Source organism: Rattus norvegicus, chromosome 1 (assembly GCF_021556685.1).
Source record: "Rattus norvegicus strain SHRSP/BbbUtx chromosome 1, alternate assembly SHRSP_T2T, whole genome shotgun sequence".
NCBI classification, from domain to species: domain Eukaryota; kingdom Metazoa; phylum Chordata; class Mammalia; order Rodentia; family Muridae; genus Rattus; species Rattus norvegicus.
In genome coordinates, this window is record NC_141534.1 from 71,552,329 (window position 1) to 71,624,417 (window position 72,089).

At 38.9% G+C, this 72,089-nt stretch overlaps 2 pseudogenes; both read left to right on the forward strand.

Moving 5' to 3' along the window:
• Window positions 15,975-16,879, forward strand: Vom1r-ps23 (vomeronasal 1 receptor pseudogene 23; annotated as a pseudogene).
• Window positions 60,895-61,800, forward strand: Vom1r-ps24 (vomeronasal 1 receptor pseudogene 24; annotated as a pseudogene).

Here is a 72,089-nt window from a genome sequence, read left to right on the forward strand (position 1 = left end):
TTTAACCAAGCAAGTAAAAGATCTGTACAATAAGAACTTCAAGACACTGAGGAAAGAAATTGAAGAAGACCTCAGAAGATGGAAAGATCTCCCATGCTCATGGATTGGCAGGATTAATATAGTAAAAATGGCCATTTTACCAAAAGCAATCTACAGATTCAATGCAATCCCCATCAAAATACCAATCCAATTCTTCAAAGACTTAGACAGAACAATTTGCAAATTCATCTGGAATAACAAAAAACCCAGGATAGCTAAAGCTATCCTCAACAATAAAAGGACTTCAGGGGGAATCACTATCCCTGAACTCAAGCAGTATTACAGAGCAATAGTGATAAAAACTGCATGGTATTGGTACAGAGACAGACAGATAGACCAATGGAATAGAATTGAAGACCCAGAAATGAACCCACACACCTATGGTCACTTGATTTTTGACAAAGGAGCCAAAACCATCCAATGGAAAAAAGATAGCATTTTCAGCAAATGGTGCTGGTTCAACTGGAGGGCAACATGTAGAAGAATGCAGATCGATCCATGCTAATACCCTGTACAAAGCTTAAGTCCAAGTGGATCAAGGACCTCCACATCAAACCAGACAAACTCAAACTAATAGAAGAAAAACTAGGGAAACATCTGGAACACATGGGCACTGGAAAAAATTTCCTGAACAAAACACCAATGGCTTACGCTCTAAGATCAAGAATCGACAAATGGGATCTCATAAAACTGGAAAGCTTCTGTAAGGCAAAGGACACTGTGGTTAGGACAAAACGGCAACCAACAGATTGGGAAAAGATCTTTACCAATCCTACAACAGATAGAGGCCTTACATCCAAAATATACAAAGAACTCAAGAAGTTAGACCGCAGGGAAACAAATAACCCTATTAAAAAATGAGGTTCAGAGATAAACAAAGAATTCACAGCTGAGGAATGCCGAATGGCTGAGAAACACCTAAAGAAATGTTCAACATCTTTAGTCATAAGGGAAATGCAAATCAAAACAACCCTGAGATTTCACCTCACACCAGTGCGATTGGCTAAGATCAAAAACTCAGGTGACAGCAGATGCTGGCGAGGATGTGGAGAAAGAGGAACACTCCTCCATTGTTGGTGGGATTGCAGACTGGTAAAACCATTCTGGAAATCAGTCTGGAGGTTCCTCAGAAAATTGGACATTGAACTGCCTGAGGATCCAGCTATACCTCTCTTGGGCATATACCCAAAAGATGCCTCAACATATAAAAGAGACACGTGCTCCACTATGTTCATCGCAGCCTTATTTATAATAGCCAGAAAATGGAAAGAACCCAGATGCCCTTCAACAGAGGAATGGATACAGAAAATATGGTACATCTACACAATGGAATATTACTCAGCTATCAAAAACAACGAGTTTATGAAATTCGTAGGCAACTGGTTGGAACTGGAAAATATCATCCTGAGTGAGCTAACCCAATCACAGAAAGACATGCATGGTATGCACTCATTGATAAGTGGCTATTAGCCCAAATGCTTGAATTACCCTAGATCCCTAGAACAAACGAAACTCAAGACGGATGATCAAAATGTGAATGCTTCACTCCTTCTTTAAATGAGGAAAAAGAATACCCTTGGCAGGGAAGGGAGAGGCAAAGATTAAAACAGAGACTGAAGGAACACCCATTCAGAGCCTGCCCCACATGTGGCCCATACATATACAGCCACCCAATTAAACAAGATGGATGAAGCAAAGAAGTGCAGACCGACAGGAGCCGGATGTAGATCGCTCCTGAGAGACACAGCCAGAATACAGCAAATACAGAGGCGAATGCCAGCAGCAAACCACTGAACTGAAAATAGGTCCTCTATTGAAGGAATCAGAGAAAGAACTGGAAGAGCTTGAAGGGGCTCGAGACCCCAAAAGTACAACAATGCCAAGCAACCAGAGCTTCCAGGGACTAAGCCACTACCTAAAGACTATACATGGACTGACCCTGGACTCTGACCCCATAGGTAGCAATGAATATCCTAGTAAGAGCACCAGTGGAAGGGGAAGCCCTGGGTCCTGCTAAGACTGAACCCCCAGCGAACTAGTCTATGGGGGGAGGGCGGCAATGGGGGGAGGGTTGGGAGGGGAACACCCATAAGGAAGGGGAGGGGGGAGGGGGATGTTTACCCGGAAACCGGGAAAGGGAATAACACTCGAAATGTATATAAGAAATACTCAAGTTAATAATAATAATAAAAAAAAAACCCTTAAAGAAATGTTCAACATTACTAGTCATCTCTGCAATGCAAATCAAAAGAACTTTGACATGTCATCTTATACAGTTAAGTATGTCCATGCTCAGTAAAACAAATCATAGATGATTGTAAGATGATTTAAGGAAAAGAAACCTCAATTGCTCGTGGGAAAACAAAGCTATTAGAGAAATCATTGTCTGAATGACAACATTCACACAATCCTCCCTGTCGTCTGACTTTTACAATTTTTCCACTGTCTAGTGAGAATATTCTGTGAGCCTTGCAGAGAAAAAAATGATTCTGATGTCCCATATACAGTTGCCCAGTTTCTTTTTTATCTTTATTTATTTGAGTATATCTTATTCACATTTTGGTTGTTATTCCCCTTGCCGATTTCCGGGCCAACATCCCCCTAGCTCCTTCCCCTCCCGTTCTATATTGGCTTCCCCTTCCCATCCTACCCCCATTACCACCCTCCCCAAACAGTCATGTTCACTGGGGATTCAGTCTTAGCAGGACCAAGGGCTTCCCCTTCCACTGGTGCTCTTATTAGGCTATTCATTGTTACCTATGATGTTGGAGCCCAGGGACAGTCCATGTATAGTCTTTGGGTAGTGGCTTAGTCCCTGGAAGCTCTGGTCGGTTGGCAATGTTGTTCATATGGGGTCTCGAGCCCCTTCAAGCTCTTCCAGTCCTTTCTCTGATTCCTTCAATGGGGGTCCCGTTCTCAGTTCAGTGGATTGCTGCTGGCATTCGCCTAGGTATTTGCTATATTCTGGGTGTGTCTCTCAGGAGCGATCTACATCTGGTTCCTGTCGGCCTGCACTTCTTTGCTTCATCCATCTTGTCTAATTGGGTGGCTGTATATGTATGGGCCATATGTGGGGCAGGCTCTGAATGGGTGTTCCTTCTGCCTCTGAAGTAAACTTGACCTCCCTATTCCCTGCCAAGGGTATTCTTGTTACCCTTTTAAAGAAGGAGTGAAGCGTTCAAATTTTGGTCATCCTTCTTGAGTTTCATGTGTTCTAGGCATCTAGGGTAATTCAAGCATTTGGGCTAATAGCCAATTATCAATGAGTGCATACCATGTGTGTTTTTCTGTGATTGGGTTACCTCACTCAGGATGATATTTTCCAGTTCCATCCATTTGCCTGTGAATTTCATAATGTCATTGTTTTTGATAGTTGAGTAATATTCCATTGTGTAGATGTACCACATTTTCTGTATCCATTCCTCTGTTGAAGGGCATCTGGGTTCTTTCCAGCTTCTGGCTATTATAAATAAGGACTCTATAAACATAGTGGAGCATGTCTCTTTGTTATATGTTGGGGCATCTTTTGGGTATATGCCCAAGGGAAGTATAGCTGCGACCTCAGGTTGTTCAATATCCAGTTTTCGGAGGAACCTCCAGACTGATTTCCAGAATGATTGTACCAGTCTGCAATCCCACCAACAATGGAGGAATGTTCCTCTCTCTCCACATCCTCGTCAGCCTCTGCTGTCACCTGAGTTTTTTATCTTAGCCATTCTGACTGGTGTGAGGTGGAATCCAGGGTTGTTTTGATTTGCATTTCCCTTATGACTAAAGATGTTGAACATTTCTTTAGTTGTTTCTCAGCCATTCTGCATTTCTCAGCTGTGAATTCTTTGCTTAGCTCTGAACCCCATTTTTAATAGGGTTATTTGTCTCCCTGCGGTCCAGCAGTTCAATTTTTGTTAAAATGCTCAACATCCAAAATTCCTTTCAAAATTCATATTTCTCTAAAATACCAAAATTATCTATAATATCTAAGAACCTTTATGTACCAAACATAGTCACTCTAAAACTCCAATTTTCATTAAAACTGAAAAGTTTATTTAAATGTTCAAACTTCTTAATTTATGGGTTCTATGTTTTCAAACTTAACTGGAATACTCTCTTACTTCTAATTGGAAATATCAGAGTCACAACATAGTTTAACATAGCAAAATGAAAGGGCAAACTGTGTAAGTAACTCATTTTAATGTTCCTCCAAATGGCTTGCAATAACTTCTTTAGCTCTGGCCTCTAACAGTAAATAAACACAGCTAGTCTCTTGGGCTCAGGCAGCTCTGCTTTATAGTTGGAGATGCTCTTGGTGATTGACTGGATCATAATGAGGACTCTAAAATTTTGCAATGCCCTGCTTCAACTTCACAGAGTGTTCATCATTACCTTCTGCTGGGCTTTCTTCAGGGACTCTGACACTGTGACTATGTGCCAATCCACAAATATTCCACACTGCTCCTTAAACCTTTGTTATTCTAGTGCAACTGGACTGAACTTTTACCAATACCTACCCCAGTCCTTTCTTTATGTATTCCAATCCTGCCATAGTGCTAAGCTTCAGATGCTCTTCATGAACCCCAGCATCCTTTCATAACCAGTAATATCGAGGTGACTCTTAAACAATACCAAGTCTGTCTGAGAGCATGAGTTGCAGCCTTGTCCTATTCTGAATTTCAGTTTCTGTGTGCTGACTCTGAAGTAAACAATCTTAGGTGATTTTCCCTCATACATGCTCATCTCTCTTAATGACAGCCCATTCTTAAACCCCAGCTGACCAGCGTCTTTTCTTGTAATAAAGAAAAACTTTTACTCTAGGGGTTCTTGTCTCATGGTATCAAAGCAACTTCTTCAGCACAAGATAACGAGACCCTACAGTTTTTAAAAATAAAACATGGCATAAATTGTTTTGAGAGAGACTTTGCTTCTCTCTGAAACTCCAGAAGGCAATCTCCATCATTTGTTCTGCTTGTTTCTATATTTCCATTATAACCTAGTAACCGTTCTAACTCAAAGAAACAAAGTCATTCTGCAGTTCTCCATAGAAATTGTTAACATTTGTCACAGAAAAGATAACAGAGAGATACCAATACCTGATATATCTTTTAACCCCTTTGATCAAACACTATGAACACAATAAACTTGATGAGAAAGGAGTTTACCTCATTTTACAAATCTCAGCCTATACTCCATTACTGAGGAGCAGAAATCAAGCATGGAAAAAAGTTGGAGGCAGGAAAAGATCCCTGCAAGATAAAGGAGTGTTGTTTAACTGCCTTCTTCGTCATGGCTTTTTCAGCCTTCTTATCTATACAACTCAGACATGATGTCTTGGAGAAGAGGAAGTGACTTTGGATTGAAACTTTCGAAACTAATCACCACTAAAGAAAATACATTATAGATTCTTCTTTAAGGAAACTGATGGATGTGTTTTCTCAGTTCAAATTCTCTCCTCTGAGTTTGTCAGATCCTGTTTCAAATTACAACAATAAGTTTTAATCACTGAAAGGTAAGAAATTTAAGCATGTAAAAGGTGTGGGGAATTAATCCATAGAGAGTAGATGTGGAGAAAGACATTTACAAGATCTGTGATGTTTTGTGAAGACTTCTCTGCTTTCTCTCGGAAATTTTGATCTTTCCTTCTTTCATGTAACTTGGTCATCACTGACTCTTTCAGTTATCTAATGTATTGTAGCCTCTTCAAGCTGTTAAGGAGTTTGAGAACAGCAGGGAAAATATTTTTACAATATCATATGACAATCCAAATGATAAAAATACCACACTGAGGTAAATACCAAAAGTGGTGTGAAGCAATCCAACCTGAAAGTGCGGTGTCTGTATGTGCCACAAGTGTTACAGTTTTTAAAGATTCACATGTGCCTTTTAAGGTCATGAAGCAAAAGAAAAGTTTTAATGTTATCTCTGAAGTAAATTGCTGATCCCTATATCTGGGAAACATTTAATGCACGCATGTAATTTTTGTACTCTTGAAGCAAATACAGAAATGGTTTCAGGACATCTTTGATGCATTGGGAATGTCTTTTAGCCTCAAATATATAGAAAATTTCACAACTCTGGAGTGATTAGCCTAAATTTGAACTTCTTTTCATAAAAGAAAACCAGAATTTTTGGATGTTCCTTTAGTTCAGCTCTGTACGATGTTCTATTCATGGCAACTATTGTTGACTAACAGAGAGTCTTTGGTAGGACATAAGTTTTCCATAAGTTCAGATGCATAATTTTCCTCATGAAAGGAGGGGAGTGTAATTCATGACTTCAAAGTTTCAAGAGCTATTAACTGAGAAGAAAAAATCTCATAGAAACTGTGGTGCTTTGTCATAGTAACTAGCTGCATTTCAATTTTAGTTTCAAATGTGTAGTCTGGAAAAAAAGAAAAACTGAGGAGTCATCACCTTACCTAAAAATTATTTTATTATTTTATTTATTTACATTTCAAATACTGTCCCTCTTCTTGATTCTCCCTCCACAAGACTCCCACACAATCCTCCCTCCCCTTTACCTCTAAGAGAGTGCTCCCACATCCACCTAACCATACATTCCTACCTCACTCATCTAGCCTCTCCCTTTTCTGAGGCATCAAGGCTCCACAGGACAAAGTGCATATCATCCCACCTAGATCAGACCAGGCATCTCTTTGGATTGTGACATAGTCTCCTAGGTCTGATTAGTTGCTACTGTTATTCTTCCTATGGGGTTGCATTCCCCTTCAGTTCCTTCAGTCCTTCCTGTAACTCTTCAATAGATGCTCTCAGAGACCAGCTGTGCCAGGCACAGCTTGGCATCTGCAATAGTGTCAGAATTTTGTGTCTGCATGTGGGATTTATCCCAAGTTGGGGTGGTCCCTGGATGGCCTGTACTTTACTCTCTGCTCCATGTTTTTGTCCCTGAATTTCTTTTAGACAGGAACTATTCTGGGTCAAAATATGTGAGATAGATGGGTAACCATGTCCCTCAATTGGGGATCATGTCTATCTACTGGAGATGGTCTCTTGGGCATTTCAGCTGAGGTCATCCCAATTGGGTCCTAGGAGCCTCTGACATCCTTGGTGTCTGGAATTTTCTACTGCTTTGCACCCTTCCTCCACTCAAACTGCTACATATTTCTATTCATTCTCCTGGCCCTCTAGTCCTCTATCCTGGCTCCCACCATACCTGATCATACTTCTCCTTTTCCCTCCCCAACCCATCTCCTAGGAAGGTCCCTCCCTTCCTCTGCCTCCTGTGATTATTTTGTTTCCAATCTAAGTGGAATTGAACCATCTACACATGGGTCTTCTTATTAATATTCATGTGTTCTATGAATCATAAATTTTCTTAACTTTTAAGCTAAAATCCACCTATCAGTGAGTACATACCATGTACTTTGGGGTCTGGATTACCTCAGTCCATTTGCCTGAAAAATTTGTGAAGTCCTCGTTTTTAATAGCTAAGTGGCATTCTATATTGTGTGAACGTACCACATTTTCTATATTACTCTTCCAATGAGGAACATCTGAGTTGGTAACAGCTTCTATTTGTTAAATAAGGCTGCTATGAACATAGTGGAACATGTGTTCTTGTTATACAGTAGAGCGTCTTTTGGGTATATTCCCAGGAGGTTTATACCTGAGTCTTCATGTAGAAGTATTTCTTATTTTCTCAGGAACCTCTAGATTGATTTCCAGAGTGGTTATACAAGTTTACAATCCCACACACAATAGCCTTTTTAAATTATGTTATTCCTACCATCCAGGAGCATGGGAGATCTTTCTATCTTCTGATGTCTTCTTCAAATTCTTTCTTCAGTTACTTGAAGTTCTGTCATACAGATCTTTCATTTGCTTGGTTATAGTTACATCAAGATACTTTGTATTATTTATCACTTTTGTGAAGGGTATTCCTTTTCCTGATTTTTGTCTCACTTCATTTATTCATTGTAGTGAGAAAGGCTACTGAATAATTTGAGTTAATTTTATATCTTGCCAACATCTTGAAGTTGTTTATCAGCTACAGGAGATGTCTAGTCAAATTTTGGGGGTCGCTTGTGTATACTATAATATCATCTGCAAATACTGATTTCCTTCTTTCCAATTTGTATCGCTTTGACCTCCTTTTGTTCTGTAATTTCTCTAGCTAGAACTATAAGTACTATATTGAATAAATAGGGATAGACTGGTCAACCTTGTCTCGGATTTTAGTGGGATTGCTTCAAATTTCTCTCCATTTAACTTGATGATGGCTAAGTTATCATTAAATAGAGAGTTGTTCTGCTTCCTTGAGTATATGGGTATTCTGTTGTTTTCTGTTGTTATTAAAGACCCTCCTTAGTCAGTAGTGATCTGATAGGATGTGTGGGATTGTTTCAATCTTTTTGTATCTGTTGAAGCTTGTTTTGAGGCCAATTATCTTGTCAATTTTGGAGAAGGTACCACGAAGTTCTAAGAAGAAGGTATAGTCTTTTTTAGAGTAAACAGTTTTTTAGATATCTGTTAAATACATTTGGTTCATAACTTCTGTTAGTTTCACTCTGTCTCTGTTTAGTCTCTATTTCAATGGTCTGTCCATTGATGACACTGAAGTGTTAAAGTCTCTGACTAATAGTGTGTGAGGTTCTATGTATGTTTTGAGCTTTAGTAAAGTTTCTTTTACGAATGTGAGTTTCTTTGCATTCTGACCATAGTTGTTGAGAATTGAAGTACTTCATCTGGGTAGATTTTTTTCTTTGATGAGTCAAAACTGTCCTTTCTCAACTCTTTTGATAAATTTTGGTTAAATGTCTAATTTGTTGAATATTAAAATGGTTAATCTCACTTGTATCTTTTTTTGACATTTTATTTATTTTTTTTATTAACGAGTATTTCTTATATACATTTCGAGTATTATTCCCTTTACCGGTATCCGGGCAAACATCCCCCTCCCCCCTCCCCTTCCTTATGGGTGTTCCCCTCCCAACCCTCCCCCCATTGGCGCCCTCCCCCCACCAGTATAGTTCACTGGGGGTTCAGTCTTAGCAGGACCCAGGGCCTCCATTCCACTGGTGCTCTTACTAGGATATTCATTGCTACCTATGAGGTCAGAGTTCAGGGTCAGTCCATGTATAGTCTTTAGGTAGTGGCTTAGTCCCTGGAAGCTCTGGTTACTTGGCATTGTTGTACATATGGGGTCTCGAGCCCCTTCAAGCTCTTCCAGTTCTTTCTCTGATTCCTTCAACGGGGGTCCTATTCTCAGTTCAGTGGTTTGCTGCTGGAATTCGCCTCTGTATTTGCTGTATTCTGGCTGTGTCTCTCAGGAGCAATCTACATCCGGCTCCTGTCAGTCTGCACTTCTTTGCTTCATCCATCTTGTCTAATTGGGTGGCTGTATATGTATGGGCCACATGTGGGGGAGGCTCTGAATGGGTGTTCCTTCAGTCTCTGTTTTAATCTTTGCCTCTCTCTTCCCTGCCAAGGGTATTTTGTTCCCCTTTTAAAGAAGGAGTGAAGCATTCACATTTTGATCATCCGTCTTGAGGTTCATTTGTTCTAGGCATCTAGGGTAATTCAAGCATTTGGGCTAATAGCCACTTATCAATGAGTGCATACCATGTATGTCTTTCTGTGATTGGGTTAGCTCACTCAGGATGATATTTTCCAGTTCCAACCATTTGCCTACGAATTTCATAAAGCCGTTGTTTTTGATAGCTGAGTAATATTCCATTGTGTAGATGTACCATATTTTCTCTATCCATTCCTCTGTTGAAGGGCATCTGGGTTCTTTCCAGAATCTGGCTATTATAAATAAGGCTGCAATGAACTTAGTGGAGCACGTGTCTTTTTTATATGTTGGGGCATCTTTTGGGTATATGCCCAAGAGAGGTATAGCTGGATCCTCAGGCAGTCCAATGTCCAATTTTCTGAGGATCCTCCAGACTGATTTCCAGAATGATTGTACCAGTATGCAATCCCACCAACAATGGAGGAGGGTTCCTCTTTCTCCACATCCTCGCCAGCATCTGTTGTCCCCTGAGTTTTTGATCTTAGCCATTCTCACTGGTGTGAGGTGAAATCTCAGGGTTGTTTTGATTTGCATTTCCCTTATGACTAAAGATGTTGAACATTTCTTTAGGTGTTTCTCAGCCATTTGGCATTCCTCAGCTGTGAATTGTTTGTTTATCTCTGAACCCCATTTTTTAATAGGGTTATTTGTTTCCCTGCGGTCTAACTTCTTGAGTTCTTTGTATATTTTGGATATAAGGCCTCTATCTGTTGTAGGATTGGTAAAGATCTTTTCCCAATCTGTTGGTTGCCGTTTTGTCCTAACCACAGTGTCCTTTGCCTTACAGAAGCTTTGCAGTTTTATGAGATCCCATTTGTCGATTCTTGATCTTAGAGCGTAAGCCATTGGTGTTTTGTTTAGGAAATTTTTTCCAGTTCCCATGTGTTCCAGATGCTTCCCTAGTTTTTCTTCTATTAGTTTGAGTGTGTCTGGTTTGATGTGGAGGTCCTTGATCCACTTGGACTTAAGCTTTGTACAGGGTGATAAGCATGGATCGATCTGCATTCTTCTACATGTTGACATCCAGTTGAGCCAGCACCATTTGCTGAAAATGCTATCTTTTTTCCATTGGATGGTTTTGGCTCCTTTGTCAAAAATCAAGTGACCATAGGTGTGTGGGTTCATTTCTGGGTCTTCAATTCTATTCCATTGGTCTATCTGTCTGTCTCTGTACCAATACCATGCAGTTTTTATCACTATTGCTCTGTAATACTGCTTGAGTTCAGGGATAGTGATTCCCCCTGAAGTCCTTTTATTGTTGAGGATAGCTTTAGCTATCCTGGGTTTTTTGTTATTCCAGATGAATTTGCAAATTGTTCGGTCTAAGTCTTTGAAGAATTGGATTGGTATTTTGATGGGGATTGCATTGAATCTGTAGATTGCTTTAGAGTTGATCCATCTAGTAATTTCTGTAGGACTGTATTAGTAGAAATATATATTTTAAATATGGTTTTCTCATAGAATATCTTGTCTTTTTCATCTATGGTGATTGAGAGTTTACAATTACAATTCTTTCTTTGTTCTGAGCATTTAGTGTTTTGATTATTATGTGATGGGAGGATTTTCTTTACTTCTTTTGGAATTTCTAATTTCTTTAGTTTTTCCTTTTCTTTTAATGGATATTTTCTTTATTTACATTTGAAATGTTATCCCCTTTCCTGGTTTACCCTCCAGAAACCTCCTATCCCATCCTCCTAACCCTGCTTCTATGAGTGTGCTCCCCCACCCTCCTGCCCTGGTATTTTCCTACATTGGGAATTTACAAATTTACATTGTGTCCTGTGTTTTCTGGATGTTTGGGGTTAATAGTTTTTTGCATTTTATGTTTTCTTTGACTGATGTGTCAATATCTTCTTTGATACCTTCTACACTTGAGATTCTTCTCTGTCATGTATTCTGTAGCTCCTGATCTCTTTTCTAAGTTGTCCACCTCCCAGGTTGCCTTCTTTTGTAATTTCTTTATTGTATCTATTTCCATTTTTAGGACTTGGACTATTATTTTCAATTTGCTCATGTGTTTGATTGTGTTTTTCCTATATTTCTTTATGGATTAGTTTCCTCTTTCAGTACTTATACCTGTTTGCCAGTGTTGTGTATTTCTTTAAGGGAGTTATTTATGTCCTCCTAAAGGATTCTATAATCTTTATGAGATGGGAGTTTTGGTCAGAATCCTGTGATTCAGGTGTGTATAAGGTATCCAGGGCTTGCTGTAGTATGGTAACTGGGTCCTGATGGTGCCAAGTTTCTTTGGCTTCTGTTGCTTATGTCCTTGTGCTTGCCTCTTGCAATCTTGTTATTTCTGGTGATAACTGGTCTGGTTGTCTTGGACTGGAGCCTGTCCATTCTTGTAGGCAAGATAAGCTATGTGAGCTGGATTAGAGCAGGTCCTCTGGGAGGTAGACAGTGCTGTCTCTGTTTAGGGTCACCTCCTATGTCCTTGGTTAGGGAAGACTTACTGGGAGACAGGAAAGATGTATCCCTACTTACAGTAGACCTTCTGAGGGACATATAGGCTTTGGGGTGTGGGAGAGAGTCAAGAACACTCATTCTACCCTGGATGGAGTTGCAGAGTGGAAGGAAGATGTGTCTCTGGCAGGTTGGATAGGTCCTGTGACCTCTGGGCTCCCCGTAGTCCCAGCTGCTCACAGACTGTCAAATAAAGCTGTTGTTACCATGTGTCTATAAATAAACTTTTAAAATATTTTAAATATTTTTAAATATTTTGAATATTTATACTGAAGTGTTTGAGCCATTTCTCTTCCCTATTTAACTCCTCACCAATATTTCATAAACCATTACAGTAACAGTTATTTGCTCACCAAGTTGATTTCATGTTACCCAAATGAGTTCATTCATCAGTTCCCTGTCAGTAATATGTAGGTTATCATTCATGTCGCCCCAAGTATTCTATGTTATAGCAATTTCTTTTACTGAAAGAAAATGAAGGAAGAAAGATATACGGATTGGTCTACAGAGGTACAATATTTGCTACCATTTTCATTATCCAGGAGAGGACTATTTTTTGCAAGATAATGGAGAAGGAAATTATGCAATTAAGATCTTATTATGAAACTAAAGGCTTTGAACAGTTCTATCAAGAAACACAACAATATTTATGAGGTTAGATATGTTGTTACAGACCTGAGTGAATAAGATCCACATTTAAATAATGATCACAGTGCAGAAAAGGGAAAGAGAAACAACAAAGTAGGACATGTCTAGATAAATCAAAAGCAATACTATTATGGTGGTTTGAAAATGCTTGGTGAGGGAGTGGCACTATTTAAAGATATGAACTTGTTTGTGTAGGCATGATCTTCCTTCTCTAGTGGCCAACACCTGCTAACAGCTCCTCAGCCACCAGTCTGACCTAAGTAGGCCATAACTTCTATCCTGGATAATTTAGTTTACCTAATAATTGCAGGTATGTTTATGATACTGCACCTGCTGTGAGTTCATGGGTGTAGGAACCTTGTCATAGACCAAAGACAACATTTATATCAAACCTGCTTATCTTCTGAACTTCTGTAATTCTTCCACCCATTCTTACGCCTCAGATTGATGGGTAAACGCTTGTTATAGATGTCACATCAATAGTTGAATACTCACAACTGCTTATTTTAACAGTACTATGCAGTGTGCATTTATTATAACAACTGCTTTGACCAGAATTCTTCTTTGTTTTTGCCACAACCCACTGTAATAAGAAACTTCTGTTGCCCAAGTTTGGAAGCAGCCTATATCCAGGCATACATATAAATATTCAGGAGGAATTTTGACAACATGAAAAATGAACAAAGGAATTTCCAGTGTATTCTCATTGGGTCCTAAATGTTTCCCGATATTGGGGTTTGATTATGTTCACAGTCTCAGGAGTTTTTCTGCTCCTCTGCAATATATTTCAAACACAATGAAAAGAACATTTGGTTATCCCATAAAGAATCTAGTCAGTATTGCCCAAGTCACACATTTTGTCTATGAGATCAGTACTGTAGAGTGCAGGGTTCAATTACAAATGGACTATTGATGTCTCTTCTTCCCAGACAACCTAGTACTATTTAAATTAGCACTATGTAAGGTAGACAGTATGGAGAGTTTCTGGCCTATTTATAATTAATTTCTCTATCAACTGCACAAAAAGTATAAGACATCTGGTGCAGGAGGAAATTGTAATGTAATTATGGATCAGAAAATTAAGAAGTAGACCAAGAGCAATGTCAAATGCTGAATTTTGTTCTCGGTGTCTAGGCCTCTCTGACCAGTAACTAGTATACAGGTATGTGTAGCAGGTAATTTTAAAAAAAATCATGCTGCCACCTACCTGGAAGCACCTAAACTCTGGGCTGGGCTCTGTGATCTGTTCTGGGCTTACTCAACTCCAAAAACAGCCAGCTGGCCATTCTTTATGGGAGCTGCAATCACTCCCCCAGCTCCTCCCTGTTAGCTTCTCCAAGCCACCAGAAACCACCAAGGCTGCCTTCTTTCTCCTCCTGCCCACCTTTGGTGTGCCAATAGAAAACACTAGACAATTTTATTATTTTAAAACCTGCCAGATAACTCAACAGCTGGGTAAAGAATTGCCTGCCCTAATCCTATCAGCTGGCTGCCTCTAACCTCCTCAGCCCCCACAGGTAGCAGAAGCTACAAACTCTAAGTGCCCAAAGACATACATGACTGAAGACTCCTACTCATCAAAAGGCCTGGTTCTAATTCCTTTTCTCACCCTGCGTCCCTTCTTTTCCTCCTGGGACCTGAATATCCCACCTTTTGCCTTTTGCCCTGCAATTGAATTCTACCTTTCTTATTGACACAATCAAGAACCAACATCTCCCTCTACAGTAATGTAACCTTATTAGTTTGGCTTCTTGAGGAAGAAATTATCAAATAGATGATAAGTATACTGCTGAGTATTTAAAGAGCTTTGCAATCAGAGAATTAATATCATAAAAAGATGAAAGACATGCAGTAGTGGGAAATTCCCACATATCTAGTCATTTTTATCACATTTCTTAATATTCTAATAACTAAAATTGTAAAACAATGGAAAGAAATAATATATAGAAATACAATTCTAAAGTGTGGAAAATTACTTCTGAGAAAAACCAAGAACTCAATGAGACACAAAAATTACTTTATACTTCTCATGTCAGACTTCAATGCTTCCAGTTTCTTTCCTGTGAGATACTCTTTCCTCCATCAATAAAGGATAAGCAAGGAAGACCCTCCCCAGACTCTCCATCAATCACTTAAGTCATATTCAGAAAAGACTTTTGTCTTAGCTAATAATCAACTAGGAGGTGTTTCTCTGAAGAGTCCATAGATTGTTATTTCCAATTGCTACTGAAAATGAAATGCTGGTCTTAGAGAAGGGGAGATAACAAATTTACAGACCCATATCTCAAACAGTGGTTTACTGAATCCAGCTGACCTACTAATCTGTGTGGCCAGGTAGATGATATTATATCTAGGTAAGAAGAATAGTACGGGGAATGAAAAGGATTGCCATCTAAAAGCACAGTGTATAGATAGAAACCTCTGTGACTCACTGTGAGTTATCAGAGCAGAAAAAGGGTTACATAACAAGTAAACTATGTCCTGACATTAATGTATTGTTGATATACAATACCGTTTTACAAGTACTAGTCTTTTTCCCCCATGAGATTGACTAAATGATATATAACTAAGACAATTATTTGAAAAGGATCATTAGAACTATTCCTAACATCGATGTAAGGCATACTGGGTCTGTCCTGTTATTGTGAGGATTTTGCATTTTTACAAATAGTTTATCATGATGTAGCATCTGGTTGCTTTATAATGACCAAAAATCTCCAACATTAACTGAGAGAGCTCAATATTTACTTATGTTATAATTAATAAACAAAATAAATATTTATGACTACTTGGAATTATGTTGCAGCAAAAAGATGAAGCTATCAATATATTACTTAATTTTTAATCATATATTTGGTGAATAAATTATTAAATATTTATTTCATTTTTGTTGGGTTTATATTGTTAGGATTGCATAAAACTGGATAATATATTTAAATACATTGCCATTAAAAACTCTATCAACTAGCAGGCACAAAGAGTATTGGGTCACTTAATTCTCTCTCTCACTGATTCAGCCAGTATTAAGACGCCATTTTAGTCTTAAATAGAGTGTAAATTTGCAAAGTATCTTTAACTATCATTCAATTCTTTTTTAATTTTACTTTATACCTGAAGCCCAGTAATGGCTGTGCCACATTCTGCAAAACGTTCACGGTGAACTTTGTACATAATGTATGAATACAAATTAACTGAACTAGCATAATCTCACGGAGAAAGTAAAATCAACTGATGGCTTATAGTGAGACATATTCTGAATGGCACAATAAATGCAGTCTTGGCTTTATCTTCCCATGCAGGATCCTTGGGCTGACAGCAGGACCTGCTACCTAATTACAGCCAGTAACCTTGTAGTAGGAGTGATCTTCATGTCACAGACTGTCACTGGATTTGGGGCATTTCCTGTGTCCTCCAATAGTATCTTGTTAAGCCCAAGAGTACTGGTTAAGGCACACAAACTGAATGCTGATGTTCTTCACTCTAGCTAAAATCTTAAGTCTACTTTGTAAAGGAGTGCCCCCACACAATGGTATTTTTTTTTGTTGGAAAGATTTTTTCAATGATTCCAGATGCAAATTACTTTGCTATATTCACAGAGTGGGCAGAGGTGAGTGCACAGGCACCACTAGTTTCTCAAGTGTCTTTCAGGCTGTCACCATCAGCTTTTTAGACTCTAGATGTGTAGAACTTCAAGGAAGAATATACAAATGTATTTGGTCTTGTATGTATCTCAGCTGGATCTTGTGCATGTTTGTCGGTAGTCTAAATCTTATGTATGTGAAAGCATAATACAGCAAGTACAACACAGCAAGCAAAGATAGGGAATGTTGTCATGCAATTTGCCCTAATATAACTAGTGATGTATTGTGTACAACATTGCTGTTAGTTTCTGATTTCCATTCTGTGGGTTTCATGGTCTGGGCCAGTGCCTCTATCTTACACAGGTATAAGCAGGACCAGGTCTCCTTAGCATACTTGCTTGAATCCAGAGCCCCAAACCACTCTTCTCTTGATGGCCCTTTGTATTTTGTTACACATGCTCCTTAATATATATTGTGTGTTAATTTTTTTTATAAATCCCAGTTAGTTCCTAACAAGTGTGTCTATATTAGTTGCCTGGTGTTTCCCAACTATAAAGTCCTTCATGGTCATTAGTCATGACTCTAGTACATCCAGTCTTCTTGCTTTCTCTGCATAAAAAATTATATCTTTTGAAAAGTTATTTTGAATTACATAGGTAAATTGAGAGATTTTGCATAATTTAATTTTACATATTACCTTACCCTTACATTTTCTATTTAATACAGATATGAATGGGTTATTCAAAGTACACTGATAACTGTAAGTATATACATGTATATGTATGTATTTGAAATTATATACATATACAATGAGCATGCATTTACTCAGATAATTTTCATTATCAATTAAACAATATTTCCAAGTAATTTGTATAACATAATTTTAAAAAGATAATTTCTAACTGAATGAACATATATCTTATGATATCTAAAATTACTAATTCTTAGTGTGATATAATATTTTAACATCTAAAGTATTATTCAATGTTTTAATGGTATATTTGGTGAATAAATTATTTAAAAATAATTTATTAAGTACTTATATTAAAACTATTCACTTTTGTTGGGTTTATATTTAATGTGTTTCTGAAACAACCAGTGAATTCAATTAAGCAATAGTTGTTCTAAACAGCTGTCATTGGTGTTATATCGTGAACCAATAAACATTAACAACTTATGTCTCTCTGTGTCTCTTGTTCTACTTTCCTTTTTCTGTTCACATCTGATTTTAAATTTTAATTATATAATAAGACATTTCAATGCTTTAAAATGTAATCCAACATTTTCAGAAAAAAAACGAAAAAATGAAATCCAACTTTTTAATTTTAATGAGTTTATTTTTCAAAAAGACATGTTATGACATTATACCAGTGTTTTTATTTGTTATCTAATTTAAATTACTGATATATAGGTTTTAAACCTTTGTGTGTGAGTCAACCATACAGTGATCAATGATATTTCCTACATAAGACACTCTTCTGCATCTGGCTCACAAATGAAGGTGCAGTGCTGTCAGTCAAAGAGATGCTTTATCATGTCCTTCTGTAACTATGTAAACTGTAACTTCTTGTGCTATATTTTCCTTATATTTGGAAAACAATTAAGCATCAAGTGTTTTATATTAGATTAGAATCCCATGTACTTTTAAAGTTATACATATTTTCTCATACTAGTGGCAGAATTTACCCATATTATAGCAAGGCCCCAGTCTAAGAATTCTTCTCTCAGGGCAAGGGTGTTGTTGGTTGGTAAATATTTGATACATTAACCAGACATTTCCTGTATTGGGAGCTTGTTCACCAACATGGTGATGCTTAATGGTGCTTAATTTAGGAGAATGCTTATAGGCCTTAGAGCAAACACCTTATTAGGAGATCTTGACTCATTTTGTTCTACGTGTTTTTTCTCTCCTATGGAAGTTCACATGATTAAGGTCCCTTTGATTCCTCTGTAGTCCTGTGAGGTCTTCTGAATATATTCCAAGCCACAAGGAAACTATTTAATCTGAGTCGATACTGCTATGAGATTCTTGACATGTTAACCTGAGAAATACATTTTTTTCAATATCCAGCGTGATAAAAATTCTATCATTCAGAACAGATATTTAGAATATGTAAGAGATGGAAGTTTAGAGAGTAGTAATGTACAGAGCAATAATAATCACAATATATTTGAACCTTGTATGAATGTGCCATGGATATATTTGTATCAATGCCCTTGTGTGGTCAATATGTATGACTACTCAACTCTGGTAAATATTTACAAAGAGCTTACAGTATAGTTACTGAATAACCAAATACTTTATTCTACTAACAATTGCCGATAAAACCACAACCAGTGTTTGGACTATGTGCCTAATTATCCTCTCCATGATGCAATTTTGTTTGGCTTGTGTTTACACCTGTTTAGTACAAGCCATAACTACCACTGTAACTTTATATGTACACAAGTTCTAACATGCCCACTTCCAACATCCTTAGATATCAGAGAAATGCAATGTATCTGTTCTTTATAGTATTATCTCACCACATTCTAAATGGGGAAGGTCAAAGAAACAAATGAGGACAAAGCCTGACATAGGTGTATAAAAAGAAAACACTTATTCCCTGCTAAGTTGTTTGTTTGACAAATTCATGCAGGTATTCATCACTCTTCTTCCTTTATAAACATTTCTCACCCTAATTTTACTTTTCCCAGATTTGGGACTTTTGGTTTTATTGTGTGATCCATTCGATTTATTCAGGGCCATCTATATGACATTTGGATTGAAGGTGTCCTCTGGAGTTCAGTGAAGTTACCAGTGTCCACACAAATAAAGGCAATGAGCACAGTCTTTTTCTGATTCTTACAATGGAAAATACTTAACAGTAAAAAGTAATCCCTCTCAGTTACTAGTCTTTTTCTGCTTAGTTCTTGGCCACTCTTGTGCCGACCAAGTTTAGTCATCCACCTATAAGAGTTCAATATTCTAATTCTGTGTATTTTCCTGAAGATGGCATATTTCAACTCACCTTTCTTTCTTTTGACTCTCAACAATCTTTCCAATCATTCATTCTAAGTCAGGTTCAAAACTAAGGCCACCGGTGATGTGCATCAAGGCCATGTATAACTGTTGCTTTGATCTTATAAAGAGCTTATACAATAAAACACTACTTCCAAGTTACTAGCAACATTTGCCAATGACTAACAGCATCCAGGTCGCCAAGGAAGGTAGTGAAAAGGTATGGTGTCAGCAACTCAGGTCAAAAGCTGATGACATTTGGCAATATAACTCTTTCTGTGGTGCCCAAAGCTGATGGCTTCTGGTAACTTAACTTCTGCTGTAAAGAGCAGAGGATTAAGAAAAAACAGCTTAGTTGCTTGGGCTCTTTTCTCTTTGATTCAATGCTGGCAAGGGGTGAGGCAGGGACAAGCTCTTGAAGTCCAGGTGAGAGATTAAGAGTCTGCTAACTCTTCCTGAGGCAAATAGAAAGGGAAAGAAAGAATGAAAAAAGGAAAGAAGGAAAGAAAGTAGGAAGAAAAAATCAGACTCAAAACACAGACAGACTCGTGCAAACTGGGTAAATCAGAAAAGGGCTACACCAAAACTTTATTACTGTTTTCAGCTTTTCATGGCTTTTAATACAAAAAGGTCTAGATGTAAGAAAGAGTTACCTAATAGAAAACTGTTACACAAAGGGGAGTTGTACAGGGATGTCACTATAAGTACAAACCAGTCTTTTATTCTATAATCTCATTTATTATAAATTCAAAGCAACACTTCACATGAACTTGCTTTAACATAGTGCACACCTGCACCATTACCCTTGTACCTGACTTGAAGAAATATTTTTCCTTGATCACGAAACTGTCTGAAGCCTTTTGCTTTTCTTAGTGTAAATTATGAAAGCTCATTATCTTGCTTATTATCCATTCTTTATTTACTATTCTAGGAGGAAGAGGCACATTCTTTTTTTTTTATTAACTTCAGTATTTCTTATTTACATTTCCATGTTATTCTCTTTCCCGGTTTCCAGGCAAACATCCCCCAATCCCTCCCCCTCCCCTTCTTTACGGATGTTCCCCTCCCCATCCTCCACCCATTGCCGCCCTCCCCCCAACAATCATGTTCACTGGGGGTTCAGTCTTAGCAGGACCAAGGGCTTTCTCTTACACTGGTGATCTTACTAGGATATTCATTGCTACCTATGAGGTCAGAGTCCAGGGTCAGTCCATGTATAGTCTTTAGGTAGTGGCTTAGTCCCTGGAAGCTCTAGTTGCTTGGCATTGTTGTTCATAAGGGGTCTTGAGCCCCTTCAAGCTCTTCCAGTTCTTTCTCTGATTCCTGCAACAGGGGTCCTATACTCAGTTCACTGGTTTGCTGCTGGCATTCGCCTCTGTATTTGCTGTATTCCGGCTGTCTCTCAGGAGAGATCTACATCCGGCTCCTGTCGGCCTGCACTTCTTTGCTTCATCCATCTTGTCTAATTGGGTGGCTGTATATGAATGGGCCACATGTGGGGCAGGCTCTGAATGGGTGTTCCTTCTGTGAATGTTTTAATCTTTGCCTCTATATTCCCTGCCAAGGGTATTCTTGTTCCCCCCCTTTTTTTTTTTTTTTTGGTTCTTTTTTTCGGAGCTGGGGACCAAACCCAGGGCCTTGCGCTTCCTAGGCAAGCGCTCTACCACTGAGCTAAATCCCCAACTCCCTTGTTCCCCCTTTTAAAGAAGGAGTGAAGCATTCACATTTTGATCATCCGTCTTGAGTTTCATGTGTTCTATGCATCTAGGGTAATTCAAGCATTTGGGCTAATAGCCAATTATCAATGAGTGCATACCATGTGTGTTTTTCTGTGATTGCGTTACCTCACTTAGGATGATATATTCCAGTTCCAAACATTTGTCTATGAATATCATAAAGGCATTGTTTTTGATAGCTGAGTAACATTCCATTGTGTAGATGTACCATATTTTCTCTATCCATTCCTCTGTTGAAGGGCATCTGGGTTCTTTCCAGCTTCTGGCTATTATAAATAAGGCTGCAATGAACATAGTGGAGCACGTGTCTTTTTTATATGATGGGGCATCCTGTGGGTATATGCCCACGAGAGGTATAGCTGGATCCTCAGGTAGTTCAATGTCCACTTTTCTGAGGAACCTCCAGACTGATTTCCAGAATGGTTGTATCAGTCTGCAATCACACCAACAGTGGAGGAGTGTTCCTCTTTCTCCACATCCTCACCAGCATTTGTTGTCACTTGAGTTTTGGATCTTAGCCATTCTCAATGGTGTGAGGTGAAATCTCAGGGTTGTTTTGATTTGCATTTCCTTTATGACTAAAGATGTTGAACATTTCTTTAAGTGTTTCTCAGCCATTCGGCATTCCGCAGCTGTAAATTTTTGATTAGTTCTGAACCCCATTTTTAATAGGGTTATTTGTTTCCCTGCGGTCTAACTTCTTGAGTTCTTTGTATATTTTGGATATAAGGCCTCTATCTGTTGTAGGATTGGTAAAGATCTTTTCCCAATCTGTTGGTTGCCGTTTTGTCCTAACCACAGTGTCCTTTGCCTTACAGAAGCTTTGCAGTTTTATGAGATCCCATTTGTCGATTCTTGCTCTTAGAGCATAAGCCATTGGTGTTTTGTTAAGGAAAATTTTTCCGGTGCCCATGTGTTGGAGATGCTGCCCTAGTTTTTCTTGTATTAGTTTGAGTGTATCCGGTTTGATGTGGAGGTCCTTGATCCACTTGGACTTAAGCTTTGTACAGAATGATAAGCATGGATCGATTTGCATTCTTCTACATGTTGACCTCCAGTTGAGCCAGCACCATTTGCTGAAAATGCTATCTTTTTTCCAATGAATGGTTTTGGCTCCTTTGTCAAAAATCAGGTGCCCATAGGTGTGTGGGTTCATTTCTGGGTCTTCAATTCTGTTCCATTGGTCTATGTATCTGTCTCTGTACCAATGCCATGCAGTTTTTATCACTATTGCTCTGTAATATTGCTTGAGTTCAGGGATAGTGATTCCCCACTGAAGTCCTTTTATTGTTGAGAATAGTTTAAGCTATCTTGGATTTATTGTTATTCCAGATGAATTTGAAAATTGTTCTGTCTAAGTCTTTGAAGAATTGGATTGGTAATTTGATGGGGATTGCATTGAATCTGTAGATCGCTTTTGGTAAAATGGCCATTTTTACTATGTTAATCCTGCCAATCCATGAGCATGGGAGATCTTTCCATCTTCTGAGGTCTTCTTCAATTTCTTTCTTCAGAGTCTTGAAGTTCTTATTGTACAGATCTTTTACTTGCTTGGTTAAAGTCACACGGAGGTAATTAATATTGTTTGGGTCTATTATGAAGGGTGTCGTTTCCCTAATTTCTTTTTCGGCTTGTTTCTCTTTTCTGTAAAGGAAGGCTACTGATTTATTTGAGTTAATTTTATACCCAGCCACTTTGCTGAAGTTGTTTATCAGCTTTAGTAGTTCTCTGGTGGAACTTTTGGGATCACTTAAATATACTATCATACCATCTGCAAATAGTGATATCTTGACTTCTTCTTTTCCGATCTGTATCCCCTTGACCTCCTTTTGTTGTCTGATTGCTCTGGCTAGAACTTCAAGAACTATATTGAATAAGTAGGGAGAGAGTGGGCAGCCTTGTCTAGTCCCTGATTTTAGTGGGATTGCTTCAAGTTTCTCTCCATTTAGTTTAATGTTAGCAACTGGTTTGCTGTATATGGCTTTTACTATGTTTAGGTATGGGCCTTTAATTCCTATTCTTTCCAGGGCTCTTATCATGAAGGGGTGTTGAATTTTGTCAAATGCTATCTCAGAATCTAATGAAATGATCATGTGGTTTTGTTCTTTCAGTTTGTTTATATAATGGATCACGTTGATGATTTTCCGTATATTAAACCATCCCTGCATGCCTGGGATGAAGCCTACTTGATCATGGTGGATGATTGTTTTGATGTGCTCTTGGATTCGGTTTGCCAGAATTTTATTGAGTATTTTTGCATCGATATTCATAAGGGAAATTGGTGTGAAGTTCTCTTTCTTTGTTGGGTCTTTGTGTGGTTTAGGTATAAAAGTAATTGTGGCTTCATAGAAGGAGTTCGGTAGTGCTCCATCTGTTTCAATTTTGTGGAATACTTTGGATAGTATTGGTATGAGGTCTTCTATGAAAGTCTGATAGAATTCTTCACTAAACCCGTCTGGACCTGGGCTCTTTTTGGTTGGGAGACGTTTAATGACTGCTTCTATTTCCTTGGGAGTTATGGGGTTGTTTAATTGGTTTATCTGTTCCTGATTTAACTTCGGTACCTGGTATCTTTCTAGGAAATTGTCCATTTCCAGCAGATTTTCAAGTTTTGTTGAAAAAGGCTTTTTTACTAGGATCTGATGATTCTTTGAATTTCCTCTGAATCTGTAGTTATGTCTCCCTTTTCATTTCTGATTTTGTTAATTTGGAAACACTCTCTGTGTCCTCTCGTTAGTCTGGCTAAGGGTTTATCTATCTTCTTGATTTTCTCAAAGAACCAACTTTTGGTTCTGTTGATTCTTTCTATGGTCCTTTTTGTTTCTACCTGGCTGATTTCAGCTCTGAGTTTGATTATTTCCTGCCTTCTACTCCTCCTGGGTGTATTTGCTTCTTTTTGTTCTAGAGCTTTTAGGTGTGCTGTCAAGCTGCTGACATATACTCTCTCCTGTTTCTTTCTGCAGGCACGCAGAGCTATGAGTTTTCCTCTTACCACAGCTTTCATTTTGTCCCGTAAGTTTGGGTATGTTGTACCTTCATTTTCATTAAATTCTACGAAGTCTTTAATTTCTTTCTTTATTTCTTCCTTGACCAGGTTATCGTTGAGTACAGCATTATTCAACTTCCAGGTATATGTGGGCATTCTTCCCTTATTGTTATTGAAGACCAGCTTTAGGCCGTGGTGGTCTGATAGCACACATGGGATTATTTCTATCTTTCTGTACCTGTTGAGGCCTGTTTTTTGACCAATTATATGGTCAATTTTGGAGAAAGTACCATGAGGAGCTGAGAAGAATGTATATCTTTTTGCTTTAGGATAGAATGTTCTATAAATATCTGTTAAGTCCATTTGGTTCATGACTTCTCTTAGTCTGTCTATGTCTATGTTTAATTTCTGTTTCCATGATCTGTCCATTGATGAGAGTGGGGTATTGAAATCTCCTACTATTATTGTGTGAGGTGCATTGTGTGCTTTGAGCTTTAATAAGGTTTCTTTTACATATGTAGGTGCCCTTGTATTTGGGGCATAGATATTTAGGATTGAGAGTTCATCTTGGTGGATTTTTCCTTTGATGAACATGAAGTGTCCTTCCTTACCTTTTTTGATGACTTTTAGTTGAAAATTGATTTTATTTGATATTAGAATGGCTACTCCCGCTTGCTTCTTCTGACCATTTGGTTGTAAAGTTGTTTTCCAGCCTTTCACTCTGAGGTAGTGTCTGTCTTTGTCTCTGAGGTGTGTTTCCTGAAGGCAGCAGAATGCATGGTCCTCATTGTGTATCCAGTTTGTTAATCTATGTCTTTTTATTGGGGAATTGTGTTCATTGATGTTGAGAGCTATTAAGGATTAGTGATTATTGCTTCCTGTTATATTCATATTTGGATATGAGGTTATGTTTGTGTGCCTTTCTTCTCTTTGTTTTGTTGCCAAGACGATTAGTTTCTTGCTTCTTCTAGGGTGTATCTTGCCTCCTTATGTTGGGCTTTACCATTTATTATCCTTTGTAGTGCTGGACTTGTAGAAAGATATTGTGTAAATTTGGTTTTGTCATGGAATATCTTGGTTTCTCCATTTTGTTAATTGAGAGTTTTGCAGGATACAGGAACCTGGGCTGGCATTTGTGTTCTCTTAGGGTCTGTATGACATCTTTCCAGGATCTTCGGGCTTTCATAGTCTCTGGCAAAAAGTCTGGTGTGATTCTGATAGGTCTGCCTTTATATGTTACTTGACCTTTTTCCCTTACTGCTTTTAATATTCTTTCTTTGTTTTGTGCGTTTGGTGTTTTGACAATTATGTGACGGGAGGTGTTTCTTTTCTGGTCCAATCTATTTGGAGTTCTGTAGGCTTCTTGTATGTCTATGGGTATCTCTTTTTTTAGGTTAGGGAAGTTTTCTTCTATGATTTTGTTGAAGATATTTACTGGTCCTTTGAGCTGGGAGTCTTCACTCTCTTCTATACCTATTATCCTTAGGTTTGATCTTCTCATTGAGTCCTGGATTTCCTGTATGTTTTGGACCAGTAGCTTTTTCCGCTTTACATTATCTTTGACAGTTGAGTCAATGATTTCTATGGAATCTTCTGCTCCTGAGATTCTCTCTTCCATCTCTTGTATTCTGTTAGTGAAGCTTGTATCTACAGCTCCTTATCTCTTCTTTTGGTTTTCTATATCCAGGGTTGTTTCCATGTGTTCTTTCTTGATTGCTTCTATTTCCATTTTTAATTCCTTCAACGGTTTGATTGTGTTTTCCTGGAATTCTTTCAGGGATTTTTGTGATTCCTCTCTATAGGCTTCTATTTGTTTATTTATGTTTTCCTGGAATTCTTTCAGGGATTTTTGTGATTCTTCTCTAAAGGCTTCTACTTGTTTATTTATGTTTTCCTGTGTTTCTCTAAGGCAGTTCTTCATGTCTTCCTTGAAGTCCTCCAGCATCATGATCAAATATGATTTTGAAACTAGATCTTGCTTTTCTGGTGTGTTTGATTATTCCATGTTTGCTTTGGTGGGAGAATTGGGCTCCGATGATGCCATGTAGTCTTGGTTTCTGTTCCTTGGGTTCCTGCGCTTGCCTCTAGCCATCAGATTATCTCTAGTGTTACTTTGTTCTGCTATTTCTGACAGTGGCTAGACTGTCCTATAAGCCTTTGTGTCAGGAGTGCTGTAGACCTGTTTTCCTGCTTTCTTTCAGCCAGTTATGGGAACAGAGTGTTCTGCTTTCAGGCATGTAGTTTTTCCTATCTACAGGTCTTTAGCTTTTCCTGTAGGCCTGTGTCTTGAGTTCACCAGGCAGGTCGCTTGGAGCAGGAAGTTTTGTCTTACCTGTGGTCCCGAGGCTCAAGTTTGCTAGTGGGGTGTTGCTTATGAGCTCTCCGAGGGGGCACGAGATTGGGGCTCCCACTAAAAACCAGAAGTGTCCCATCCCAGAGGAAACTTGTCTCTGTGTGTCCAGAGGCCACCAGTCAGGTGGCCTACAGCAGAAAATTTTGTACTACCTGTGGTCCTGAGGCTCAAGTCTGCTGCTGGGGTGTTGCCTATGAGCTCTCCGTGGCAGCAGCAACCAGGAAGATCTGCGCCGCCCCTTCTGGGAGGCTCCGTGCACCAGTGTTCTAGATGGCGTTTGGTGTTTTCTTCTGGAGTCAGAACTGTGGGCCAAGTGTAGTCACCTCTGGTTTCCCAGGCGTGTCTGCCTCTCTGAAGACCCAGCTCTTCCTGCCACGGGATTTGGGTGCCGAAGAGGCACATTCTATTCTTGATTCTAACTATATTACAACTTTCTGCTGAAACACCAAAAACTATTTTTAACTTTCTTCCTAAATGTTTTTTAATCAAATCAGGAATTCTACAAAGACTTTAGTTCATCTAGACAGCATTAACTCATGAAATTGTGCCCAGTGTGGTTGGCTGATACACAGTAAACATTAGGCTATATAATAGGAGCAAGAATGTCATATCAGCAATAAGGAACAAACGTGGGACAAAGTCCCTGGGGCTGTCCTTCTCCAATGTGTGCTCATAGCAGCCGTACAAAAGGGTCATCTCCAAGAAATTCACTTGCTTACTATAGCCTTTTCTAAATGGCTACTCTCAGAAATCCTATATACCTACCCTTTTGTACAATATTTTATCTATGAGGTAATTTTTTTTAATGTAGAGAACATTTTGTGTAAATGGTATAAAAATTTGCAAGCAACGCTAAAGGTTCAATGTAGCCCTTTTCTGCTTCATACAATGTGTGTGTGTATGTGTGTGTGTGTGTGTGTGTGTGTGTGTGTTTATGATTTATGAATGTGTTTGACTTTTTTTTCTTTTCTCCCTTGATAAGGAATGTTAACGAGCTCAGAAACTCTTGTCTGTCCAGAGAGACCCCCATGCCACCCTAGCAAAAGAGAAAAGAGCTCAAGTATCTAAGTTTCTTTCTATTTTTTATTGGATATTTTTTATTTACATTTCAAATGTTATCCCCTTTCCCCCACACAATGACCCACCCCTTCCCACTCCCTGCCCTGACATTCCCCTATACTCAGAGGTCCAGCCTTTGCAGAGCCAAGGGCTTCTCCTCCCCTTGGTGCCCACAAGGCCATCCTCTGCTACATATGCAGCTGGAGCCATAGGTCTGTTCATGTGTACTCTTTGGATAGTGGTTTAGTCCCTGGGAGCTCTGGCTAGTTGGTATTGTTCTTCTTATAGGGTTGCAAAACTATTTAGTTTCTTCAATCCTTTCTCTAATTCCTACAATGTGACCCCGTTCTCAGGTCAATGGTTGACTGTGAGCATCTGCCTCTATTTGTCATGCACTGGCAGAGCCTCTCAGGAGACAGCTATATCAGGCTCCTGTCCACATGCACTTCCCCACTTTTTCTTCTACTAGTTTGAGTGTACATGGTTTTATGTGGATGTCCTTGGTCCACATGTATTTGAGCTTTGTACAGGGTGATAAGAATGGATCAATTTGCATTCTTCTACATGCTGAACTGCAGTTGAACCAGCACCAATTTTGAAATGCTACCTTTTCTCCACTGGATGATTTTAGCTCCTTTGTCAAAGAGCAAGTGACCATAGGTGTGTGTGTTCATTTCTGGGTCTTCAATTCCATTTCATTTATCTACCTGCCTGTCTCTGTACCAGTCTTAACCCCCTGCTGCTAACGGCAGGAGTTACTAGGCAGAAAACATGAGCATTGTCCCAAGAATAGCAAGAGAGAGTTAAATAGCCAAACATTATCATCTTTTGTCTCCGATTTCCAAACCCATACCACTCTGCTTACTTCAGGTACCTGGATGTTGGATCTAGCCTTCAACATAAAAATATTTTAATGTTATAAAATGCCATTTGTCAATTGTTACCACTGTCTTGAGCAAATACCTTACTGATAAACTCAATTGTAATGCCTATACCTTGATATGATTCGCCAATTTTATTCTCTAATAGTTTTAGAGTATTGGTTGTTGCATCCAGTCATTTGATTTACTAGGACTTTCTTTGTGTACAGGTTGCAAGAAGGTAATTCTTCTACTTGTGTATATCCATGTTTCCAAGAATCACTCCTTAGGTATCTGTCATTTCTCCAATGTATGCTTTTATGGACTTATTCAACATTAGGTAGCTATGCATGTATGATTTTAAAACTGGGTCCTATATTTTGTTCCGTTGGCTTACATGTAAATTTTTGTTCCATTATTATGTACTTTTGTTTTTCTATCTCTGTTTGTGTCTTGCAATTAAGTATGCTGATGACTTAAAATGCTTTTATAATTCTGGTTGTATATGTGATTTTTTATTAAATTGGGTATTTCTTATTTACATTTCAAATGTTATTCTCTTTCTGGATTCCTGTCCATCAGCCCCCTAGCCCCTTTCTGTCACCTTTTATATTGGTATTCCTCTCTCTATCCTCCCCTCATTACCCACCCCAACAATCCCGTGCACTGAGTGTCCAACCTTGGCAGGACCAAGGGCTTCCCCTTCCACTGGTGCCCCAACAAGGCTATTAACTTCTATGGTTTAGTTACTGGAAGCTCTAATTGGTTGTCATTGTTGTTCTTATGTGGTAGCAAGCCCCTTCAGTTCCTTCAGATCTTTCTCAAATTCCGCCAACGGAGGTTCCATTCTCGGTCCAATGGTTTGCTGCTGGCATTCGCCTCTGTATTTGACATGTTCTGGCTGTGTCTCTCAGTTAGAGATCTACTTGCGGTTCCTGACAGCTTGCACTTCTTTGCTTCATCCATCTTATCTAGTTTTAGTGGCTGTATATACATGGGCTAAATGTGGGGCAGGCTCTGAACGGGCATTCCTTCAGTCTCTGTTCCAAACTTTGCCTCCCTATCTCCTCCTATGGATATTTTTGTTCCTCTTTCAAAGAAGGGGTGAAGTTTCTGCATTTTGGTCATCCTTGAGTTTCATGTGGTCTGTGCTTCTTAAGTAATTCGACCATTTGAGCTAATATCAACTTATCAATGAGTGCATACTATCTGTGTTTTTCTGTGATTGGGTTACCTCACTCAGGATAATATTTTCTACGTCCATCCATTTGCCTATGAATTTCATGAAGTCATTTTTGATGGCTGCGTAGTACTCCTTTGGGTAGATGTACCACGATTTCTTTATCCATTTCTCTGTTGAAGGGCATCTGGGTTCTTTCCAGCTTCTGGCTATTATAAATAAGGCTGCTGCGAACATAGCAGAGCATGTATCTTTGTGGTATGTTGGAGCATCTTTTGGGTATGTGCCTAGGAGAGGTATAGCTGTGTCTTCAGTTAGAACTTTTTCCAACTTTCTGAGGAACTGGCAGATTGTTTTCCTAAGTGGTTTTACCAGCTGGCCATCCCACCAGCAATGGAGAAATGTTCCTCTTTCTCCACATCCTGGCCAGTATCTGCTATCAACTGAGTTTTTTATCTTGGTCATTCTGATTGCTGTGAGGTGGAATCTCAGGTTTGTTTTGATTTGCATTTCCCTGTTGACTAAGGATGTTGAACATTTCATTAGGTGCTTCTTGGCAGTTGAGTTTTCTCAGTTAAGAATTATTTGTTTATTTCCATACTCCATTTTTAAATAGGGTTATTTAATTGTCTTGTGTATAACGAGTTTTTTGTATGTATTGGACATTAGCCATCTCTTGGATGTAGGTTCTTTTCCAAATCTGTTGGTTGCCATTTTGTCTTAATGACAGGTCCTTTGCTTTACAGAAGCTTTGCAATTTTTTTCATTTTTATTAAATTGGGTATTTCTTATTTACATTTCGATTGTTATTCCCTTTCCTGGTTTCCTGCCAACATCCCCCTAACCCCTTCCCCTCCCCTTCCCTATGGGTGTTCCCCTCCTCATTCTACCCCCATTACTGCCCTCTCCCCCAAATCACGTTCACTGGGGATTCAGTCTCGGCAGGACCAAGGGCTTTCCCTTCCACTGGTGCTCTTACTAGGCTATTCATTGCTACCAATGAAGTTGGAGCCCAGGGTCAGTCCATGCATATAGTCTTTAGGTAGTGGCTTAGTCCCTGGAAGCACTGGTTGTGGACATTGTTTTCCATATGGGGTCTCGAACCCCTTCAAGCTCTTCCATTCTTTTCTTTGATTCCTTCAACGGGGTCCTGTTCTCAGTTCAGTGGTTTGCTGCTGGCATTCGCCTATGTATATGCCATATTCTGGGTGTGTCTATCAGGAGAGATCTAAATCCGGTTCCCGTCAGCCTGACTGCTTTGCTTCATCCATCTTATCTAGTTTGGTGGCTGTATAAGTATAGGCCACATGTGGGGGAGGCTCTGTATGGATGTCCCTTCAACCTCTATTCTAAACTTTGCCTCCCTATACCCTCCCAAGGGTATTCTTGTTCCCCTTCTAAAGAAGGAGTAAAGCGTCAGCATTTTGGTCAGCCTTCTTGAGTTTCATGTGTTCTGTGCATCTAGGGTAATTTGAGCATTTGGGCTAATATCTACTTACCAATGACTGCATACCATGTGTGTTTTTCTGTGATTGGGTTACCTCACTCAGGATGATATTTTCCAGTTCCATCCATTTACCTGTGAATTCCATAAAGTCATTGTTTTTGATAGCTGAGTAATATTACATTGTGGAGATGTTCCACATTTTCTGTATCCATTCCTCTGTTGAAGTGCATCTGGGTTCATTCCAGCTTCTGGCTATTATGAATAGGGATGCAATGAACACAGATGAACATGTGTCTTTGTTGTACGTTTGAGCATCTTTTAGGTATATGCCCTAGAGAGGTATACCTGGGTCCTCAGGTAGTGCAATGCCAATTTTCTGAGGAACCTCCAGACTGATTTCCAGAATGATTGTACCAGTCTGCAATCCCACCAACAATGGAGGAGTGTTCCTCTTTCTCTACATCCTTGCCAGCATCTGCTGTTGCAGGAATTTTTGATCTTAGCCAATCTGACTGGTAGAAAGTGGAATCTCTGGGTTGTTTTGATTTGCATTTCCTTTATGACTAAAGAAGTTGAACATTTCTTTAAGGGTTTCTCAGCCATTCGTCATTCCTCAGCTCTGAATTTGTTGTTTAGCTCTGAACCCCATTCTTTTATTAAATTGAGTATTTCTTATTTACATTTCGAGTGTTATTCCCTTTCCCGGTTTCCGGGCAAACATCTCCCTAATCCCTCCCCCTCCCCTTCTGCATGGGTGTTCCCCTCCCCATCCTCCCCCCATTGCAGCCCTCCCCCCAACAATCACGTTCACTGGGGGTTCAGTCTTAGCAGGACCAAGGGCTTCCCCTTCCACTGGTGATCTTACTAGAATATTCATTGCTGCCTATGAGGTCAGAGTCCAGGGTCAGTCCATGTATAGTCTTTAGGTAGTAGCTTAGTCCCTGGAAGCTCTGGTTGCTTGGCATTGTTGTTCATAAGGGGTCTCGAGCTCCTTCAAGCTCTTCGAGTTCTTTCTCCGATTCCTGCAACGGGGGTCCCGTTCTCAGTTCAGTGGTTTGCTGCTGGCATTCACCTCTGTATTTGCTGTATTCTAGCTGTGTCTCTCAGGAGCAATCTCCATCCGGCACCTGTCGGCCTGCACTTCTTTGCTTCATCCATCTTGTCTAATTGGATGGCTGTATATGTATGGGCCACATGTGGGGCAGGCTCTGAATGGGTGTTCCTTTTTTGTCTGTTTTAATCTTTGCCTCTCTATTCCCTGCCAAGGGTATTCTTGTTCCCCTTTTAAAGAAGGAGTGAAGCATTCACATTTTGATCATCCGTCTCGAGTTTCATTTGTTCTAGGCATTTAGGGTAATTCAAGCATTTGGGCTAATAGCCACTTATCAATGAGTGCATACCATGTGTGTTTTTCTGTGATTGGGGTACCTCACTCAGGATGATATTTTCCAGTTCCAAACATTTGTCTATGAATATCATAAAGGCATTGTTTTTGATAGCTGAGTAACATTCCATTGTGTAGATGTACCATATTTTCTCTATCCATTCCTCTGTTGAAGGGCATCTGGGTTCTTTCCAGCTTCTGGCTATTATAAATAAGGCTGCGATGAACATAGTGGAGCACGTATCTTTTTTATATGTTGGGGCATCTTTTGGGTATATGCCCAAGAGAGGTATAGCTGGATCCTCAGGCAGTTCAATGTCCAATTTTCTGAGGAACCTCCAGACTGATTTCCAGAATGGTTTTACCAGTCTGCAATCCCACCAACAATGGAGGAGTGTTCCTCTTTCTCTGCATCCTCACCAGCATTTGCTGTCACCTGCGTTTTTGATCTTAGCCATTCTCACTGGTGTGAGGTGAAATCTGAGGGTTGTTTTGATTTGCATTTCGCTTATGACTAAAGATGTTGAACATTTCTTTAGATGTTTCTCAGCCATTCGGCATTCCTCAGCTGTGAATTCTTTGTTTAGCTCTGAACCCCATTTTTAATAGGGTTATTTGTAACCCTGCAGTCTAAGTTCTTGATGAACCCCATTTTTAAAAGGGTTATTTGTCTCCCTGCAGTCTAACTTCCGGAGTTTTGTATATTTTGAATATAAGCCCTCTATCAATTGTAGGATTGGTAAAGATCTTCTCCCAATCTGTTGGTTGCTGTTTTGTCCTAACAACAGTGACTTTTGCCTTACAGAAGCTTTGCAGTTTTATGAGATCCCATTTGTCAATTCTTGATCTTAGAACATAAGCCATTGGTGTTTTGTTCAGGAAATTTTCTGCAGTGCCCATGTGTTTAAGATGCTTCCCTACTTTTCCTTCTATTAGTTTTAGTGTATATGGTTTGATGAGGAGGTCCTTGATCCACTTGGACTTAAGCTTTATACAAGGTTGTAAGAATGGATTGATCTGCATTCTTCTACATGCTAATCTCCACTTGAACCAGTACCATTTGTTGAAAATGCTATATTTTTTCCATTGGATGATTTTTACTCCGTTGTCAAAAATCAAGTGACCATAAGTATATGGGTTCATTTCTGCATCTTCATTTCTATTCCACTGCTCTATCTGCCTGTCTCTGTACAAATAGAATAAAGTTTTTATCACTATTGCTCTGTAATATGTCTTGAGTTCAGGGATAGTGATTCCCCCAGAAGTCCTTTTATTTTTGAGTATAGTTTTAACTATCCTGGGTTTTTTTATTTTTCCAGATGAATTTGCAAATTGTTCTGTCTAACTCTATGAAGAATTGCATTGGCCTTTTGATGGGGATTGCATTGAATCTGTAGATCGCTTTTGGTAAAATGGCCATGTTTTAACATATTAATCCTGCCAATCCATGAGCATGGGAGATCTTTCCATCTTCTGAGGTCTTCTTCAATTTCTTTCCTCAGTGTCTTGAAGTTCTTATTGTACAGATCTTTTACTTGCTTGGTTAAAGTCACACCGAGGTACTTTATATTATTTGGGTCTATTATGAAGGGTGTCGTTTCCCTAATTTCTTTCTCGGCTTGTTTCTCTTTTGTGTAGAGGAAGGCTACTGATTTATTTGAGTTAATTTTATACCCAGCCACTTTGCTGAAGTTGTTTATCAGCTTTAGTAGTTCTCTGGTGGAACTTTTGGGATCACTTAAATATACTATCATATCATCTGCAAATAGTGATATTTTGACCTCTTCTTTTCCGATCTGTATCCCCTTGATCTCCTTATGTTGTCTCATTGCTCTGGCTAGAACTTCAAGAACTATATTGAATAAGTAGAGAGAGAGTGGACAACCTTGTCTAGTCCCTGATTTTAGTGGTATTGCTTCAAGTTTCTCTCCATTTATTTTAATGTTAGCTACTGCTTTGCTTTATATGACTTTTAATATGTTTAGGTATAGGCCTTGAATTCCTGTTCTTTCCAGGACTTTTATCATGAAGCGGTATTGAATTTTGTCAAATGCTTTCTCAGCCCCTAATGAAATGATCATGTGGTCTTTTTTATCTTTCCGCTTGTTTTTATAGTGGATTACATTGATGGTCTTCCATATATTAAACCATCCCTGCATACCTGGGATGAAGCTAACTTGGTCATGAGGGATGGTTGTTTTGATGTGTTCTAGGATTCAGTTTGCAAGAATTTTATTGAGTGTTTTTGCGTCGATATTCATAAGGGAAATTGGCCTGAGGTTCTCTCTCTTTGTTCAGTCTTTATGTTGTTTATGTAAAAGAGTAATTGTGGCTTCATAGAAGGAATTTCATAGCACTCCATCTGTTTTAATTTTGTGGAATACTTTGGATAGTTTTGGTTTGAGGTCTTCTATGAAGGTCTGATAGAATTCTGCACTGAACCCATCTGGACCTTTGGTTGGGAGACTTTTAATAACTGCTTCTATTTCTTTAGTAGTTATGGGGTTGTTTAAATGGTTTATCTGTTCCTGATTTAACTTTGGTACCTTGTATCTGTCTAGGAAATTGTCCATTTCCTACAGATTTTCAAGTTTTGTTGAATATAGGCTTTTGTAGTAGGATCTGATAAATTATTGTATTTCCTCTGATTATGTGGTTATGTCTCCCTTTTCATTTCTGATTTTGTTAATTTGGATGCACTCTCTGTGTCCTCTGGTTTGTCTTGCTAAAGGTTTATCTATCTTGTTCATTTTCCCAAAGTACCAATTTTTTTGTTCTGGTGATTCTTTCTATAGTCCTCTTTGTTTCTACTTGGTTAATTTCAGCTCTGAGTTTAATTATTTCCTGCCTTCTACTCCTCCTGTGTGCATTTGCTTCTTTTTGTTCTAGAGCTTTTATGTGTGTTATTAAGATGCTGATATGTGTTCTGTCCTGTTTCTTTCTGCAGACACTCAGAGCTATGAGTTTCCTCTTAGCACAGCTTTCATTGTGTCCATAACTTTGGGTATGTTGTAGCTTCATTTTCATTAAATTCTAAGAAGTCTTTAATTTCTTTATTTCTTCCTTGAGCAGGTTATCATTGAGTAGAGCATTGTTCAACTTCCATGTATATGTTCGTGTTCTTTCCTTACTGTTATTGAAGACCATCTTTAGCCCGTGGTGGTCTGATAGGACGCATGGGATTATTTCTATCTTTCTGTATCTGTTGAGGCCTGTTTTGTGCCAAATTTTACAGTCAATTTTGGAGAAAGTACCAAGAGGTGGTGAGAAGAAGGTATATCCTTTTGCTTTAGGATTGAATGTTCTACAAATATCTGTTAAGTCCATTTGGTACATGACTTCTGTTAGTCAAAGTCTCTGTTTAATTTCTGTTTCCACGATCTGTCCTTTGATTAGAGGAGGTGCTGAAATCTCTTACTATTGTTGTGTGAGGTGCAATGTGTGCTTTGAGCTTTAGTAAGGTGTCCTTTATGTATATAGGTGCCCTTGTATTTGGAGCATAGATATTTAGGATTTAGAGTTCATCTTGGTGGATTTTTCCTTTGATGAATATTAAGTATCCTTCCTTATCTTTTTTGATGACTTTTAGTTGAAAATCGATTTTATTCTGTTTTAGAATGGCTACTCCAGGTTGCTTCTTCAGACCATTTGCTTGGAAAGTTGTTTTCCAGCCTTTTCTTCTGAGGTAGTGTCTGTCTTTGTCTCTGAGGTGTGTTTCCTGTAGGCAGCAAAATGCTGGGTCCTCATTACGTATCCAGTTTATTTATCTAAGTATTTTTATTGGGGAATTGTGTCCATTTATGTTGAGAGATATTAAGGAATAGTGATTGTTGCTTCCTGTTATATTCATATTTGGAGTTAAGATTATCTTTGTGGGCTTGTCTTCTCTTTGTTTTGTTTCAAAACAATTAGTTTCTTCCTTATTCTAGGGTGTAGCTTGCTTCCTTGTGTTGGACTTTACCATTTATTATCCTTTGTAGGGTTGGATTTGTCCAAAGACAAATTGTGTAAATTTGGTGTTGTCATGGAGTATCTTGGTTTCTCCCTCTATGTTAATTGAAAGTTTGGCTGGATACAGTATCCTGGACTGGCATTAGTGTTCTCTTAGGGACTGTATGATATCTGTCCAGGATCTTCTGGCTTTCCTAGTCTCTGGTGAGAAGTCTGGTGTAATTCTGATAGGTCTGCCTTTATACATTACTTAGGGTCTGTATGACAACTGTCCAGGATCTTCTGGCTTTCATAGTCTCTGGTGAGAAGTCAAGCTTAATTCTGAGAGTTATGTCTTTTTATGATACTTGACTTTTTTGCCTACTGCTTTTAATATTCTTTCTTTGTTTTGTGCATTTGGTTTTTTGACTATTATGTGACAGGAGGAGTTTCTTTTCTGGTCCAATCTATTTGGAGTTCTGTAGGCTTCTTGCATGTTTATAGGCATCTCTTTCTTTAGGTTAGGAAACTTTTCTTCTATGATTTTGTTGAAGATATTTAGTGGTCCTTAGAGTTGGGAGTCTTCACTCTCTTCTATACCTATTATCCTTAGGTTTGATCTTCTCATTGTGTCCTGGATTTCCTGTATGTTTTGGGCCAGTAGCTTTTTTCGTTTTCCAATATCTTTGAGAGTTGTGTCAATGATTTCTATGGAATCTTCTGCTCCTGAGATTCTCTCTTCTATCTCTTGCATTCTTTTGGTGATGCTTGTATCTTCGGCTCCATCTCTCTTCCTTTGGTTTTCTAGATCTATGGTTCACTCCCTTTGTGCTTTCTTTATTGGTTCTATTTCCATTTTTATTTCCTTCACCTGTTTGATTGTGTTTTCCTGTAATTGATTCAGTGATTTTTGCATTTCCTCTCTGTAGGCTTCTGCTTGTTTATTTGTGTTTTCCAGCATTTCTCCAAGGGAGTTCTTTATGTCTTTCTTGAAGTACTCCTTCATCACGATCAAATGTGATTTTAAATCTAGGTCTTGCTTTTATGGTGTGTTTGTATATTCAGTATTTGCTTTGGTGAGAGAATTGGTCTCCAGTGATGCCATGTAGTCTTGGTTTCTGTTGCTTGGGTTGCCGTGCTTGCCTCTTGCCATCACCTTGCATTGTCTCTGGTGTTGCATTGTTCTGCTATTTTTGACAGTGGTTAGTCCATCCTATATGCCTGTGTGTCTGGAATGTTCTAGCCTTGTTTTCCTGTTCTTGTTCAGCCAGTTATGGGAACAGAGTGTTCTGTTTTCAGGTGTGTATTCATTCCTGTCTACTGGTCTTCAGGTGTTCCTGTGGGTGTGTGTCCTGAGTCCACCAGGCAGGTCACTTGGAGCAGAAAAGTTGGTCTTACCTCTGTTCTCATGACTGGAGTCACTTCTCAGACCCGGGTTTCAGTTCTCCATGAGGGCAGCATCCAGAAGGGCCTGCCCCGCCTTCTCTTGGGACCCTATGCACATGGGCCCAGATGGCACTAGGCATTTTCCTCTAGAGTCAGAAATGTGGGCAGAGAGTAGTCTCCTCTGGTTACCCTGGCATGTCTGCCCCTCTGAAGGTCTAGCTCTCCCTCCGATGGTATTTGTGTACAGGGAGCTGTTTGAGTGGGTCCCTTCAGATCTGCGAGATGTCTGGACCTCAGTGTTGAGCGCCCCTATCTTCCTGTTCCCAGAGGCTCTATACAGTTTCCTCTTGGGACTGGGATGTAGGTAAGGGTGGGCTGTTCTGGCAGTCTCTCCTGCCCTGCAGTCTCAGGAGTGCCCACCTGTCTGGATGGTGACCTCTCTCTCCCATGGGGTTTGGGAGCAGGGAGCTATGGGCTGGGATCAGCGAGGTTTCAGCCCCAGCTAGAAACTGGAAGAGCCCAGTCCCAGAGGAATTTTGCCTTTGTGTGTCCTGAGTCCACCAGGCAGGTCACTTGGAACAGAAAAGTTGGTCTTACCTCTGGTTTTGGGCCTGGAGTTGCTTCTCAGAGCCGGGTTTCAGCTCTCCATGAGGGCAGCAACCAGAAGGGCCTGCCCCTCCTTCCCTTGGGATCCTGTGCACAGGGGGCCCAGATGGCACTAGGCATTTACCTCTAGAGTTAGAAATGTGGGCAGAGTGAAGTCTCCTCTGGCTACCCAGGCATGTCTGCCCCTCTGAAGGTCTACCTCTCCCTCCCATAGGATTTGGGTGCAGGGAGCTGTTTGAGTGGGTCCCTTCAGATCTGGGTGGTGTCTGGACCTCAGCATTGAGTGCTCCTATCTTCCTTTTCCCAGAGGCCCTATACAGTTTCCTTTTGGGCCAGGGATGTGGGCAAGGGTGGGCAGTACTGGCGGTTTCTCCTGCCTTGCAGTCTTAGGAGTGCCCTACCTGTCTCGGCAGTGAGCTCTCTCTCCCACATGGTTTGGGAGCAGGGAGCTGTGGCAATAAGCAATATTTCATGAGATGCAACTTTAGATATAAATTAGAGATAATAAAAAAATGGAGAGGGGGGAGCAGACAGTAAGACAGACAGAAAGAGACAGAGACAGGCACAGACAGAGACATAGACAGACACAGAGAGAAACAGAGAGACAGATAAAGTTAAAATACCAGATTACCATATGGAAAACCAGCATGTTGGGTTGTATTTTCCCAAATGATCAGTTACTGAATATGTCCAATATGTAGTCCTAAGGAACTATCCTTATTCAGAAGAAAATAATAACAAGGATCATAGACATCACATAATAAAACATAAATGCTCATGGTTCAGTTTTTCTAATCCATCTTACGTTTCTTTGTAAGGTATTTTATTGCCATTGTTTTTTTCTTAAAATTTTTCTAACACTCCTGTCACATCATTTCTCAGAGTCTGTATCACCAGATAGTTTACATTCTGGTATAGTGATTTGACCCTAAGGTTAGAACAGATCTCTGTTGTAGAATAATTCGTTTCAAAGATACATAAAATTCAGATAGACATGGATGTTGTGCTGGCAGATCTCAGGAATGATTAGGTTCCTGTGGGTAAGATGTGAGTTTTCTGAAGGGATCATAGAAAAGTTAGGCTATCAAAAACAATGTTTATCACTTAGCAGACACAGCATGAGATTTTTAATTCACTGCTCATTAGCAATTTGGAAAAAGTCTTCTGAGTGATGCTGCTTGCTGTTTCCAAAACTGTTGGGTCCTGGAGCAGGAGGGAGAATGATGAAACTCTGTGGGGATGTGAGGTCACAGCTCCCCAGACATATCTCAGATCTGACGTCCATTCCATTCCTCATAAATTATTGTCAGGAACACACAAGATTGCTCAGTGTTCCAGCTGTTAGATAATTTGTCAATCTCAGTACCAAACACAGAGTTGAAAATGAGAGGACAGGAGTCTGGGTAAGTGTAAATGGTGGAAAAAATGGTTCGAAGGCAAACACTCATGTAGAGAAAGAATAGTTTGTGAGGCAAGAAGTGAGTTGCCAAGTGCAGGTCTGGCTTCACACATAGATATTTGTGCTTATATAAGGAAGGATCATGTTTTGCTTTTAATGGTAGGTTATGGTAATGCAGTGTCACTGTCATAGGCAACCCACCTCAGAACAGTCACACATTCCACTTTGTGTTTGCTAGAATTTTACCTCTGTGCAAAATTGATCCTCTGTGCTTGTGAGAGACTATGAAGGTATGCAGGTCAAGGGAGATGCACCTGAGTGATAGAGTAGATAGAAATGTGGTGATTAAAGAACTGTTTCTATGGCTCAGGTAAAATGTTATGAATAAATAGCTGTAACCATATTCACATTGTTCTAGTGTAAGAAAGCAATGGTTGAAATGAAGGTGACCTTGTGCATTTCAGAGGGCTTCTTTGGGGGTTTGGCAGTTTTGTGACTAATTCCCTTGTTTGAAAATATATGATTATATACATATATTGCATCACTCATGTTGTAATCTCTTGCAGTTTCTCACTTTGGACTATCCATTTATGTAATTTCCTTTTAATTTACCTTTATGTAATTTACTTTTACAATTGTTTTCACCAATCCTCATAATTAATTTCAATAATTCAAATGTTTCCTTACCACCATATGACCCAAAGTCATGATTAAGTCAGATGCCACCTGTATTGTCTGAATCCTGCTTTAGAATTAGTGAGGTTATTAATACAAATTAATACACATTTGTTGGTATATTTGAATCATCATTACTAGAGTCTTGAAGAAGTGCTACTGTGATGTCCTTTTCTCTGAATGTAGAAGCAGTCTTGCATTCAAATAGTCTAATTTGACAATGGACAGGAAGTTACAATGAGAAACTTGATTGATGCAGTGCTTTCATATTTTACTATTTTCTTTAAATTATTGGAGACAAGGCAGTGGGGCAGGAAGTCACACAACTCGAGGTTTCCTAAGAGATGCTATGTACCTGGGGATGGGCTATAACTTCTAACTCAATTTTCTAAGATCTGAGATTATTTATAAACATGTGCCACCAACTTCAATTCATAATGACTAATTTTCATAATAATTGACAACAGTTTATATAAAAAGTTTTACAAATAAAGCCAAATGTTTTGTAATAATATTTTTAAATAATAAAAATCGATATCCAAAATGAAATAACACAGTTTAAAGCCTGAATTAAATATTTTAGATAATTTGAAGAAATTGTATTTTGAGTAGGATTGTGGCTCAATAGACCTAAGTTTCTTGTTCATGTTCTATATTGACATAGGGCATAAAGTTTCAAGTCACAAGTCATTCTGTACATCTTTAGCAGAAAACATCCCCAGGATCCTCTGCACAGATTTGTGAAGATAGATAAGATATTTCTCAGCATAGATTCAGAAACTTCTAATTAAGTTTAAATTTCATTATATAATGTTTGAGTTTCTGTATTGACATGTAAACTTTATTGTGTTATAGAGGATACTCCAGTTTGTCTTGCAAAGGTAATTGTTGGTTTGATTTCCTTAAGCAACAGGAAGCCTCCCAAACATCTGTATTTTAGATCTAGAGCATCTTATGACTTCTTCTGCCCTCTTTGTGCTTCAAAGCATATATGGAACACATGGATACACTGACACATATACACTTAAAATTAAATAAACAAACTTTAGATAAAACTTTGATGTATATAGTCTTAATTTGGGAATCATTTTCAATAGAACATTCTGTACTTTGATTAACATGATAAATTTTGCCTCTCTCATATTCTCATGTAGAGTCCTCTGGGTCCGAAATCTATGATCAAACAGTTGAGCTGGCAGAATGGAGTCCAGGAATCTTGCAATAGGTATGGTCTACTTATCACAGACTCTTATTGGAATACTTGGGAATTTTTCTCTTATTTTCCACTATGCCTTCCTTTCTTTCACTACATCTAGATTAAAACCCACAGATTTTATTCTGAAGCATCTAATTGTGGCCAACTCTTTGTTCGTAATTTCTAAAGGAGTTCCCCAGACATTATCATTCTTGGGCTTGAAAGATTTCCTCAATGATCTTGTATGCAAAATTACTTACTATGCTCACACAGTGGGGAGAGGTATGTCCATTAGCTCTACCTGCATTCTCAGTGTATTCCAAGCGATCACCATTAGCTCCATGGACTCCAGATATGCAAGGTTTAAGTTTAAAGCCCGTGGTTATGTGGGCCTCATCTGTGCATTCTGTTGGGTTCTGTTCATGGCAGTAAATATAATTGTTCTAATGTATGTGACTGCCAAAAGGAGCAATAGAAACATCACAAACCTAAAAGACCTGGGGTTTTGTGTGGGTGTTAATTATGGAAAACCTCATAGAGTCCTACATTCAGTATTATATTCAGTTCCTGATGTTCTTTTTATGGGGATAATGATAGGAAGTAGTAGCTTCATGGTTTCCTTCCTGCACAGGCACCAGCATCAGGTACAGCATATACACACAACCCATGTCTCCCAAACATGCTCCAGTGTGGATCGAGCTACCAAAACAATCCTTCTGCTTGTCAACACCTTTGTCTGCTTTTACTTGATTTCCTCCATTACTCATGTAATTATTATTATGAATAACAGTCCTAACTGGCTTCTGGTGAACTTAGCTATGGTATTTGGTGCTGGCTTTCAAACTATCAGCCCCTTTCTGCTGATGACCCAAGACTCCAATGCAAGCAGATTCAGTCTTCTTTGGTTATTGAATAGGAAATCCTCACATCTTATAAGGAAAATTTAATTCCCCTGCTTTCTGGTGTTTTTTTAATGGTTTTATCCAATTTTTCTGTGACCAACATGAGCATTTTGAGGAGCTATTCCCATTCCACTACAGGGAATCACAACGTTCTAGAGGCTCAGCAGTGAACTGGTAACAAGTAAATACTGTACAAATGTTCTCAACATGTCCAATTCTTTAAGGAAAAACTATGTTCTTTTATGCATATTTAAATATTTCTACCTATTCTCTATTCATCCTCAATCTACACTAACATGTATCAAGAACACATTTTATGACCTAATCAATCAAATATTGCACAGTTATTTTAAGGTTTTTTATATAAATCTAGAGGTTAAAGATGGATAGAATTGAGAAGAAAACCATATTTAAAGAACCAATAGCCATCAAAGGTGGCTGACTGATGCCAATTATGCACCACATTTTCTCACAATTCTCAGACATTTAGCATGGTCTATTAGATAAATAAACTGACATGAAATAAATATGTAAATGTTGGTAGAAAGTATAAACTGTAGCAGGATGTAGTAGCCAAGCAGATCAGGGGTTTTAGGAAATATTTGGCCAAATTTAAAAAATGTCCTCTCAGTTGCCATGGCTGCTTCAGTAACTGTCTGTGCATTTTCTTCTATATTGATCTGTAGCAGTTAATTACCTTCCCATACCCAATGTTCATCTTGGTGTCTAACCATCACTAGATTTTTTTGCCACAAGATTCATGATATACAGAAAAGGTGGGGTAAATTTTGTTTAAATGTCATAGTAATGGTTCTACTACTTGTGCTGAAAATGTTTCCTATGTTAAATGCAGAATAACAAACCTCCCAGTAGTATAACCATTCTATTCTTTACATGGAAGTATTTGTCAAATTCTAGCAAGACTTGGCTGTATAATGGTTCAGGTGTCTTTCCTTTCGGCTTGAATTTCTGTCCAAATCAATAGGCCTGTTTATGCCATCTATCCATCAAAAGGACTACCTTGAAGGTAAGATACTGTCAATAGAAAGTCACTACAAATAGTAAAACTACAATAATAATCTCTTAAGGAATAATCACCCTTTATCAACCATTGGTTTTAGGAAAGGAAGGAACGTAGTGACTGTTGTGCTCACTAAGGTATTAGTTACTGAGAATATAAGAGGAAGGCAAATAAGCAGAGTAAGAATAAATACATATTAATGTGAGAGGAAAAAGTCAGAGAAAGAAAGAAATGGAAATGGACAACAATCGTGATATATGGGTAGCACAGACATTTTGCTAGGCCAAAGGGGAATGAGAAAAGTAAAAGAAGAAGAAGAAAAAGGATTAGGAGGAGGAGGAGGAGGAAGAGGAGGAGGAGAAAGAAAAGGAGGAGGAGGAGGAAGAAGAAGAAGAAGAGGAAGAAGAAGAAGAAGAAGAAGAAGAAGAAGAAGAAGAAGAAGAAGAAGAAGAAGAAGAAGAAGATGATGATGATGATGGAAAGCAAAACAAAAACGTCAATTTTGAGGAAGCCAAGGCAGGGCAACATCTGACTTTATTAAAGTTGTGTTGCCAGAGGAGAGATAAAAGGAAACAACAAAAATATAATGGGTGGATGTTGGCCTTGATTGCTAAACCGATTTTAGGAGATAAAAAGTGGTGGTTGAGAAAGAGGTTGCATCTGCTGGTGGAAGTCCTCATTTCTAAAAGTGCAGATTCACAGGGATATGAGAAAACTAAGTCCTAGAAGAACTCTGAGTTCACACACAAAATGCTAAACACATCTGCATATGTATAAACAGGCACACAGACACACAGCCTCAAATATAACACAAACACATACCCTAAGTCTTCAAAAAATAAAAGCAGGTTGAGTACTGAGTACCTTTCAGAAACCTTGGGGATCATCAGAGAAAAGTAGGAAAAATAATTGGAAGAGCCAGAAACTGAAATCTGTAGTAAATGTAGCTGCAATAACAGTGACCCTGGTGGAGAGAGTTCGAATGAATGGCCTTGGGCAAGAGCAGGATACAGCTGTGCCATCACTGATTTGCTGATAGTATAGGCCTAGAGAAGATGCCCTATTCCCTCTTGCTCCTCTGGAATGCTAGCCATGAAGACTTGAGAGTAGGAAAGCTAGCTTTGTCCCTCATTGACTGAAGCATTCCACTGGACATTGGGCTCTCGCACCTTTCTGGGAAGGTGGTCATGATGGAAACAACATAGGTGAGCCACCCTAGAATGTGTGAGAGCAGGAGAGCTTGTCCAGCATCTACAACCTGCAGCACTTGGTATAGTGGTCAGCCAGCAAATCTGTTTCTGGAGGAATGAGTGTGAGTGGAACTGTCTGAAGTCGTGAGAACCTGGGAGTAAACTCTGCCTCCTGTCAATGACAGCATTGGGTGACCAGTAACAGCAGTGTTGGAGATTTTTGTCTTGATGGTGCAGATGAGGGAGAGCTGTAAGGCTAAGAACCTCAGATATGACTGATGTCATGACTCAGGGACTTAAAGTGCCCCACCCCTGTGGAAAGCCACAATAACATTTGCCATCACAAGATAGCGCTGGCTTCCGCTGCATCCCACGTGGTAAGCCGGGATAGCATTCGCCATTACAAGATGGTGCTGGCTTCCGCTGCACCAGCCTGACTTCCTTTCAGGAAACTAGCTGTGTGTGCATGTGCAAGAGTGTGTTCACGCCAAGTCTTTGCCCACCCCGGGGCGTGCCAGTGAGATCATGGGTAAGCGACCAATCAGGTGTGGATGCGCCATGCTAGGGTTTTATTTATTTTTTATTTATTTATTTTTTCTTTTTTTTTTTGGAGCTGGGGACCGAACCCAGGGCCTTGCGATTGCTAGGCAAGCGCCCTACCACTGAGCCAAATCCCCAACCCCCGTGCTAGGGTTTTATAAGCAGCGCCTTTCTGGGCCCCGGTCTCTCCTCTTCAAGATGTAATAAACGCTTTGCTGCAGAAGGATCCTGGTGTCCGCGCATGCTCTTGCTGGCGAGACGATAGCGCGGGACATTTGGTGCTGAAACCCAGGACAAACGCCTCACCATCGCCGGCGCCAAGGAGAGCCTCCGTTCACGGAGAGAGTCCAGAACTGCAGGTCGAAAGGTAAGCTCTGAGAGACATGTTTGGTTTTGATCTCTCTCATCTCTCTCCCCATTAAAAGATGCAGTGGAAGCTTTTGTTATTGTTTTAGCAGCGCTCATTCTTTCTCTTTTGGTTTTTGATTTTGCGGCTGCCACTAGGCACAGTCAGAAATCGTGCCTAGAAGATGAGAAATGCCGCCCAACAGTAATAGCAGGACAGGGAGCCCTAGGGGAGTTACAGGACAGCATGTCAGAAACAGAGCGGAATGAAAGATTAAAGATCTCAAAGAGAAAAGGTGCACCTAAGAAAAAAGGCCCTTCCAAGGACCTTAGATCTGAGGAAGCGAGAGATAAGGGAAAGGATGCCCTGGGAGAGAAAAAGGGAGGAGATAAAAGGAACACAGTATTTTGGGAGAAAAAATTTGTCTTTGTGCTTGTAAAAGGTGTGATTAGGCTCTGGAAACTTCACAGAGTCATACTGATCAGATTTGATAGAGGTAGACCGCCTGAAACATTTATTCAGGAGAATCAAACAAAAAGACATCTCAATTCTTCATTTTTCCTACCCCCTACCCCCAAGGACATCTCAACGCCCATACACAGCTTGATGGAGTTAATTGGGTTGTGAGTGGAAATATTCAGGACTGTGTTTCACTTCCATACCATTTGTGAATGTCAGTCGTGCTGCTCAGATATCCCGTAATATATCTCAGTATCTTACAGGAATTTGGTTTCAACACGTTGATGGACTAGTCCAGGAATTGAGACAATCCATCATCCGTATCAACTCCACCCGAGTGGATGGTCACCGTGGAAGTTGTGGGAAAGGGGAAATCCTACCTCTCTGCTGACTCCTATTGGAATCTGGGTCCCTTTGGTGGGACACCATCTAGTTTTTCCCTCTATGTGTATTTTCTGTCCTTGGTGCACCAAGCTGTCGATGTCTGTCAGTTTATGTCTGTGGTTCTTGCTTCTCGTTGTTTAAATGTTTTATGTTTCATGTTCAAAAGAAAAAATGGTAAAAACTTTATCTGCCAATCGTTCATATCTTTATTTGGTTTTAACTCATTTCAAAATAGGAAGAAATGAATAAAAAGCAGTTTCAATCAGTCCTTGGAGCCCTGTATCTGTAGCCAGGAGTCTAGGTCAGCTGGAGAAGCTGCCCGGGGATGAGCGTCTGCATGAGCTGATTATTAGACTTAGCAGGTGACAAGGTGCTTCTCTTAAAATCATAGCTAGAAAAGTCATAATGGTGTTTGGTCTAAATATTAAAGATATGTGTAGCCACTTCAATTTTGTTTCTCATTGGTTTTAAATGTATAAATATGCTCTACATGCCTTGGTTATGGACTATTGGCTTTTAAGTTATTGGATATGGTTAAAAAGGTATAATATTGGTAACAGAAAGTTGACATAAAGCTGGTAATTTGGATAAAGTCATTCTAGACAACATGTGACATGAGCCAACCTAGGGAAACAGATCTAAATTGAGATAATATTTTTATGGAACTCTTATCCTAGAAACCAGGCTTCTAAAAGAATTTAGGACAATGTCTCTTTGTTGAGGTATTGGAGACCGCACCATCGTGCGTTGATATGTAGGAATTGGCAGTCAAACTTTGTAGCGTGAAGGATAGACTCAGTGTCTTGGAGACTAGATTTTGGAGACTAGATTGTTTTTTGGAGGTTGAGTTTTGCTTTCCAAAGTTGTGGTTTGCCCTGAAGTTATCTGTATTTTAATGCTAATTCCACTGCCCCAAGGACAGCTGCCTAGTCACTACTCAGAACTCAGGTGACCTTGTGGTTGTGCTCTGGTGTTACAAGGAGAACTTAAGGATTTGATTAAGGATTGCCAGTGTTACATTGACTAACTCAAACTTATTTATAATTGAGGAAAAATCAAAGAGGTAGCGATTGCTACAGGATTTACAAAGGATTGATGAGGTTTTAGAACTTGTGAGAGCATTACAGCCAGTTTCCTTACTCTAACTGCCATTTCAAGACAGATTTAGAGGATTGATTTATGCAACTTGTTTATGTCATAGCAATTGTGAGTTTTCATTTCATGAGCTTGCTTATAATTTTAGAGAGCCCATGAAGTGATAGCATTAAAAATTTTACAAAAGAATGGCTAATAGCCTTATATTATGTAATTTTGTTGCTTCTTCAATGTAAGAAGGTAGAACTTTGAATCTTTCAGTGTATATGGAAATTTTCACTACAAATCTTTGCTCTCAAAATGAGCTTTAATATTTGGGGAGTAGCTGTTACACTACTCCAGAAAAGAATATTTGAAACTAATTTTAAGCTTCTAGGGATATGTTAATTGCCAAAATACCTCACCTTACCAGAGGACTTAAGCCTTTGTTATCCTCATTGGAGATAAAGCTTCAGTTGTGTTAATACAGAATTGTAGGCTAGAGTCATGGAAATATTTTAAAAAGAAACCTGGTGAAACATACCTTATTCCAAGCAGCAATCAAATTGGTTATTACAAAATACTGATATTTGGCCTATTACATATACAAATTTTTCAGGCAAAATTGATAATTTTACTCTTTGCATGCTTTTGTACTTCCTGTATATTTGTGCATGCAACCCATAGGAAATGTGCTCACTGTATCTATAGGTGGTTCATCTAATGAAAAGGCTACATGTATGATTGGAACACTTGCTTATTCTCTTGAGTTTCCCCTGCTTCAACACAGACTATTAAATTACGTGCTGTAGCCACTGTTTTTAAAATGTTAAAAAATCAAGCTTTCAATTCATATACTGATAGCCAATGTGTGGCTTGTGGTTTCACAATTGATTAAAAACTTTTCCTTTTTTTTTTTAGATACTACTAACCCTTAAATTTAAAATTAGTTGATGCCTTATTGGAGACATGTTTTCTACATGAAATCAGTGAGTGATGATTTCAGTGTGAATGTCTGACAACTCACTGTCCTTTCAGTGCTCTGGCTCAGACAACTAAACAAAACCATAGACCCAGCTCTTTGAAAATGGTAATGGAGTTGATAACACACCCTCACGAAAAGAGGAAGACTCCATTTGCTTACTTTCAATGCCCAGCCTCACCCTGCCAACTCAGGGATTTCTAAATAAGGCTAAATCTGGACCTTGTTTACAGGATTCGGCATTTCTAATTAATGCTTAAAACTTGTGAGGTGCTGGAGAGATGGCTTAGTGGTTAAGAGCACTAAGTACTGTTCCTTTGTAGGCCATTTGGGAACTCAAACTAGATTGCCTGGACCCCTTAACGAGGGAGGACAATGATACTAGACAGTTTATATCTTAATAAATAAAAAGGGGGAGTTATATCCCTGTATGCTATGTATGCTATACAATTATTTAATAATACTCCTTTTATTTCCAATTCTAAAATTTGGTTGCCAAGGAACTCTGAGTGTTTATGGCACCCTACAACTAGGCATACTTCTGCATTTGGCATGATCCTGTCCAGGTATTTTATATGGGGAAGAGGGAATGTTTGTGTTTTTTCTACAGAATGCTACAAGAGTATGCCAGCTGCCAGAGGTGGTTGCTGAGACTTGCTGATCCTGGGAGCATGAAGATTCAGCTCTTGTGGTTCGGGTCCCTGGAGTCATTCCTGTGTCCTTGGAGGAAGACGGAGGATTCCCCCACATCTTTTGTCATCACAGAGATTTTGACGTTGCTGCAATCATTCTGTCCCGTCCCACCGCGGCCTGCACTCCAACCCTCTGTGCACTCCTGCTTGCTGGAGAAGATTGGACTCCAGCTGTTACCCCGGCCTCCCTCATTCCCCTGGTGACTCTTGCTGCCTTAGTCATTTTGCAGTCTGTAGCTTCACAGGAATGCCATCTGCGTGAAGCTGCTGTGGACTGGGGAACTCTGCCCTGGTTGTGCAGATCTCAGACATGGTTCCATTGCCTGCTGGTTGTTCCAGAGAAGAATGACCGATCCTAAACTGTCCTGGGAAAGACCTTGTTACTTTCGCTGCTCTTGTAGCAGCCATTACTGCTGCAGCCATTGTGTCTGCAGTGTCTAGAGTTACCCTCCCCCAATCTATTGTTAGGCAAGCACAGTGGGTGAACTTTCTGGAGTAGTTGCTAACCATTGGGAATTCTAAATTTTATTATAGGAGCGGCTTGACTACGGCCCTTGGTGGTAGCAGCTGAGGAGAACCAGATGAGGTGCCCACTACTTATCAGGAGTGGCTCTGTTTGGTGCAGCCCTATGCTGTGGATTAGTGTTTATGCTATGGTTGGTTTGCAAACTCAGATCTCAACAGAAACATGACAAGGTCGTTATCACTCAAGCACTTGTGGCCATTGAACAAGGGGCCTCCCCTGAAATGTGGTTATCTATCCTCAAAAATTAGACGACATCTGAGTTCTCTGCTCTTGCACCCCATGGATTTTTGGATCCATTGCACTGGGATGAGAGAGACTCAATGATTCTTTGATCAGCCCTTCTACATCGCTGAGGTTTCCTCATTGCACGCGATAGGGTGATCATGATTTCCCCACTAACTCATTTTCTGGCTGGCCTCTTTTGTAGAGTTCGCCCTAGGTCGTTTAGCAGTTACTGTCACACAGCACTGTGGTATCCAGAGACGGGCAACTTTCCTCATGCACAGACCAATCTAAGACACGGGGCCCGGTGGCGATAGGGTTACCCTACGACGGATAAGGCTGTGACATTAGAGGAACGACCTAAGACAGGAGCCACAGCAGATGGACATAACTGCAGAGGCCTAGACCAGCCTCATTCTAGTAAAACAAAAAGGGGGAGATATGGAAAGCCACAATAACATTTGCCATCACAAGATAGCGCTGGCTTCCGCTGTGCCCCACGTGGAAAGCCGGGATAGCATTCGCCATTACAAGATGGTGCTGGCTTCCTCTGCACCAGCCCGACTTCCTTTCAGGAAACTAGCTGTGTGCACATGTGCAAGAGTGTGTTCACGCCAAGTCTTTGCCCACCCCGGGGTGTGCCAGTGAGATCATGGGTAAGTGACCAATCAGGCATGCTAGGGTTTTATTTATTTGTTATTTATTTTCTTTCTTTTTTCGGAGCTGGGGACCGAACCCAGGGCCTTGTGGTTGCTAGGCAAGTGCCCTACCACTGAGCCAAATCCCCAACCCCCGTGCTAGGGTTTTATAAGCAGCGCCTTTCTGGACCCCGGTCTCTCCTCTTCAAGATGTAATAAACGCTTTGCTGCAGAAGGATCCTGGTGTCCGCGCATGTTCTTGCTGGCGAGACAATAGCGCGGGACACACCCCAAAACTATTTCATGTGTACTCTTGAAACATAGAAAAGGGCTGGTCCTAGCTATGCTAAACTTCAGGATCTCTCTGACAACAGAATAACTGGGAGCAGTCCTAGTAAGACTCTAATATTGATGGTATTACAGAAGCCAGAGACCTTGAACCAGACCAATGACTCATGGCAATGAACATTTACAAGTGACGATGTATGAACAGATGAACATACTCTGGCACACACTGAGACACAATAGCTTCCACAACTAGATGTTTCCTATGCACTGTTTAAACTTTTTGTAAGTGCTCATTGTTTTCTTTTATGGTAGATATTGCAAGGGTGGAGAGCTGAAACAAGGGATTGGGAGATGAATGGGACTAGAACGCAAGATGAGAAAAATCACAAAGTATGGATAAAAATGTCAACATTTAATCTGCACTTTTATTGCTTTACTGTCTTTTCTATTTTCTTGGGACAGTGTGTTTTGGGAGATGTAGCAATATGTGATTCTATTGCTATGATACATTGAGTTGAAACAGATACACAAATTGTATTAATATCAAACAATATTTTGATTTTAAAATGCCTCTTAATCTGATACCAACTGTAGTTCTTGCTGCTCAAGTTCCAGACAGGATTTTGAGAGTACAGGGGCAGAATCTGACACTGAAGATGAATTCTGGGAAGACTTGTTGCATCGTTCAGAATGCCTTTCATCTTTTATCAGTGAGACAGATGTGGAAAATCCTCACATCAATCCATGTGAGGAAAAAATATAGAGATGGCACCCCCTTTTTTAAATATTTATTTATTTACATCAGAAGAAGGCATCATATCCCATTAAAGATAGTTGTGAGCCACCATGTGGTTGCTGGGATTTGAACTTAAGACCTCTAGAAGACCAGTCAGTACTCTTAATCACAGCCATCTCTCCAGCCCCGAGATGACCCTTTTTTATGATGTTAGTTTAAAATGTTGGATTGTGTGTAGCTATCAGGCAAGCTCCTTTGAATATATTTTGAAATCTTACAGAGGTGAAAGACGAAATTGAATTAAATTGAATACTTGTATGTACTTTTAAATTATTGACTGTGCTCTGGATTCTTTAGAATAGAGTCTTGATGTTTATATTGTAATTGTATTTCTCATCGTTTATTCATATATTCCTGAGTTAGTAGGTTGAGTTTTTTGGGTCAGTTTTTGTTTTAGATGATTTGCTGCAAAATTATAAAAAAAACCAAACCTGTCTTTTACCCCCACTAGATCCAGCACTACAGTGCCCCTAGATATCTTAATCTCAGTCAGCAAAGCCTCTTGCTCGCTTTGCTCCATCCCATATCACACTGTTGATGGGCTATCTCTGAGCCTGACAACAATCTCTCTACCCATCCAGTTCCCAAGGCAGGCTGCCACTATGCCAGAAATAAACATCTCAAGTCCATGGCAGCCGAGTGTCACCACCACCATAAACTTTCTTAAATTTAAATCGCCACATGAAAGAATACACAACACAATAACCTCTTATCCAATTGATAAGATATAATTTTCCACATAAACATACAAAGCCCTATACACATCCATAACTTAAGAATATTCATAACAACCTGAAATTACACAGAGTGGAAACTTAACATCAGCTTCCATGTTCTCTCAGTTTCTTCCTCTCTCCTGTCTCCTCCTCTTCCCTCAAACTTTTCTTCTGCCCATCCTTCCTTCTCGTCTAATGACAGGCTTCATTCTGTCTTGTACCTGCCTTCACATAGATATACTAGTCTTTTTGTCCTATTCAGATATTTATATACTTTGGCCTACACTCTGCATTTTAAGTTATGATTCAAAAATCCATGTCTTCTGAGTATTACATTTTTATTAATAAGCATCAATAGACACATTACCCAACAAAAATATGAGTCCACATTTTTCATTATTGTTATTAAAATCCCTTTTAAAAGTTGAAAAACAGAGGGAAAAGGAAAGGGTAAAATTTATTGGAATGTGTTGACAAAGATTATACCACATAGATAATGACTGTAAGAAAATAGACTAAAAAATATCTGTGGATTATACCCATTCTATTCTTCTCATGAAAGTGTTGGTAACATTCTAACAAGATTAGGTTGTAATGTGGAGTTGTCTTTCCTCTATAATTGATTTTCTGTTCCCATGAGGGATACATGGGGTTTTGGCAAACATCATGGCCAGCAGAGTAATAATCTGTGTGAGGCAAGAAGGCAAACAAGTTCAATGCAATTCTAGAGTCAGAACAAATTTCTAGAGTCTCCTAGGAAGCAGTTTATTTTAGACATATTTAAGCACAGCATAATCTTGGGGAAAAATTTCATAATGATACTTAACTCAATCCTGTGAGTACAGCAAAGCTTAAGACGTCTTTACATTGAAACACTTTGCAAAATATATACGACTGCCTCCTTAAAGATTTTTTTTCTAACTGAGAACAATGCTCAAAATAAGGGTTTAGCAAGAGTGACAGAGTTAAATATGAAAGTCTCTGGGAGTCAAGTAGACAACACAGAGATCTTATAGAGACCACCTAGGTTGCTGTAAAGGGTTAGTGGTGTCTCTTACAAGGGTGGATTATACTGACTGAGAAATTATACTGAAGATAAAGGTTTGTGAAGAAAGAGTCTGGAATAAGCTGAATGTCTGGGTGATGCAAGTTTGGCCTGGCCCTACCGATAGCACAGTTTACTATGTTATTATGCTATGTTATTAACTATATCCATTCCCATGCTTCTGGGCAGAAAAGGGAATACCCTTCTCTTCTGCTGAGGATGTATATGTATATGTGTATGTTTTTATGAATATGTATCTCTCCATGTTGCATATTCTTCATTTTCCATGTGCTTATCTGGTGACACAAGGACCTCATTTTGTCAAGTATAATGACCTTGAATTTTGGCCTGCCACTACAAGCGTAATCAAAATAACTCTTGGTGAAGTTGTGTATAAAGTAAGGTGGAAAGCTGGAAAATGGATCAGTGGATGAAGTAGCATGTGACTTGAGTTTGGATCCCTGTGTTCATGAAATATCAAAAGTGATGGAGAAGGTCTATAATCCAACCAAAGTGGTTTTGAGGGAGGATAACAGATTGACTTCAATGGCTAGCCTCTGGCAGTACAGCCTGGTTTTGTACACTAGGGGCTGTGAGAGACTTTGCCTCAAAGAATAACACATGCAGTGTAAGAAGGAACTAAACTGAACCCATTTTAAATAAAACATCCCTTTTTAATAGAGGTCAAATAAAGTTTCAGTTCCCAAGACCTCACTGGATAATTGACATCCTTCTTGGCAGAGAGAGACATGTACATGAGTCAATGACATACTAGTTGGCAAGTTGAGTCATGAACACTAGGCAAGTTGCCCTGCCACAGTTGAATAAACCAACCAATGAGAACAGAATAATGGTACCACAATGACATGTTCCAAAGGAAGTCCCATATATCCAAATCCTGATTGATGAGAAAATATAACTATAACTTTGCACAGATGTTTGTCGTTTTCAAGCTGAACAGTTCTGTAACATTCTGTCTCTGGGTCACAGTTCAGCTCCTGAGATGCTTCTATGGCCCTAATTGATCAGTTATGGCTTTATTACAATACATTCTTGGCATCTACATGGACCTGGTGTTTGAGTTATGTTGGATCTATAGTGAACTATATAACATTTGTTGGGAAGGCTGGAAATCCAAGCACTCTACCCAACTCCAAATATAAGCTTGTCTTCTGTTTTCTGGTTATCATCTGTCTGGGACCCATGAAAGGAGAAACTGAATGCTGTATATCTTTTAGAGTCATAGAAGGTTGAGATACATCCTTCTTTCTCTCTGGTTCCTGATGCAGGCACACATGATTCCAACTCTGTATTCTATTTTTGGGATAATTGTATCACACTGGTGGGATATCTGATTCTCTTTCATCTCTTCCACTATTCTATTGCTTGTCCTGTGCATTCTAGTATGTATTAGTGTCTATAGTAACTTTTAGTTTGACATTTCTGTGTGTTTCATATTCACAGAAATGGGCCAAACTTCATCTGCTGGATGTTCACCACTTGAATTCATCTTAACTAATTTCAAAGATTTTCAGAGGAACAATGAAAACTGATAACTTGGCACTGCTCTTGGAGTGCTAAACATAGCTAAGAGCTAAGCACCAATGGCATAGCCCACTTCCTGCCTCATCAAGCTGTTGGTAAAGTTAGGGCCCTGAAATCTTACACCCCCATTACCAATGCTGCTGGTGCCACAGTCACATCTGTTGAGACTAGTGTTGCAACCTAAAATCCAATGGCAATGTGTAGTCACAGGGTGTGGTGCATGGGACAATTGGCAGCCTTCTCTCATAAAAATATAAGCAGCTAGTCCTGCTATTGAAAAACCATGTCCAAGAAAATTAAATTCATCAGATAGCAAGGTGCTTCTCCCATGAAATTAGAAGGAATTATGAAAAGTTTTGTCAGTCCAGTTCAAAGGGAGCCTGGTACACTTTGAGAGTTCCAGGATAGTCAGGGATACAGAGAATACCTAGGCTACAAAAATAAATAAGTAAATTAATGTAAATTTAAGAGCACAACTTCAAAACAAGATTGCTAAACTCAGAAATCACTTGTAAAAAAACTTAAAGAAAACTAAGAACACAGATTATAAAATTTGCAATAAAAAGAGATGCCATGACAGATCCCAATATGATACTTTTAAACAGTGGGGGACATTTTAAAATTTCTGTTCTAAAAATCTAAAAGTAGACAAATTCCTAGAAACATATATCTTTATATAATTACTTCAAGAGTACTCACAATTATAGAAGACATTATCATCATGAAAATATATATAGTATTAACAGCAAGGTTTTGAAACATATCCAACAAATTAAAAAAAAAACAGAAATTTGTTCATTGAATCATGCATCACTCTTGTCCTAAAAGTTGATTTTTTAAAAAAGTTACAATCCCCACGACTTTCAAGTGCAAAGTTAGAATAGTTGTCCTGTAATGTCCACACATATGTAATGTCAAAAATCACAGCAACTCCCAAAAACTATCAAAGAAATAAGTACAATAAGTCATGCAGAAAATATATGAATAAAATCCTTACCCAAATAAGATTTAAGAGCATATTAATGTCTAAAACATGAATAGAAATGAAAAATCAACCAATTGTCCTGAAAAAAATCAACCAATTACATAATAGCATAATAAATAGATCAGAGAGATTTTGATGCAAGAAATATAAATGAGAAAAAAGAACAAAACAGCAAGAAAACGTCTATTCTCCTTTGCCTTTGGCTTATGAATGAAAGGTACTATCATTTGAGATTCCTCTCAGTCAGAACGTCTGTCATCAGAATGAAAATTTTCCCCTTCTCTGAATGTTCTTTCTCATTCCTTTGCACAACAAGTACTGTCATTGAGGGGTTTGTGGATTTGTGAATCCTGGAAGCATTGCTGAGGTCTCTTATGTTCCATCCATTTGTCTAAGAATTTCATGAAGTCGTTGTTTTCAATAGCTGAGTAGTACTCCATTGTGTAAATGTATATTTTTCTGTATCCATTCCTCTGTTGAAGAATGTGTGGGTTCTTTCCAGCTTCTGGGTATTATAATTGGACTTCTTTGAATATAGTAGAGCATGTGTCCTGGTTATATATTGGAGCATCTTTTGGATACATGCCCAGAAGTGGTATTAGCCCTCTATCAGATGTAGGATTAGTAAAGATCATTTCCCAATCTGTTTGCTGCTGTTTTGTCCTACTGAGAGTGTCCCTTGATTTACAGAACCTTTGCAAATTTATGAGGTTGCATTTGTCTATTATTGATCTTAGAGGATAAGCCATTGGTGTTCTGTTCAGGAAAATTTCCCCTGTGCCCATATATTCGAGGCACTTCCCCCACTTTCTCTTCTATTAGTTTCAGTTTATCTGGTTGTATGTGGAGGTCCTTTATCCACTTAGACTTGAGCTTTGTACAAGATGATAGGAATTGATCAATTTGCATTCTTCTACATGTTCACCTCCAGTTGAACCAGCACCATTCGTTGAAAATTCTGTGTTTTTTCCACTAGATGGTTTTAGCTTTTGTGTCAAAGATCGAATAACCATGGTTGTGTGGATTCATTTCTGGGTCTTCAAGTTTATTCTACTGATCTACGTGCCTGGAGGCAGAACTAAAATCTGACAGTTACAGACACAGAGTAGACTTGACACCTCTGCCCCTGGGGCCGTCATTTATCTGGAAATTTTCAAAACCTTCGATGTTTTTCTTTACTTACAGACTTGATTTATGTTCTGTGACCAGTGGCAGCCTTAATAAATAGACCATATTTAAACACAAAATATAACTCCCCATTAGTAATTTTGATATATGGGTGTGTAAACCCAGTGTCAGAGTATGACTGACCAGAGAATTCCATAACATTCAGTGTGAGGTATTAACATTTTCTTACTATCTATGAAATTCTTTCACATGAATTTGTCTTATTTTGTTTTCTAGCTACAGTTTTGGAGTCTTTCAAGGACACCCAATAGAAAATAACTAAGAATGCAATGAGACAACCAAACAGTTCACTATCGATCCTTCATATATCACATCTCAGTATTTCCTGCTTGCTCCCTGGAAAATCTATTCCTCCTAGGATCAAGAAATATCAAATCATCTTTTAAAACATTCCCTTAAGTGGTGGGGACAATACATTTGTTGTTATTTTTGATCACTGCTACCTGTGATAAACAGTTTTCAACAAAGTTCTTTGCTGCTGAAGGAAGTAAACTCATTGCTACTGCAGGTGAAAACATAATTGCAGGTTTTAGGGGATGTGATTTTATCAGGCACATATCTCATCCACTACCTTCCTTTTAAGGCATACAACTTAGTCACTAAGACTAGAGTTCTGAGGATGTAATCCTTCCTGAGAGAGTAGTGAGAGGGTTTCTAATAGCTGCCTCCAAATGATGTTCATGAATGAAAGGTGGTTTCAACATGTGGTGATTACATGAAAAAATAAGGCATTAGATTAAAGTGGGTTGATAATAGAACTACAAAAGAATCAGAGACATTTCTGACAAAGGGTTCAGGCAGCAAAGAATGAGATCCTATACCTGCCCCTGATACTCCTGACTGAATAAAATCTTCACCCACAGTGGTAGCTGTGGCTTAATCCAAGTGACAATAAAACCTAAATTTCAAGGTATCTGAATTGCTTAACAATCACCCTGTTATTGATCCCCCACATCTAAAGACAGTTTGGAGTGATTTTATTATTGAACCTGTATTCTGTCAATGTTTTTGTACAAGTGTGTAATAAATATACAGGAAGCACCTAGGTTTGTGGAAAAGTGTGAATTTCTGGAATCTGACTCAAGAGAATTTCTCTAACTGTATGGATGAGGCAGGTGATATCAATAGTAGATCATGACTCCATTTCCACCTGTGTTCCTGGTGAGGACTGTTAGAAAACTAAGAGTACATAACATTGCTTATCAGCAGATTCATATCATATTTTCACTACCTTAAAATATCTTTGTTGAAAAGGGGCATATGTGAATTTATGAAGGGAAAAGAAAACTCTCCTTTCTGTTCTGCATTTCTGGTGCTTTAATACTGATCTAAACACTAAGGTCTTGCAAGTACATGCAAGAAAAATGGTATCTGAGAAACTGTATTAAATGTTACATGAATGGCTTCATCTCACAAACATGCCATTTAGTTTGCATGCTCAGCATCTGTCTACAAATTTGTGTCAATGCTATTAACTAGAAGAGTTTAGCTACTTATTTTGTATTTAAGGTTATTTTACAAAGTAATGCATTTGTTCATTTCCATACAACTTTCCTAGTATGTGGTTTCACCTTACCTTAGATAAAGGTTAGACATCTGATCAATGGATGCATAAGCATACAAAATCACAATGTGTAACATAATAGATATGGTAGCCTTTTAAAAATCAAGTTTATAGTTACCGGCATATATACCTGAAGCTTTCATGGACACATCAGGCTTGTCAATGATGTTTTCCACCAGAACATCTCTTTCCCACCCACATATGTAAAGCGTATAATAGAAAGAAGTATTGCAGCTTTAAAGGTGATTTTTCTTGGTTACAATCAATACCTCACTGCTCATAGTGACATAGAAGATGGATGCAGTTGGAGGAGGATAACTTCGGCTGCTTAGCTGCCTAAAAGATTTTCTTAGATGGGTGTGGCTGTCTCTAAGTCCTATAGAGAACTGGAAGATTTTAGTTTTCATAAGTCAACACCCATGACAGGAATATTTTTGTTATTGTTTTTGAATACTCCCTTCAGTTATAAAATTGCTCAGGAAAGTTTTTACTTCATATCCCTGTGCAACAATTGCTACTGGAGATGAAACATGCAGGTTTAATGGGAGGTGAGGTCACAGATTCAAGACTTATATCTCAGGCACTGATTTTTTTCTCCCTGCAGCTCACCTTCTGGTCATAGAAACCTTCAACCAAAATAAGCATCTTTTCAAAATAAGTAGCACTTTGATGGCCTCCAGCTACATTCTTTGAGGCAGTGTTTAGAAGCAAAAGATTATGGCAATCAATCTCACCTGAAAACCAAGTGAGTTTGTAACTGATATGACAAAACCTCATCTATCACAAAAAGCACTGAGAAACCTCATCTACGAACTGATAACTGAGGTCATAGGGCCATTAAACACTAGATCACCTACATAGGTGGGATTCCCCCACTCACACTGCTCTGATTTAATCTAAGTGACAATGATATTTAACTTTCAAATTACTGAGAGAGTTGTTTTAAAGCCATCTGTTGCTTCTCCCATCACAGATATCCTCCTCTGAATTATCAGCTACCAAGAAGTTGGCCCTGCAGAATCCCCATGCAAACTGGAAAGAGGGAAAGTAAAATAAGGGATCATTTATCCTAGACAGAGACTATTTAGTTCTCAGATGCTGAATTCCCTTTAATTCAATACACCTGGAAACAGTAATTGTATTCTTTCTGCAAGGCCAGATTGCTGAGATAATTATGAGGCAGAGTATCTCTTAAAGTCAGGCAAGACACCATAGATGAAGATTAGCATTGGTATTATATATTCTCAGTGCCACCAAATAAAACTGTCTCATCCCATTCTCACTTCCTTTATAAATTGCTGCCTTTTTTAAGTCACAAAATACACATCTGACATAATTGAATCAGAGCATGCTTTAAATTCAGCAACATGCTCCAGTCTCTTTTCATGCTGCACAGTATAGCTGCAAACCTAAAACTTGCATAAATATTAACATTAGTTTAATGTATACAAATTAATTGTTTCAATTTTATAATAGCAAGACCCTTCACACCAATACAGAGTAGTTATGGATACATGGCTCTGACAATAGTGTTATTTACCACTCTTCCTTCAATGCTAATGAAATTATCCACTGAGTTCACAATTAACATTTCACTGTGTCATCTGAGCAATGCTAATGCTGGGTATCCTTTCCAAGTATAATCTTGAGTTATTTCTTTTTCATAGCATATTAAAACATAGCATTTGTTTTATGCTGTTTTAAGTTCTATTTTATTTGTGATTGTAACATAATTATAAATAAATAATTATTTACCAATCTATAATTTGGATCATTTGCATCAATACATGCCTGTCAGGTGAGAGGTTTCAGCTTTATTTTGCTTCATACATTGAGATAACTTAATTTTAATTAATAATAAATTATAAATTTTATTAAAAATTAACAACACTCGATAAACATAGAATAAATATCACTGTGTGGCTCTTTCTTAGAGTAATAATATGTCCTGGATATTGTACATCTGCACTCGGTCATTTTTAAGTCCTAATTTGAACACTAACCAACCATGAATATAAAGGTATATAATCAAGAAAATCTCTTTACCTGTGTAGTATCAGTTGTAGCAGTGATTTTCAATACATTGAAATACATGAAAACATAAATGCTGCCTTCATAGCAGGTGAGTGTACACTGTAAAGTATCTACAGTTATAAAGCAACTCTTTGAAATAGCAGTTTACTCTAAAACCAAAAAAAGTAAAATAACCAAACCAAGAGACTACTTACGAATTGGGAAATTGAGTTTCACGTCGTACATTCAGCCTGTGATTAAAGTCTGGGCTTATATTACTTATGCACAACTTCAGGATCAGTAAACAAGAACTGAGAGAATGGCAGCCACTGGTGTGGCCATAGGGGTGATCTTCTTAGTTCAGATGGTGGTTGGAGTCCTAGGCAATTTTTCTCTCCTCTGCCATTATCTGTTTTTTCACCTCACTGGATGCAAGTTAAGGTTCACAGACTGGATCATGCAGCACTTGGTTGTAGCAAACCTTTTAACTTTGCTGTGTAATGGATTGCAACAGACAATGGGTGCCTTTGGCTTGAAAAACTTCCTTGATGATTTGGGGTGCAAACTACTTGTTTACCTTCACAGAGTAGGGAGGAATGTAATCATGAACAGCACCAGCTTCTTGAGTGTCTTCCAGGTCATCACAATTAGTCCTAAGTCCTCCAGATGGACAAATCTTACACTCAAATCTCCAAGTTTCATTGCTTCATGTGTATGCCTGAGCTGGATCTTGTCCTTCACTATAAACATTGCATTTCCTATGGACTTGACATCAAGATGGAGTCATAGAAACATCACAAGCCTTAAAGGTTTTGGGTACTGTTATTCTGTTCGTCAGTCCAAATCTCTGGACATGTTTCATGCAGTATTACTCACAGGCACAGATGTCATGTTCATGAAATTGATACTCTGTTCCATCCTTTACAGCACAAGCAGAGAATGAAGCACATTCACAGGAACAATTCTCCCCCCAGGTCGTCCCCTGAGTCAAAAGCCACAAAGACTATTCTGCTCTTGGTGAGCACCTTTCTCTGCTTTTATACACGCTCGTGTCTCTTCCAAGTCAATTTAGCTCTTATGTACAATCCAGATGGGTTCATGGTAAATCTGTCTGCACTCTCTTCTGTCTTCTGGTGGTTTCCCAGTTGTGAGTCCCTTTTTGATTATGAGCCTGGGCTCACGTAAAATCTCAATTTTTTTTGCTTATGTAAGAAATAGAATATAATAATTATATGGGCAAAAATAGATCGTTTATATTACTGATAAATTTATTCTTCGCTCACCAGTATACATGGAGTAATTGGTGCAATTGAACATAAGAAATGTGAGTATTATCTGCCACAGACTCACATATAAAACTTGCATGCTATATTGTAAGTATATTTGAGTATCTCAAATGATGTTTTACCATGAAGAATTATGTTTTTCACAAATTTTAAATACATTATAATAATAAAATAATGACAGTCTTATATGTAATTCAGATCAAAGTGCTTGATAGTTATCTTGTCATTTTTAGTTTTTACACTGGTATTTAGGCATCAACACCTAGAATTACAGTCTGAACATCTATTCCCCAAATGCAAGAGTACCCACCTTCATAAAAGAAACTTTACTAAATATCAAAGCATCCATCTTACCACATACAAAAATAGTGGAAGACTTCTTTTATTTTTTTACAATATTTTGCATTTTTATTAGATATTTTATGTATTTGTTTCAAATGTTATCCCCTTTTCCAATCCCCCCATCCCCTTTCTCCTGCTTCTATGAGGATGCTTCCACTCTCATCCACCTACTTCCACCTCAACACCCTGCCATTCCCCTACACTGGAAAAATGAGCCTTCACAGGACCATGGGCTTATCCTTCCGCTGATGCGAGTCAATGCCATCCTCTGCTACATATGCATCTGGAACCATGGGTTCCTTCAGGTGTACTCTTTGTTTGGTAGTTTAGTCCCTGGGAGCTCAGTGAAGTCTTGGTCAGTTGATGTTGTTCTTCCTATGGGGTTGCAAATTCCTTTAGCTCCTTCAGTCCTTTCTCTCACTCCTCCATTTGGGTCTCCATGCTTAGTCTGATGGTTAGCTGCAAGCATCCTCACCTGTATCAGTAAGATTCTGGCCGAGCCTCTCAGGAGACATCCATATCAGGCTCCTGTCAGCAAGTACTTCTTGTCATCAACAATAGTGACTGGGTTTGGCTGCTGCATATGGGACAGATTCCAGGTAGGCTAGTCTGTGTTCCACTCTTTGTCCCTGTATTTCCTCCCATGGGTATTTTGTTCCTTCTTCTAAGAAGGACTGAAGCATCCACATTTTGGTCTTCCTTCTTGAACTTCATATGGTCTGTGAATTGTATCTTGGGTATTCCAAGCTTTTGGGCTAATAACCACTTATCAGTAAATGCATACCATGTGTGATCTTTTGTGACCAGATTACCAAGAGCAATCTAAAGATTCTATTTAATTCCCTTCAAAGTTACCATACAGTTTTTATAGATCCGAAAGAGCAATTTCCACCTTCATATAAGAAACAAAACAAAAACAAACAGGGATAGCTGAAATAATCCTGAAAAATAAAATGACTTCTGGAGGAATCATCATCCCTGAGCAATAGTGATTAAAAAAACATATTGACATTGTGACAGAAACATATATTTTGATCATTTAAATAAAATCAAAGACCCAGAAATAAACCTGTACACCTATGGACACATGATATTTGATAATGAATCTAAACTATGCCATGGGAAAAAGAAAGCAACTTCAATAAATGGTACTGGTTTAACTGAATGTGTACATATACAAGAATGAAAAGAGATTCATCTTAATCAACTTGCACAAAACTCAAGATAAGTGGATCAAGGCCTCTCAACATAAAACTAGATACATTAAATCTCATAGAACGGAAAGTGGAAAATAACTCTGAAAAAAATTGGTACAGGAAGAAGTTTCCTAATCAGAACACAGTGTCCCAGGCTCTAAGATCAATAATTTATAATTGGTACCTCATGAAACCAAAAAAAAACAAAACTGTAAGGCAAATACACTGTCAATAGGACAAAACAGAAGTCTACGGATTGGGAAAGGCTCTTCACTATACCTACATCTGAGGGAGGGCTAATATCCAAGATTTACAAGGGACTCAAGAGTTTAGACACCAACAACCTAAAACCCTATATAAAAGTGGGGTACAGAGTTAAGAAGAGAATTTTCAACAAACGTATATCAAATAGCCAAGGAGCATTTAAAGAAATGTTCACAGTCCTTAGCCATCAGGGAAATGGAAATCAAAACAATGCTGATATTACATCTTGGACCTGTCAGAATTGCTAAGATAAAAAAAAACTCAAGAGAGAACATATGGTGGTGATAAGAATCTGGAGCAAAGGAAACACTCCTCCATTGCTGGTAGGAGTGCAAACTTATTCAACCCATTTGGAAATCGATTTGGTGAGTTTTTTGGTTTTTTTTCCTTTTATTTTTAGAAACCTAGGAATAATTCTACCTTAAGACCCAGATCTACCATTCCTGGCCATATACCCAAAAGATGCTCCATCATTCCACAAAGACACTTTCTCAATTGTGTTCTTAACAGCTCTATTCATAATAGCCAGAAACTGGAAACAAACTGCATGTACTTTAAAGGAAGAATAGATAAAGAAAATATGGTGCATCCATACAATGAAATAATGTTCAGTTATTAAGTATAAAAATCATCAGATCCTATTACAAAAGTCTATATTCAACAAAACTGGAAAATCTACAGGAAATTGACAATTTTCTAGACAAATACCAGGAAACAATGTTAAATCTGGAACAGATAAACCATCTAAACAATCCCATAACTCCTAAAGGAATAGAAGTAGTTATTAAAAGTCTCCCAACCAAAAAGAGCTCAGGACCAGATGGGTTTAGTCCAGAATTCTATCAGACCTTCATAGAAGACCTCATACCAATACTGTCCAAAGTATTCCACGAAATAGAAACAAATGGAGCACTACGCAATTCCTTCTATGAAGCCACAATTATGCTTATACCTAAATCACACAAAAGAGAACTTCAGACCACTTTTGCTTATGAATATCGATGCAAAAATACTCAATACAATTCTTATAAACCAAATCCAAGAATAAATCAAAACGATCATCCATCATGATCTAGTAGACTTCATCCCAGGGATTTAGGGATGGTTTAATATATGAAAATGCATCAACACAATCCACAATATAAACAAACTCAAAAATAAAAACCACATGATCATTTCATTAGATACTGAGTAAGCATTTGACAAAATTCAACACCCCTTCATGATAAAAGTCCTAGAAAGATCAGGAATTCAAGGCCCATACCTAAACATAGTAAAAGCAATATGCAGCAAACCCGTAGTCAATATTAAACTAAATGGAGAAAAACTTGAAGCAGTCCCACTGAAATCAGGGACTAGACAAGGCTGCCTACTTTCTTCCTAGTTATTCAATATAGTACTCGAAGTCCTAGCAAGAGCAATCAGACAACAAAAGGAGGTTGAGCCCCCAGTGTAGGGGAATGTCCAGGGTGGGCATGAAGGTGTGGCAGATGGGGAAGGGAACAACCTTATAGAAGAAGGGGTAGGGGATAAGGCTTACGGAAAGGGAATAACATTTGAAATGTAAATAAAATTATCCAATTAACAAAAAAGAACAACAACAACAACAACGATAAAAATACTGTCTGGTGCTTTCCATCCGTGATGACGCAGGTGGACAGGAAAAAGAGAGCACAACCAAAGAGCAATCATTGGCAGTCAACAGAGCCAATTGCCTGGACCATAGGATGGATGCATTTGGGTGGCTTAACTAGGAAGCTGTGGGAGCTGGGCGAGATGGCCATTTCTGGCACTGATCAAGGAGCAAGTGGAGACAAGGAGAGCTAGACATGGGAGCTGAGTGAGACAAGGGTGGTTGTTGGTGGCTTGGTGGAACTACAAGTGAGAGGTTAAAAGAGCTCAGGCAGAGCTCCCATGAAGGAGCAAGCTTGGCTTATAAAATTACATGCAACAAATTTTGAAGGCAAATTGAGGGAGCTGCAGAATGTCATCCTGAATGAGATAACCCAGACATCAAAAGATATGCATGGTATGTACACGTTTATAAATACATATCAGCAATAAAAAACACAGTACCCATGCTCCACTACACTCCAGAGACCCAACAATAAGCTAAATAAAAAGGAAGTCTTAAATTTCTTTATTTCTTCCTTGAACTAGTTATCATTGAGTTGACTGTTGTTCAACTTCCATGTATTCGTGGGCCTTCTCTCGTTTTGATGTTATTGAAGACTGGCTGTAGTCCACGGTGATCTGATAGGATGCATGGTAATATTTCAATCTTCTTGTATCTGTTGAGGCCTGTTTTGTGACCCATTATATCATCAATTTTGCAGAAGGTACTGTGAGGTGCAGAGAAGAAGGTTTATTCTTTTTTTTTTTTTGGATGAAATGTTCTATAAATATATGCTAAGTCCATTTGGTTCAATATTTCTGTTAGATTCTCTGTGTCTCTGTTTAATTTATGTTTCTATGATCTGTCCTTTAATGAGAGTAAGGTGTTGAAATCTACTATTATTGTATGAGATACAATGTGTGCTTTGAGCTTACTAAGGTTTCTTTTATGAATGTAGGTGCCTTTGCATTTGGAGCATAGATATTCAGAATTGAGAGTTCATCTTGGTTGATTCTTCCTTTGATGAATATGAAGTGTCCTTCTTTATCTCTTTTGATGACTTTTCGTTGAAAGTCGATTTTATTCGATATTAGAATGGCTACTCCAGCATGTTTCTTGGGACCATTTGCTTGGAAAGTTGTTTTACTCTCAGGTAGTGTCTGTCTTTGTCTCTGAGGTGTGTTTCCTGAATGCAGCAAAATGTAGGGTCCTCTTTACATATCCAGTCTTTTAGTCTGTGTCTTTTTATTGAGGAACTGAGTCAACTGATGTTATGAGATATTAAGGAATAGTGATTGTTGTTTCCTCTTATTTTTGTTCTTAGAGGTGGAATTACGTTTGTGTGTCTCTCTTCTTTTGGTTTCATTGCAAGGAACATTCTTGCTTTTTCTAGGGTATAGTTTACCTCTTTGTGTTGGTGTTTTTCATGTATTATCCTTTGTAGGGCTGGATTTGTAGTAAGATTTTGTGCAAATTTAGTTTTGTCATGGAATATCTTTGTTTCTTGAGGATCTTCGAGCTTTCATAGTCTCTTGTGTGAAATCTGGCATAATTCTGACAGGTCTGCTTTTCTATGTTATATGACCTTTTTCCCTTACTGCTTTTAATATTCTTTCTTTGTTTTGTGTGTTTGGTGTTTTGACTATATGTGGTAGGTGGAATTTCTTTTCTGGTTCAATCTATTTGGAGTTGTAGGGGCTTCTTATATGTTTATGTCACCTCTTTCATTGGGTTATGGGAATTTTCTTCTATAATTTTGTTGAAGGTATTTACTGGCCCTGTAATTTGGGAATGTTCACTTTCTTCTATAACTATTATTCTTAGATTTGATATTCTCATTGTGTCCTAGATTTCCTGGATGTATTTGTTAGGAGCTTTTTGTTTTGTTTTGTTTTACATTTTCTTTGACTATTATGTCAATGTTTTGTATGGTATCTTCTGCCCCTGAGATTCTTTCTTCTATCTCTTCAATTCTTTTGGCATCTATGACTCTAGTGATGCTAAATGGTCTTGGTTTCTGTTGCTTAGGCTCCTTTGCTTGCCTCTCATCATCTGATTATCTCTGGTTTTAGTTGATCTTGCTGTGACAGTGACTTGACACTCCTTAAGCCTGTGTGTCAGCACTCCTGGAGTCTGGCTTTCTTTCAGCAGAATCTGGGTACAGAGTGCTGTATCACAGGTTTAGCTCTAGGTACAAGTGGAAACCAGAAGGATCCTGTTGCTGACTGCTCCTAGGTTTCTCTGCCTAGAGAGCACTAGGCAGGTTCCTCTTTGGCCAGGAATGGAAACAGAAGTGGTAGTCTTCCCTGAGATCTCATTATTGTCTGCGCTCCTGAGACTACAGCTCTCTTCCCATGGGATCTAGGTACAGAGAGCTGTGGGACCTGGTTTGTTCAAGGACGAGGCAGAAACCTGAAGGATCCTTTCCTCGACAACTAAGTTCCTGTGTCTAGAGGGCTCCAGGTGGGTTTGTCTTGGGCCAGGAATATGAGCAGGAGTGATGGTCTCCCTTGATCTCTCAAGATTGTATGCACTTCTGCAGTTCTAGGTATAATATTAATGTTTCTTACAATAATCCTGATGTTAAATATGGATAGAATTAGGAAGGAAAACAAGCAATTGTTTTGTTAATTAGATTCTATAAAGTTTAATGATGTGTGTACAGGATATTTTCTCAACACTAAATATTCTTATTGCAAGATATATTGGATAAATAATCTGAAATAAAATTAATATTTAAATGTAAATAATTCATGAAAATTGTAGCCTGATATGGTAGCCTAAGGAAAAAGATGGTTTGTGCTGTAGCCTAGTGAAGGGTTGTCATATTTACAGGCAGTATAGGAGATCATAGTGTTTTAAAGATGTTTTGATAATCTTTCTTAAAATCTGCCTCACCGGTGGGAAAGAGACCTCACCGCCTGGTCAGGTGGGCACTCCTAAGGCTGCAGAGCAGAAGAGACCACCAACACTGCCCACCCCCGCGCACATCCCTGGCCCAAGAGGAAACTGTATAAGGCCTCTGGGCTCCCGTAGGGGAGGGCCCAGGAGCGGCAGGACACCTGCCTGAGACACCGCTAGAACCTGAAGGAAACAGACCGGATAAACAGTTCTCTGCACCCAAATCCCATGGGAGGGAAAGCTAAACCCTCAGAGAGGCAGACACGCCTGGAAAACCAGAAGAGACTGCACTCTGCATACACATCTCGGACGCCAGAGGAAAACACCAAAGGCCATCTGGAACCCTGGTGCACTGAAGCTCCCGATAAGGGGCGGCGCAGGTCTTCCTGGTTGCTGCCGCCGGAGAGAGCCCGTGGGCAGCACCCCTTGAGCAAACTTGAGCCTCGGGACCACAGGTAAGACCAACCTTTCTGCTGCAAGAAAGCTGCCTGGTGAACTCAAGACACAGGCCCACAGGAACAGCTGAAGACCTGTAGAGAGGAAAACTACACGCCCGAAAGCAGAACACTCTGTCCCCATAACTGACTGAAAGAGAGGAAAAGAGGTCTACAGCACTCCTGAAACACAGGCTTATAGGACAGTCTAGCCACTGTCAGAAATAGCAGAACAAAGTAACACTAGAGATAATCTGATGGCGAGAGGCAAGCGCAGGAACCCAAGCAACAGAAACCAAGACTACATGGCATCTCAGAGCCCAATTCTCTCACCAAAGCAAGCACAGAATATCCAAACACATCAGATAACCAAGATCGAGTTTCAAAATCATATTTGATCATGATGCTGGAGGACTTCAAGAAAGACATGAAGAACTCCCTTAGGGAAACACAGGAAAACATTAATAAACAAGTAGAAGCCTACAGAAAGGAATCGCAAAAATCCGTGAAAGAATCGCAAAAATCCCTGAAAGAATTCCAGGAAAACACAATCAAACAGTTGAAGGAACTAAAAATGGAAATAGAAGCAATCAAGAAAGAACACATGGAAACAACCCTGGATATAGAAAACCAAAAGAAGAGACAAGGAGCTGTAGATACAAGCCTCACCAACAGAATACAAGAGATGGAAGAGAGAATCTCAGAAGCAGAAGATTCCATAGAAATCATCGACTCAACTGTCAAAGATAATGTAAAGCAGAAAAAGCTACTGGTCCAAAACATACAGGAAATCCCGGACTCAATGAGAAGATCAAACCTAAGGATAATAGGTATAGAAGAGAGTGAAGACTCCCAGCTCAAAGGACAAGTAAATATCTTCAACAAAATCATAGAAGAAAACTTCCCTAACCTAAAAAAAGAGATACCCATAGGCATACAAGAAGCCTACAGAACTCCAAATAGATTGGACCAGAAAAGAAACACCTCCTGTCACATAATAGTCAAAACACCAAACGCACAAAATAAAGAAAGAATATTAAAAGCAGTAAGGGAAAAAGGTCAAGTAACATATAAAGGCAGACCTATCAGAATCACACCAGACTTCTCGCCAGAAACTATGAAGGCCAGAATATCCTGGACTGATGTCATACAGACCCTAAGAGAACACAAATGCCAGCCCAGGTTACTGTATCCTGCAAAACTCTCAATTAACATAGATGGAGAAACCAAGATATTCCATGACAAAACCAAATTTACACAATATCTTTCTACAAATCCAGCACTACAAAGGATAATAAATGGTAAAGCCCAACATAAGGAGGCAAGCTATACCCTAGAAGAAGCAAGAAACTAATTGTCTTGGCAACAAAAGAAAGAGAATGAAAGCACACAAACATAACCTCACATCCAAATATGAATATAACGGGAAGAAATAATCACTATTCCTTAATATCACTCAACATCAATGGCCTCAACTCCCCAATAAAAAGACATAGATTAACAAACTGGATACGCAACGAGGACCCTGCATTCTGCTGCCAACAGGAAACACACCTCAGAGACAAAGACAGACATTACCTCAGAGTGAAAGGCTGGAAAACAATTTTCCAAGCAAATGGTCAGAAGAAGCAAGCTGGAGTAGCCATTCTAATATCAAATAAAATCAATTTTCAACTAAAAGTCATCAAAAAAGATGAGGAAGGTCACTTCATATTCATCAAAGGAAAAATCCACCAAGATGAACTCTCAATCCTAAATATCTATGCCCCAAATACAAGGGCACCTACATATGTAAAAGAAACCTTACTAAAGCTCAAAACACACATTGCACCTCACACAATAATAGTGGGAGATTTCAACACCCCACTCTCATCAATGGACAGATCATGGAAACAGAAATTAAACAGAGATGTAGACAGACTAAGAGAAGTCATGAGCCAAATGGACTTAACGGATATTTATAGAACATTCTATCCTAAAGCAAAAGGATATACCTTCTTCTCAGCTCCTCATGGTACTTTCTCCAAAATTGACCATATAATTGGTCAAAAAACGGGCCTCAACAGGTACAGAAAGATAGAAATAATCCCATGCATGCTATCGGACCACCACGGCCTAAAACTGGTCTTCAATAACAATCAAGGAAGAATGCCCACATATACTTGGAAATTCAACAATGCTCTACTCAATGATAACCTGGTCAAGGAAGAAATAAAGAAAGAAATTAAAAACTTTTTAGAATTTAATGAAAATGAAGGTACAACATACCCAAGCTTATGGGACACGATGAAGCTGTGCTAAGAGGAAAACTCATAGCACTGAGTGCCTGCAGAAAGAAACAGGAAAGAGCATATGTCAGCAGCTTGACAGCACACCTAAAAGCTCTAGAACAAAAAGAAGCAAATACACCCAGGAGGAGTAGAAGGCAGGAAATAATCAAACTCAGAGCTGAAATCAACCAAGTAGAAACAAAAAGGACCATAGAAAGAATCAACAGAACCAAAAGTTGGTTCTTTGAGAAAATCAACAAGATAGATAAACCCTTAGCCAGACTAACGAGAGGACACAGAGAGTGCGTCCAAATTAACAAAATCAGAAAGTAAAGGGGAGACATAACTACAGATTCAGAGGAAATTCAAAAAATCATCAGATCTTACTATAAAAACCTATATTCAACAAAACTTGAAAATCGGCAGGAAATGGAGAATTTCCTAGACAGATACCAGGTATCGAAGTTAAATCAGGAACAGATAAACCAGTTAAACAACCCCATAACTCCTAAGGAAATAGAAGCAGTCATTAAAGGTCTCCCAACCAAAAAGAGCCCTGGTCCAGATGGGCTTAGTGCAGAATTCTATCAAACCTTCATAGAAGACCTCATACCAATATTATCCAAACTATTCCACAAATTGAAACAGATTGATCACTACCGAATACCTTCTACGAAGTCACAATTACTCTTATACCTAAACCACACAAAGACACAACAAAGAAAGAGAACTTCAGACCAATTTCCCTTATGAATATCGACGCAAAAATACTCAACAAAATTCTGGCAAACCGAATCCAAGAGCACATCAAAACAATCATCCACCATGACCAGGTAGGCTTCATCCCAGGCATGCAGGGATGGTTTAATATATGGAAAACCATCAACGTGATCCATTATATAAACAAACTGAAAGAACAAAACCATATCATCATTTCATTAGACGATGAGAAAGCATTTGACAAAATTCAACACCCCTTCAGGATAAAAGTCCTGGAAAGAATAGGAATTCAAGGCCCATACCTGTACATAGTAAAAGCCATATACAGCAAACCAGTTGCTAACATTAAACTAAATGGAGAGAAACTTGAAGCAATCCCACTAAAATCAGGGACTAGACAAGGCTGCCCACTCTCTCCCTACTTATTCAATATAGTTCTTGAAGTTCTAGCCAGAGCAATCAGACAACAAAAGGAGGTCAAGGGGA